Source organism: Lepisosteus platostomus, chromosome 8 (assembly GCF_059453375.1).
Source record: "Lepisosteus platostomus isolate fLepPlt1 chromosome 8, fLepPlt1.hap1, whole genome shotgun sequence".
NCBI classification, from domain to species: domain Eukaryota; kingdom Metazoa; phylum Chordata; class Actinopteri; order Semionotiformes; family Lepisosteidae; genus Lepisosteus; species Lepisosteus platostomus.
Window position 1 is genome coordinate 6,763,800 of NC_142618.1, and position 72,089 is coordinate 6,835,888.

General features: G+C 38.5%; 1 protein-coding gene across 1 annotated transcript; it reads right to left on the reverse strand.

The window, feature by feature from the left end:
- Window positions 1-7,612: 7,612 nt before the first annotated feature.
- LOC148655568 (uncharacterized) lies at window positions 7,613-30,360 on the reverse strand (the record flags this gene model as incomplete). The annotated part of the gene is made up of 2 exons (XM_088644388.1): window positions 7,613-8,014; window positions 29,476-30,360. Coding segments are annotated over 2 exons (1,287 nt in total), but the record flags the coding sequence as incomplete, so codon positions are not given.
- Between the last annotated feature and the right edge of the window lie 41,729 nt (window positions 30,361-72,089).

Below are 72,089 nucleotides of genomic sequence, written 5' to 3' on the forward strand. Positions count from 1 at the left end.
TCATGTCCAACAAAAGCAAGTCCATAAGCCCACTGCATTTCTTAAAAGTGATAAATATCCTTTTAAACCCACAGACAGGTTTCAGGATGTTTTATACATCTGTGCTGTGCTTTTGAGTAAAATACCATCTTCAGAAGATTTTTCTGGTTTCAACTAATCATGACAAGTGCTATGTGTCTTTAGGCTTCAACGCTTGCTTCATCTGTCACAATACGGGCAAATCCCTGACGTTTATTGAGCAAGCACTGGGAAATCTTTGTTTTAATTGTTTACACATTTAACTTGTGGTTTCTAAATTCATTACAAGGTTACAGCAGTGAGACACCAAAAGCCAGCAGGATTTCTACAAATCTTTTAACCATTTCTCTTCGATGGAGGCTTCTGCGAACAGAGCAGTCAGCTTTTAATTATTGCATCATAAAAATGCGACCAAATTGTAATAATTCTGGTTTCTTCTGTTCCTCTACATAAAATGTATTGAAAATAACTACAAAGGTCAGTGTCATCAGTCTTTCAAACTGAAACCATATCTTTGTGGTTAACAATTTATTCTTTGCAAGAGCTTGCTGGCTCTTGTAAAGCATGCCAACAATCACAGAGCAGCACATCATACTGTCTCAAGTCAAACAAAAATGCTTTAAACTATGGAACTACAACATACATCAACTACTTCGTATGACACGTTGATGCAGAAATGCTCTCATGTTGTGTTTGTTGAATTCATCAAAAACACATTTGACATGAGTAAACAGATACTCCTTTGAGTATATGAAAAACAGCTATCATGTGTATGATTATTATGACAAAAACAAAAGAGGAAAAGAGTATTTTGTTTCACCAAATGTAAATATACACAATTCAAGGACATATATTGCATAAAATTATACTTTTATACAATTTAACTTTAATTAATTTGATAATAAACATTTATAAAATTACTTAAGTCTTTTAAGTGCGAATAGTATTAATTGTATTTTAGTATGTACATACTGTACAGTACTGTATGTACTGAAAAAAAATTGCTTTTGTAGAATGAATGAATGAATTACTTTGCAGTCAGGCCAGTGAAACTTTACCTAACATTACAACAACCTGCCCTCTGCTCTCATGGATGACAATGAGAATGTTCTTCTTTCTGTTGTTTTCTCACTTTCTCTCGGAGGTTTTGCTGCATACGAAGAGAAACGAGCTCTTCTGTAGCTAGTTTTTACAAAACATCCCGAGCTTGTTACGATCAGATTAACGTGCACTGCAGGTACTCATTATTCTAGCATGGCTATATGTGTTCCAACACTGTTCCTCTTCTTGATGTTAAAGAACATTTTGTGGTTGCCAAATAAAAAAGGTTAAACAGTTATCCCCACTTGATGTCATACCCCATCCTTTCTAAAACATCATCTACTGGAGCAGAATTTTAAATGATTTAAGGTGCCCAGCTATCTACTGCAGGTGTTCTTGTTTCTTTCTATTTCCCTAGGTTAATTGGTGTCTAAATCGTGTGTGTTCCCAGTTATGGACTGGTGTTCCATCTACAGTAGGGTTTTTTTCTAGGGAGAAGGTTCATCTTCCAATGTGATAAAGACCCCAAATGGTGAATAAAATGCTGGAACACAGAATCCTGAAATGACAATCAACGGGATTTCACTGGGGGGCTAAATGGACACAGAAAAGTCAGACTACAACGGTAGCCTTTGGATAAATTGTTGAAAATGCTGCACCATCATGGGAATAACAGTGGAATAAGACTGGAATTGGAACTGTGGGATTACTAAACTAAGCTTCTCGCATACTAAATACTAAAGCATTGTATTATTTGGGAATTTTGTTTTTTAAAAAAGCTATTATAAATATTCTTAAAACACTATAAAGGGTATGCTGTGAATACCTAAAAAAACACACTAAATGTTTGCCTTTGTGGACAGGTACAGCTTCCTCTATATTTGACATACAATAATGATATTACCACTTGTAACATGCTATTAAGTAGACATCTTCTCTCTGAACTGGAACAACCTAAAATATTAGCAACAGCCTCTTGACCACCTGTTAGACCTCCCAACCAATTTAAGCTAATCCTAGCCTAAGTGGATCACCTTACGTTGTGATTGTGATGAGGGTAACAGTGTTTGATGATGAACTGCATGCTCCAGTATCAAATAAGATTGATATCTGGGACAGTTCTGGCTGGGGAAGCTGATGGAAATACAGTGTGCTGTGCCAGGCACTGAGAAATTCTATAAAACTAGGTTCTTCATAATTTACCAATGACTGTCACTCTGTGAAAATAACTTCTGTTCCAAGGGGCTTTTTGTGAATGCATCAGTTACCATTAAGGTCCATGTTTATAATTGCAGTCATAAATGAAGATATTGATTTTGAGTCTTATTCAATTCTAATGATTTTTAAGGCTTGTACTATTTACTATGACCTCTGCATGTGTGTGTGTGTGTTACAGGGCCCAGCTCCACAGGGAATGTTACAGTAGGTGACATCACCCCCTTGAAACCTAGACAGCGTCGAATTCTTGTGGCCTAGTGGAGTCTGCCACTGCCTAGGGATTGGCTCTGCGTGTGCTCTGAGCACTGCAAGCAGCCGGGATTGAGTCCTGGCAATGACTGAGCAGAGGTCATCACATACAGTATAATAATAGCATTATCATCTGCTGAAAAACCCTTACACGTACTGAAAAGAGAAGAAAGAAAACACAATGTTTCGGCCATGTAGCCTTCTTTAGGAAACATTGTGTTTTCTTTATTCTCTTTTCAGCATGGAATAAACCTGTTACTTTTTCCTTTGCAGACCTAAAACATATTGGAGTTTAAGATGAATTCCATGAGAGGTTGTGGAGTAACTGCAATATCGAAGTAGTTAATTAAATATTTTTTTCTTATCATGCCACCCTTTTTCTTCACCTTTAGTTAGTTTGGAAGTAAATTGTAGATTCTCTAAACTAAGCTTTCCTTTTTTTTTCTTTTTTTGAAATCTGGTTTATTTCCCAGATTGTCTTTGGCCTTAAACCTCGTATCAAACAATTCTGCCAAAATATTTTCCCAGAGCACAGTAATTGCATGTTTGTCTGCAATAAAGTGACTGAATATAGTGAATGAAACTGAAGATATTATAGTGTGTATGCATTTGATTGGGCATGGTGCCAGTCATACTTATGTTTGAAGAGCCGTTTGCTTGCTTGACAGGAAATTGAAGCACATGACATCATTTTATATCCTGTGTCTAACAGATATTCTATACTTGTGTCCATCTCTTGCCAACAAGTCTTACCTCTCAGTGCATTGGGCTGTACACCAATTAGACGTCATTGCAAAGTCAAAATTGAAACTAAGCCAGCTCATTTCCAAGATAATTCCAGGGTTGTTTTTCCCACAAAGACACGCATGAGACTTACAGTAATAATACCTAAAGCCTAACTAATATCCTTTATAAACCTACTATTGTGATATGAAATAATAAGCATTAGGGACAGTACTATGAGATTATAACAAGAGCCATAGTCCACTCACGTGAGCTTGGTGTGAATAACAGTCTTTTAAGAGGACCACTTTACACAAATGTGCTGTATTCCACCATGCACAGCAGTTAACAGTATCCTAAAGAAATCTGACTGGCTGTGGAAGATCATATTTTAACCACTGCAGACCACATGGATTGTGCATTCTGTTCCACCATAGATCTAGTCTTCCTTTAAGCCAGCAGGGCAGTTTCTTGAGTTTTAGTGTGTTGCTAAGGAATATTAAAGTAGCCTATGACTTCATACAGACAGACTCACTGGTCACTTCTAAGAAACGCACATGGTTACAATTAGTGAAGGCCTTTTCTCATGCCTGTTTTCTTTGCTTTCAAGCATGTGGGCAATGCCTTCGAACGTCAACAACAAGAAGAAGAAAAGGGGGCAGGGCAAAGACCCTAGCAGAATCTGGAAAGTAGCTAAACTGAAAGCTCTGCTTATGGCTCTTCTTTATATTACTTCTGAAAAGCATAGAGTAGAATTTCTGATGTTCTGTCTGGGCTAAGAGCCATTACAAACCAGAGGAGGCCATTCAACTATTTTAGCCTGTTTAGTAGTAGATATTGGATCTTTCCAATAGTAGATAGTAGTAGTAGATATCGGATCTTTGGTTTCTTGAATGATACCGGGTGTTCCATACTCCCACAACCCTTTGAGTAAAAAAAAGTCTATTGTTCTAATTAAACTTCCATTTAGTTTTCAATTGTGCTTCATTTTTCAGTCCGTGTGAAGCTTTGAGAGATTTGAATAGCTGTATCAAATCAATTTGTAGTCTTCTCCGTTCAAGACTAAAAACATTCAGCTCCATCAGTCTGTCTGTATAGGACATTGCTTTATGTCTCAAAATGCATCAGGTTGTTATTTTCTGGATGGATTCCAAAGCAGAAAATTTATTTTCTATAAAGTGGTGACCAAAATTGTTCACTATACTCTTTTATTCTTCTTAAATATTAAGGTCTAATATTTTTAAACCTTACTAGTGCATTATACAACTTCAGTTTCTGAAAAGTCCCACTACTGTCAGTGTATTGCAAAGCAATTATAGCACAAAATCAAAAAGCATTAAGAAATACATAAAAATCAAAGCCGTTCTCTTATCTGCTGTTCTGTATTAGCTGAAAGTATTTAAATCTCTGTGAAAACTATGTGATTTAATAGTATTTGTTCTCAAAACAAAACTTGATTATACAATTCTTGGAGCATTAAAATATTCAGGCACTATGTCTTGTGGTGGCTGTGTGGTATTTGTGATGCTTTTCACTTGTGGCAGTTTCACATCATTATAAATTACCTCTCTACAAGTTGTCTTATCATTGCCAATGCTCTCCACAGTCTAAAATACAGTAATAATTTATCATGGGGTGCACCTGAGATTTTATGTCTTGCTTTAACTCTGTTAGTTTCGTTGAGTGAATTCATAACAACTTACTTGTTGAGCAACTTATACACAGAACCAGACTGCAATTCAATAAACCAAACTCTCTGCCACCTATATCTTTGTTTATCTGTTCTTATCTTGCCATTAGTGCAGAAGTTGAGGGTGACTAGGAATGATTAGCCTTTGCAGGTCTTTTGTTTTGCTCTTGAACGTTAGAAGTACACGCAGGTTCAAACCTTTTTCTTAGGTGATCAGTTTCTTCTAAATTCTTTCATGGTAGGAGTTGAGAATAAAATCAGGCCCAGACTATTTCCATAGAGTCAAGAGAAGCATCGGGACCAGACTGTTTCCAGAGAGTCGTAGAAGTCCCTCACTCCGAGGTAGGTCTCTTGATTGCTGTGCTGCTTGATTGCTACTCTTGTTAAGTGATCCCTCAGATCCCTTTGCATTTCCAAGCCTGTGACTCATGAGAGATTACTACCAGCTAGAGCTGCTGAGAATGGAAATGAAAATATAAATACCTGTAGGTCTGTGCTGTAGCTACAATTTTTTTTTTTAATTAACTTAATATTATTGAGTTTGCAGGTTTTCATGCTTACGGTTTACCTTGATTTTTGGTAACTGAATCGATTTTTTAATTTCTTAGTTGAAAAGCATCTGGGAGTAGTTTTCATTTGGGAATGTGGGTTTGGGATTTTTGCTGAACTATCGTAATTGAAGCTTAAAGTACACTTAAAAACTTCTTCAATGGAGAAGAGTGAAAGAAGACAATGACTAAGCACATTAGGCAGTTTGTTTCAATGACATAAACACAAAGAACCAGGAGAATAAGAGAAGTGGCTTTAGGATATTGTTAGATTAGCTGCTGTCCATCTCTGCTGTTGGCTCCATGGAGTCTCCACTTTGATGTCTCAGTCACATCCTGTTGTCACTTGGTCATTTGACATTTCAGGTCTCTACTTTAAGAGCAAATAATGTGAATACATTTAAATATAATAACAATCTATGAAAAAGTGATTGCTGTTTAATAAATGTACTTTTCACATTGAACAACATAATTTATCGAGGGCAATATCCATTATAACATAGTATAACATTATAACAAAGTAACATAGCTTTTTAGACACTCTTCAATACTTACACTAATATTAACTGATATTAACTTCCACAAAACATCTTATTTATTTTTAATAGTGAATTGCTAGCACGTAAAATATAGTAAATACCATCAGCAATTGGGTTCATCTAGTTCATTTGATTATTAGTACCTAATGAATCTAATGATCTCTCCTAGCCATGTCTTGCAAGGGGCCAAGGAACAACAAGCATAAACCCCCAGTAAAATTTTACAGAAGAAATGTAAGTGTATTTTTATAAAGAGACAGACAGAAAGATTGGACATCTAAAGAAAAGCAGTTCTTGAACAGCTCTGAAAATGGTATAAAACAAAACAGATTTATGTAAAAATGTGGTCACATCTACTGAAAAAGTAACAGGCTGCAGATAGCACCTTTATCTTTTTATTATACAAGAAGCCACTGTTCTCAGCCACATTTAGTCTAGCTAGGTCTTAGAAGTACTCAAGATAATAAAATGCCTCTTGAATTTGCCGGCTGTACTGTGTATAGTCATACTGACATGCAAAGTGGAAATCTCTGCAGTAAGGTGATACTATAGAAAAAGACTTGTAAAACCTCCAAGAAAAATCAATCCAAAATAATTTTGTTTTACACATATGAGCTCACATTTTAACACTTTAAGCAGAAAACTTAACCTTCACTTTAAACAATTATAAAAACAATGAATGGCCTCATGCCCTTTCTCAAGGTACTGGAGAAGGCGAGATATGAACAACCAGCGTATTCATGGACACCACAAAATTGTGTAAACACTGAGCTGGTGGTAAGGTATTGTTTGCAAAAACTCAACTTTGTGGAAAAAATCCAAGTAAAAGGAAAACACATGTGCACAACTGATCCTGTAAACACAATTTGAAAGCAAAGTATTGATTTGTACTGTTTGGAAAAGAGTCAAATTAGCTCTGTAAAGAGGTCCTCAAATTATTGAGAAGCAATAAAATAAGCATACACAGAATAACAGTCTTGATTTATCAGAGCAGGCGGCCAAGTCAATGAGTCAAAAACGTTGCCTGTCTAGTTGTTCGTGTAAGTAAAATACAACAGAAATATTTAAATAGCATGTTTTTTACCAGCATCCCCACTGGAATAATGCTAAGTTGAAATATATCGCCAGATTTGTTCTTTGTTTTGACTGGCGATGTTTAATTTAAAGTTGTATGCTTGGTTCATACACTTGCCAGCTGAATTTCTTGTGGACAAGTAAGCCTCCAGTTATTAGCAAACACCATCAGAAAACAGATAATGGCTATGTATTTTATAAAAAAAACATTCTGGTTTAAAATAAAAGACGTTTTGTCAATTAAGATACAAGAATACTGATATACAACTAAGGATTAAATGCATTTTATATACTTGTTTGTATATGTCTCTCTATCTTGTTTTGGTTTTGACTATTATTTTATCACGTGGATATCTTCCTGTATCGGTGGTTTATGACAGAAATATTCAAATCAAGTTTTCCAGATGCGGTGGTTGTCCGTCGTGTCCGGCGATGATGGTTGTACTTGTGCAGCTCTTCTGTTGTGGACTCGAAGGTGACTGTAGAGTTCAAGTCTCGAGCGGCATGACCGTTCACAATGGGGGCAGGGGAATTGTCCTGGCTCTGTTGGTGGAGCTGTTGTCACAGCTTTCCTTCTCTCGCGGGCAGCCATCAGGTCCGCTCGACGCCTCTCCTCGAGGATGTTGTGGTCTTACCGAGGCGCCCCAGCCAGTCTGGTCTTGTGCGCTCCGCTCCAATTGCTTGGGAGAAAGCCCGGCATGTGCAATGTTGGCTTTCACACAGTCTTTGAATCTCTTACAAAGCTTGCCTTGGTTTCTCTTGCCCAGCGACAGCGCGCCATACAGTAGCTGTTTGGGGATTCGGGAGTCCTCCAGACTTATAACATGTCCTGTCCAACGAAGCTGAACTTTCAGGATCCTGGCTTCAATGCTTGTGGTCTCTGCTCTGTCACTGACACCACTGAAAACAGCTTGCTGAAATGATCATAGAATCAAGGCTGGCTCCTGACTAAGACTATGTCTTATCCATGACATGAGCCAGCCTGAAACCTGTGATCATGGCACACAGGCAAATGCTATTACAGGATGAGCCACTCAGGAGACAATTGCTTGATCCAACTACAAGCATCAATTTGAATGGCTACTGCCTCCAACCTGAGAACTAATCTTTTACAAAGAACTTTACCAAAAGTCTAAATAATCTATACCTTATCCTGCATTTGTATCCATTGCTGCTGTTACTTGTTCACAAAACGAGATAAATAATCCAGACCTGCGTTAATAAATCCGTCTTGGCTGTCCATTGGAATCTCATTGCCATACAGACCATGCTGGAATTATGTTCTAATTATAGACCCCATAACCTGCAACATAATATAAAAACACAAGAATATAGGAAAGGTTACAAATGAAAGAAGGTCCGTAGACCCCTTTGATTGTTCCTGGTCCTTTCCTGGTAAACACCTGAGTATAATATTCAGGGTGTATTATATGGAACTAAATACTATACATAAGCCATTTCCCTGTCATCTAAAGATTTGCCATTTTTATCTTCCATTGTAACATATATTAATTTATTAATTTGGGGTCTCTATTTTCCTGCCTTTGATTTGCTTAACGTAGGGGATGGAAGTATTTTGTGTTTCAAGCAGAATATCTTCAAACTAATGCCAGTCATTGTCTATTTTTCTACTGATTCCATATCTATCCCATTCAGCTTATTTTAAACTGTTCCTCTCTAAAGAAAGGTCACTTTTATTTTTATCTGTGGATTGCTCCCTTGGAAAACTTAAGTCATGACTCCATCACCTACCTATTGCAATGCCTCAGAATTAAATTATTGAATAGTAATATTAAAAACTACATTTAGCATAGTAAAAGCAGAATAACATTAGATTTTAACAAACTCTGCTAAAAGTGCACTACAGTGTATGTAATTTTCTTTGACGTAGGTTTTGTTAATCTCTCATTTACTGGGAATAACAATTTTCTGCTTATCAACACTTACAACAAATGTTAATTTTTCCAGTAACTAAAAATCAGTAAGTTCTGTGCATTTCTCTGACTTGTATCTCGGTGTAACTTTCACTGTATATCTTTAAGCTAATTGTACATTTTAGTAAGCATAAAAGACCAATTTTTAAAATCTATTCATGCTTACCTACAGTGGAGTCAGATGTAAAAGTGGAATAAGATGTGTATTAAAGTTTTGCAAATGGACTCTGGAGTCTTTAGGGAAAAACAGGAATGACTTTATTGCTTAGAAAGAAAGAGTAGATTAATGAAAAATCCCCATTGTAAGTATTGTTTGAAGCGTAGAAAAAATATACATCGATGTCAGCTCCTTTTTCACTCAGGGGTGTTTGTAATGGTTCGAGCAGACTCCCAGTCATATGTTCCCTTGCAGTGTAAAACGTGTTAATGAAGTGACCCTTGTCATCAAGAACCAACCAGGGGATCACATTCCAGTTAACAACCCATATGTGGGGGAAAACAGTGGGTGGCAGTGACGTAAAACACATCCAAAGAACATTCTGTTACTCCTAAATAAACATTCCATTCATTCTAACAGATTGTCAGCGGTGTCTGTCATTTTGCCATAGATTGGCAGATAAAACATTCCGCACGTTAAGAGGTGTAATCAATTTGTAATTTGTCTTTATATTGATCTAAGTATTTTAAAATCAGGATTGCATTATGCAAACCACTGTAAGTAACATATCTGGGATTTGCAGTTTTTGGGCTTTGATTTTAAGGTTTTGGCCTGATCTGAGATTTTGTTAGCTTCTGAAGACACAATAAAATAAATTATTGGTTGGCCATAATTGTGAATAACAATAATCCAAAGATGTCATTGTAGAAGTAGCTTCTTTTTGCAAAGAGTTGGCCGATCAGTTGGCTTTGTCAGACATTGCAACACGCAGGATCTAGTCATTTTTAAGGATGAATTTCAAATGTTGTGTTATAGGATCTGGAATCCTGTGCTTCTCCAAAGGTCCTTAACCTTCAAGCTGAGTTTCAGATATCCTAAGTTGTGATAACTGTCTCTATGTACTGAACTGAGGTGCGATTTCTTCCATTTGTATCGTGACCCAGTTCTTGCTTTTTGTAATCTCTTCAATATGTGAGATGTACAATGTTGCGCATTCTGAGGTGTCTCATGATTATGGTGTTACTGACACCAAATTGTGACGATTGCAGCTCTATATTGGCTGGCACTTTTGTTCAAAAACATCTTACATTGGCAACCATGAATTCAGGTGAATATTTTACTGGAACAGCTCAGCTGAAGCACCTTGTTCAAGGGTATAACAGCAATGTCTCACCTGGGGGCACTGTCTAACACTGCTCCACATCACTGCTCTTTTGAACCGGTCCAGGCAAACAGAACCTTGTCCACTTTGGGTGTTTGCTCTCCTCTCCTTTGTTAAAAGTTTTCAATTATAGCTTTTTTCTCTCTGATATTTACTTATATCTGGGACAGGTAAAGCACTAAAACAATATCAGTGAACTTCCAAAGGGCTCAAAAAGTAATGGTGCTGATTCTGAGCACAGGTGAGCTCTATGATCTAGAGCTGCGTCAAGTCACTAGCTAACTGTAACCATTATTCTGCAATCTATAGTGTACAATTGGCTAGGTTTTGCTGGCACGAGTTTGGGATGTGTGGGCTCTTAATGAAACAATGAACCCCATCTCCTGCAGCTCCAGCTCCTGCAGGCCCCCAGGGACATGAGAGACTCTACAAGTCTCTAATCAGCTCAAATTATTCTATTTGTCTCTCATAGGTTTGTAGGAAGAATGGCTTGATGGGTTGGTCAGAGGTCAGTGGAGTCAGTCTGTCCCTTCTTGTTCTCCCTGTGTGGGTACAGGAATCACTGCTGTGTGCCAAGATATACAAAAACAACTGGCAAATTCTTAACTGGGTCAGTATATAACAACAGAAAATATCTGGCAATATGACATTTTAAAAATGAATGATGAGCACAGTATTCTTTGAAAACCTTGTCTGATGTCTGTATATTATTAACCTGCTTTATTAGAATTATTTGAATGGGTATTCTTCTCTTTGTCTTTATATTCAAAATTAAAACATATATTTTTTTCAGATTGTAAGCCACAAACAATAAACAGAAAAATTAAGAACAAACTTAAATAAAAGAAATCAAAAGCCATCTTGAAGACTAACATAATTTATAAACACTAAAATGTACTCACAAATTATTAGCAGTAGAACACAAATTCTCCCCAGCAAAGAGGAATTTCAATAGAATACCTTTTTGTTGTTCATGGAAAAGATAAGCCCCAAGAAAGACACAAAAGATTTATTTTGGAATGCACAAAAATCAACCGCTTTAAAAACATATTGTTAAAATATTTCATTTAGTGCCAAATTAAATATACGCCAAAATTATATTTTCTCTTTATGGATATTTCTGAGCACAGTTGTAATTGTATCAAAATTAATTTAGTTGAAACACTAATGTAAAAAACAAAATTATTTACTCCCATTTGTTAGAATATGGATATATGGAAGAAGAGCAATATGTGAAGTAATATAGACCAAAATGACTATTTTATATTACACTTAAAGAAATGGAAAATGAGCACATTACACATTACGCAATCATACACATTCCACAATGGCATGATTCCCTCCTCTTCAGGAAAGCAACTTTCAAGTCAATGGGTTTCCTGACACCTATGATTTACTGCCATCAACCCAAAGCCCATTCCAGGCACATGACTGACAGCCCCTCCAGTTTGCTTATCCTACATAAGAACATGAGAAAGGCTACAAATGACAAGAGGCCATTCGGCCCACTTAGCTTGTTTGGTACAGAAGCTCACAGTTAATTAAACCAAGGATATCATCCAGCTGTTTCTTGAAAGAAACCAGGAGAAGAGGTTCAGCAACAGGCTTGGCAGCTCAGTTCCTTTGGCCTTTCAGAACAGGACATTTGTTAAGCCCTGGCATATACCTGGTTGCTCTTCTTTGGACTGATTCCAAAGCAGCAATATCTTTTCTATGAAGTGGAGCCCAAAATTGTACACATTATTCTAAATGAGAACTCAGATGTTTTCTCAACTGCTAAATGGACTGTCATAAAGAGTCGTGTGCAAGGAGTGTGTTCAGGACAAGCAGGAGTGCACAATGAAATGCATATTGCATTGTTTTACCCCTTCGCTTTACCAGACTAGTAGTAAAAGTAAGAGGGGGTGTCTGGTATTGCCGGTTGTCCATTGAATTACCAATGAGATGATATTCGAAGCAAAAAAAAAAAGATACAATTCTATTTTCAAGTCAATTCAAGTCTCTGTGACTTGCCAACAGCTACAGATGTCAATCTTTGAGCCGTTTGCATCTGTACACAAGAATGCCGAGATCCTCCCTTGCTGATTTTACACCCTGGCGTAGACGTCTAGTGCTTGTATGCCGGGACATTCTCTGGCAGTGAACCACAAGAGAGCAATCTCATCAGCGTTGTACAGTTGGGATAATATGATGCCTTCATCTTGGATTCATTTGTTTGGTTTCTTACGGACTAGTTTTCTCTCTCAGTGGGAGGCCTCAAAAGTTCAGGTTACTTTTTTCACTGTACCGTGACATTTACAAAATCGCCACTAGCCATCCACCCCTCATTCGACATTCACTTTCCTGTGTCTGGCCAGTGTATTACCTGCAGGTCGCAATTTCACTCCACAGACCTCCCTTTTGTGGACAGTCCCTTTTTGTGGACTTATTCAGAAATATCTCAATTAGGTAATGTGACTGAGCTGGAGACCGAAGATGATCATTTTTTTTTTTTTTTTTTATTTGACCTATTTATTTTAGTTGTCCTTAAGTCTTTGTCCGCTCCGAACAAACTCCACTCTCTTCTCCAACACGCATTCACCTACTGGCTTCCACGCCGGTTCACTGTTTCCGGGGCATATATATTTTGTTTCCTGATGAGACCCACCTGCGTCTCGTTGTCTTACAGACTGAGCCCTTTCCATCTGCGGGTCAGCTGGTTTCTCTCAGCGGCCATCTTGGTCAGGTCTAAGTCAAGTATAGCGAGCAGATCATTCCTAAAATACCTGTCCAGGATGACCCTTCCTCTGGTCCTCTTACACAAGATAGACCCAAAGATCTGAGAGCTTTGAGGCTGCAACTTGAATCCCCAGGATACCCTGATGTCCCTCTTTCACTAACCAGCTCATAAAAGTAAGTGTAATGAACACTGGCATCCTTCAAAAGTGTGTTTTTTCTCCTGTACTCCACTTGGTTCACAATTGACAGTGTTGGACAGGGTCAAGCACAGATGGTGTCAGGAGGCATGAGGCCAGCTCCAGCGTGCATTATGGTGTTAAGAAAATAGGACTTATTATGAGGAAATTAGCTTATTGGCTGATTAGGCAAGCATGCCAAACTCATCCCAGCTGCACTTCATTAAAAGAGATGGCAGCACATTGCAGGGCCAATTGCTGATAATAGCCCTGTTTTGGGATTAATTAATGATTCCAGAAAGCCTGTGCTTTGAACCTGGAAAATTGGAAGAAGTGGTGTTCAGAAAACAATATGGAGCTTAATGTTTAAAAACCAAAAGCAATTAGCAATGACAGCAGAGGGGAGAAACCCCTCCCATGGCATCACTCCTCCTGAAAGGCTGGCCCACACCTTTCATAAAGCAATCATCTCTAGCCATCTTAAGTAGCACATTGACATTAATATTATTGTTAAAAAGGCGCAGCAGTGTTTGTTAATTTGGAGACAGCCGAAACATTTTGTGAGCGCCAGGACATTATGACTCAGTTTTGTTGAGCTATTACTGAGAGTAATAACATTCCATTACCACATGGTTTAGTCATACATCACAGAATGATACATAACACATAGTGGAAATTGTCATATCAACATCTAAGGTCACAAACTGTACTATTCCACCTCTTTTGTGTGGCAAAAAGTCTTCAATCAGACAAGTCTTATAATCCAAATAAATGGACAATAAAAGGTCAGAAACAGATCTTACCTTTCATCTATACTGTATGTGTTCTCTTCTATTAGTGCATATAAAATATATAGTGTATTATACATTCCTGGTACACTTGGGATCACTTGGGTAGTTTGACCTATAGTGGCTTTTTAGACTTGAAAATTATTACAGACAAATAAGATATTGTGCAAATACTGTGACAGTACTGTTTATTTTGTTTTCAAAGTAAAAACAGGTGATACCTAGACAAAATATTTTCTGTGCAATAAGTACCGCAGGTTTGTTTTTAACTTGAAATACCCAACTAAAGACATAATACAGCATCAGTCCAAAGGGACAATTTGTATCTAAAATCACTCCTAAAATGATGTAACTTGTTTTTACCCAGACACAGCGTCTTCCCCCTTTAATTCTTACATGAGTGTTTTCAAATAGGCAACTAGCAGGAAGGTACAAATCTAGCCTGAATTATGTTGTTACACAAAAAATTACATCTTCATTGGGCTGGCCTTTTGTTTTAAAAAGTGGCTCCTCAGAATGTATTCTCAGATTTTCCTCCAGATCCATGTTTTTAACTTGACTGTTTTTGTTCATGGAAAGTCTACTGCTATTGCAGGTCATTCAGTTTCTGTGTCTGTCCTGCCAATGTGCCAAACATTGTACAATACAGGATCAATGGAGCAAGTTGTGCTTGCAGAAGCATTGTATATAGCCATCAAAACAAACAGCATCCTTGTTCAGGAGGCTAAAAAAACTTTTTTTTACATGCAAATAGTATCTTAAGCAATGTCTACTTACACTAGCGTACAGAAATTATTTGACTCGGATTAGCTTAATTGAAGCCTCTTGACGAGGAAAGGGTTTCAGGGGCCTCAAAGAGGTGAGGGAAGAATGGCAGGACCCACATGCACCAATGCAGAAGCCAAGACTGAAATCACAAGTTTGACCCTCCTTCTAATCACCAGTTCCAAATGCATCTCCTGAGGGCAGTTTTCTGTTTCCCACAGTCCTTATTTCCTTATTCACCAATCCAATGGAAAGTCACCATCAAGGACTGGGTTTGGATGGGTGAAAATACTTGATTTATTCCATGCTCAATCACTCTTAATAACTAAGGGCACTTAACTGTTTCTACATCTGGGAAGTCCACTTTCAGTATTTATTTTTATTTGTTAAAGCTTTTGTTAGCAGAGGAATCTCTGAGCATCTGGTGGTGGTTATTTCCATGATGTTTCAATAAAAAGAGTGATTTGTTTCATACGGTGTAAGAAGGCGTGAGTTTTGATATTATGTCGATAAGTCCGAGGAAACTATGCCAGTTCTGATTGTATCTTTACTGTTGTAGAGATATCTACACTAACTTCTCCCTCTCCTTCCCAAGTAATGTGGAGATACTGTATTTTAACCTAAGATGAGCAGCTGACCCCATGATGAAAAACAGTCCAGATTGTTGTTGAGTTTTCGTTGAATTTACAAAATAAAATGCATTCTTCCAGAGTATCCATCACAAATGACATATGGCTGCTTGTAACAACCATGAGACCATTTAGGATGTTAATGGCAGAACAAGCATTGATCAACAGTGACATGTTCTTCTGTGGATCATCTAATAAGAAAAGAAATCACTACCCCAGCAGGAATATAGGACACACACCTGTGTTGCAACAAAAGAGCAGAGAGTCTCAGTGAATGCCTTAATAGTTCTTTTTCTGGACTGGAAAAGCCCCCCAATGTTCTATGGTGGTAAATTTAATTTGCTCCCTACCTTAGACGATCACCAAAGAACACAAACAAGACAATGTGAATTCCTGTATATGTAGAAGCTGACCAGGATTGTGCACTGACACCAAAAAACAAACAATTCCTACTTTACTTCACTTTTTCTTCAGTTTCATCATCGTTCTGGGACAGTCAAATAAAGATGACCAGTATGTTGAAATAAGACAGCCAGATAACATACGGGCAGATGTTTTACACATTTGAACTTCCTAGCAACAGCAACATGTGTACCAAGGAACAGTCTCTGTAAGTTAAAATTACATCTAAGGCCAGAAAAAAAACATTACCCCCTTCTTCTTATAAATGAATGTGGCAGTATGGAATTAATGGTTGAAGATGACTCCCAGGATCCTTTAAGAATGATACAGATAGAATTCTCCAAACTTGAAACGACAAGCAACCAAATGGGCACTATGGTCTAAATGTATTTTCAGCCTTTCATATATTTATATTCTGATGATTTACGCAAGCAAAATGTGAAGTTTACGCAGGTCATTGAGTAAAACATATATCTAAGAAGCACTAGTATGGGTTCTTTAATGACCCAGTAACCAGAGTTACTGGTTAAATCAGTCAGAACCTTAATTTAACATCCCATTCAAATGAAAGCAGGAACCTGAGTTTGCTAACAAACCTCTTCTCCTGGTACTGACCGGGTCCAACCTTGCTTTGATGTTTAATTCAGCTGAAATTGGAGTCAAAGCTGGTAACCTACATTCACTGATTGTAAGAACTGTAGAAATGTATTCATACCCGACTGATCATTATGGAGAGATATTGATTGTCTTTGTTGTGTAAATTAAATATTTTGAATACTTTTTTTAACATGAAAAAAATATATACAAGCCCAAAATATATAAAATCCAAATATATATGAAAGCAATGTCCAGACAGTTTTGTTTTTCTTCATTCAAATATATTAATTTTTGATTTAGGAGGAACATTCAAGCAGTGCCCCATAATTTCACAAATCAACTTAATGTTGTTGTAAATTCTGATTTCCTCCCAAAACTAAATGGAAAATAACGTTCAGAAAGTTGTTTTGATATTTAACAGCTGTCTCCTGCGTAATGGCTTCGACTGGATTTTGTAAACCCAGAAGCTGGTAAAAAGAAAATAATTTATTTGATGACACATTGAACTGAGAAATCTGACAGATTTTAACGCTGATGTATAGTAGCTGTTAGTATGAATAATAGAACTGGAGAAATGAGCAGGGGCCCCAGATGGCTGTTCTGAAACATTTTGGAGAATTGCAGGTTCTCTATTAAAATCAGGAGTCTGACCCTCTGACAGCTGTAGACCTGGAGCCAGATTATGGCATCGCCCTGCCACAGAAAGAAGTTCTCCTGCCATCCACCATCCTCCCACCACCATATTTTAATCATATATTAACAGGAAAATGTGGTAGCTCTCATCCAGCTCATGGCCAAGGCCAGCACAGCTGCGATAGGAGAAGAATTTTAATTCAAGTCATTGCTTGATGAAGTAATAAGAACCTGCACTTGAGTGATGTTTTTTAATGTAACCAGGGGGAGTTAGTCTCTTTGCAAGGAGGTGTACAGCCAGTGCACAGATTTCCATGTTGTTCAGGAGATAACCAAAATGACTGCAGGTGGGCCACAGAGAAACTTGTCTGATCTGTATGATATGATCAGTACTTGTGTAAGAGCTGAGTGGTACTGTAGTACTCTACAGACAAAGCAAAGCAGTTGAAGGAATCAGCTCTATTCACAGCAGTGATAAATACTGTTTATGGGATAGACAGGTCGGATGGTACAGTATAGGAGTTTCCACCGAATCTTGAAGGTAATCACCCCGTTTGGGAAGCATACACACATATAATATATATATGTATGTATGTAGAATGTATAAGTGGAGTAGTAGTATTCTGGACTTATACTGGGTTTTGAGTTCAAATCCTAGTGAAATGCTGTGGTCATACTGCTGAGCAAAGGACTTGTTCCAGTGAAATCCCCAACTCTATAAATACATGGAAATACAAGTCGCTTTAGATAAGAGTCTGTCGAACAAATTAGAAACAAACATATATTATATGTATACTGCTAATGAGATATCATGCTTTCCATTAACACTCTTAAAACCACTAAAAGCTCTCTAATAATTTTTCTTTCTGACTTTGGAATGTATAGAATGTGGGGATTATTGTTCCAAACTATTGGAATAAAATATAATAGGTTATACTGTATATACACACTATTGTACAGTAGATATTTAGTCTATTTACAATAAACAATATATGTACATAGTCATATATATATATATTAGTTACAGTCTAAGTTACATAACTATATATTAGATACAGTTAAAGTATTCTAACTGTTTATGACCCAAACTGGCGAGATACACTGAATATCCAACACTTGCTTGTAACCTTCGTTAGGGTCTTGTGTTATTCTTTAGGATTGTATAAAAAGACAAGATTGAAAAATACTAATCAAAATACTTATATGCGTGATATCAGATGTTATTTGACAGCCAGATTTTAGCAATGCTGAAATGCCTTAGAGAGAAAAAATACCAAATATGAACCTGGCAAGAACCTTTCTTACTGGAAAAACTGTTTTCTGCATTCTCATTCATGCAAGTTGTGGATTAAGCACTGAATTTTATTGTTTAAACAGACGAGAGCCACAGAAATGTATCTAAAGTATGTATAACATAATAGCATATTCTTACATAATAGCTGTGTGTGTGGATAGCTGGAAAAAATAACTTACTGAAAACAATTAGACACTAATCACAAGTCATATTAATATAAAAGCTATGATTTGGTTTAACCAGAGGCTGTCAAGCATATTCAGTGGGAAATTGGCAAAAAGTGCCCATCACATCATTAAATGCGTTTAAGAAAGAGTATTTGGCAAATTCTAATGTAGTGGCACCATCAGTGTGTAAAGCAAAACTATTTTTAAAATAGTTTTATTTAATCTGGATACAAATAAAATTTATTGCTTAGCAGAAAAATACCACACTGCTGAAATGAAAAGCGCTGCAGTATTTCTGAAGACAAGGTCAACTGTAAGTGAAAGATCTAGTTGTACTTTCAACCTGCTTGATTTAAAGAGCATTTGTGTCATTTAGATTTTCTCAAGAATTGAAATGACATCAATTGTATTCTTGTTTTTCTATGAAAAAAATTCTATGATGACTAAACAATTTATTTACCACTGTGAAGGTGTGAATAATTCACTCATTATTTAACTATTATCTGTCATCTGCCATATTTAGAAAAGGGTCTGGTATTAAGCACAATAGGAAAAATCCTTTCTCTGCCAGAAGCTAGCCTTTCTGTATTGTAGTAATTAAAGCTGTACTATCATAGGAAAATAGGTAGACAGCAGGATATACATTGTACAAACCACTGTAGATCTCAATGAGTGGTACAAAGTATATCCTACTAAAATCCTAAAAAAATAACTTTAAAGGCAAAGTTTGAAATATCTAACTCTAAATTGGGCAGGTATCGTCACATAATGATAACTCAGAGGTTATTTGATTCACACACAATTTAACCAAGTTTCAAATTATTTAAAAATAAAATTATTTTTACACCATGAGCTTATATAGTTAAAATTCATGCTTAACAAAATCCAGCTCTAATTTTTTTTTTTGGTTTGCATTCATATGATATCTTTTAACATTTAACATATTTCATACAACATGTTGGTTTGGATTATCTGGCATTTTGAAGCTAAGTTAGAATAATTGCTTCTCCTTAAGCTGTCCTGATCTAACCTTCCCAAGAGGCTTCATGGGTAGGGAGGGGGTCTGGCTGAGAAGCTTCTCAGTTTTACCTTTTTTTTTATTTTACTAACCAGGGGACCACAGTACAGTAAGTCTTTCAATTTGGTTCAGGGGACAAAATGCTGCCACAGAGGGCAATACCAATATACATAGTCCATCAATACATGAACTGAAAACATTAAAAACATTTGAAATATGTAAAAGAGGTTTGCGTGTTACAACTATGTACAATAAACCGGCATGCGGGTATAGAAACTGATTATTAGAGGCTTGAACTAAAACAAGAAGACAATGGAGCTGCAGAGCTTAGCTGGCGTTCCTGACACTTTCAAAACAATCGGTCAGATTTAAAATTTCCCTCCTCCCTGGAAAGTAATTATGGGTTTTGAGCCCCCGCCAGACATATGAATATGACAAAGAACAGAGGCAGTGCGCTTTTCAAGAAATTCAGCTTTCGGCAGTTTGGCCAGCTGGAATGTATGCTGTGACACGGCGAAGATGGACCTAAAGGTCTCCATCATCATTTTGTGTGGAGAAAGATAAAAGTAAGACCGGGGGATCTGCATAGTGGCACCACTAACTCTCCACTCCTGGGTATTGGGTTTGCTTACCATTAGGGTGCATGTCCTTATAGAAATTGCACATTCTCTGATGAATGATCCTTTCAAATTCACCAGAGTTCCCAAAAGGTAGGTAAGAGGTTGCTGCAGAGTGTGCTGACACTTTACCAACATCCATTTAAAACTTAAACTTAAAAAGTAGCAAGGGATTTTATTTTCTTCTACGTATTTCCCTGCTTCTTTGGGTTATCTGTTGTTTCTGTATTAGTTCTGCATTGAGGCTGCACACATTGGTCACTATTTACTGTATGTATCCAATCTATGCACATGCAGTATATGTAGACACCCGAATGGTTCTTACCTTCTGCCAGTTCTCAATTACACACTAATTTCTTTTCAGAGCCTCTCCATTCATTTCAGATTTCATCTTTCCACACAGCTCCTGGAATTTGGGCTTGGTTTTGGACACCCTGTCTTACCGGCCACACCAATTTTCTCAAGCCATTTCTTTTATTCTCCTTACCCACCCCTTCAATTCAAATCCCAACACCTTTTCTCTGTCTCTCTCACAGCTGAAGGAGTGTCAGGGCTGAGACCTGTCAGCACGGAATTACCCTCTACTTTACACATACTGCATGTGTATGTGTCTATATGAGGCCAATCAATATTTTACACATTTTTACTAATATTTCACAGACCAGAAGATGGCTTCACCGCCAGAACGGTATGTCTCTTTTCTTATCAGCATGGAATAAATATTTAATTTACAAAGTGGTATGTTCCAAGGGATTGACCATGAAGTGGTCACATGGGAACCAGAGAGAAACATTGTAGTCTCACTATTGGTTATGAAGTGGAGTGGTAGTAAAGAGGCAGCAGATCAGGCATTATGGCTGTAATCATTGGGGTACGTGCTTCTGATCTGTCAATGAAGGCAACAACAGACAACAACAGACTGTTCTTGTGGTGAATATAAGTCTCAGGACACCAGCATATGGGAAATCCTCACCTTTTTTCACTGCAGGGGTTGTAGAGGCATCTCAGCTGATTTTTCACCCCCAAGTCTCACTTGGGAAGATAACAACTTAGAAATTGCCTCCAAACCTGAAAGCATCACAATGCGTTGTGGCCACCACAACATGTAGCCTACAGAATAACCAGTGTTCTGTGGCTTCAACACATTTCTCACTCGCCTTCATTTCTGCTAAAGCTCTATCCCTTGGAAAGTGGAATAGGCAATGAAGCTCATATTTGGTACTCTACCAACTTCTCGAATTTGACTTCTTACCTTCTCTAGTTAACTTTCTGACCTCCCGGAACACTTGCCTCTGCTATCTGCCTGGGTCTCATAGTCCTCCCTCATTCTTTCTCCAGCCGGTCATTAATTTTCTGCCACACAGTTTAATCCTCTGATCGGCCCACCTCCTGCTCCTACGGGGAGTAGGTCAGTTCACAGGGCCTCAGGGGTTGTCAAGCAGCCGCTGGCAGATAAAAGAAAAGTAAACAGGAAGGGTGATTGAGGTTATAAGACATTAATGAACCAAAGAGATGGACAGTAGATTTTGGGTTTAATGAGTACAACATTGACAAAAATAGATATAAAGGTTGGACTCGGCAAGATCACTCAGTAATCCCAAATGTTGAGTACAACCAAATGAATTTAAATTAATAATTGAACATGTAACAGGTCATTCTGATCTGAATGTGAGTGCACATGAGAGAATCACTTCAGCCAAAATGTTTTTTATTCTTCTTTTCATTGTGAAATACTGACCACAGTTCCCCACTCAAATCGTAACAATTAATTATGAGATACAAATGGCCAGTAATACCATGATTAATGAGGCACATTATTTTATGATTCAACACATATCTGTAAGCAGGTACAGTATGTCTTTTTCCTCATTATTTGTTTTTAGCGGTTTCTTTTGTTTGTTTACAGTTGCTTACAGACATAATCCAAACATTGAAATACAGTATGAGTGGCATCAAGGTTTTGGGGACTGCAAGATCTCAGTTTCATTTGTACAAATATCTGATCAATACTGATGGCTTCCATTATATACACATTGCATGAAATATATCACCTTAATGAGACACAGGGTGGCAAAACCAAAATGTTTTACATAACTCTAATGTGTGTAGTAACAAAGCAATGACTATTTGCTTGCCAAAGTCTACTGTACATGCAGTCATCTTAAATGTTAGGAAAATATCACATCTAGGCCCAGATTAAATTAAAACTTTGCTCCACCCATTAATCGAGTTTTCCAAGACTAGTGCCTGGGGGTAGTATACCTCGGACAGAAGCAGAGAAGATCTGCAAAAATAAAAGACACCATTGAGTTTTGGGCTTGTCACTAACAGAGACTGGCCATTGGAATGAAGTTTTAACTTAATCTAGACCTAATTTTAGTGAATCTACACCAAAAATGCATGTGGTTCTGCTATGCTTATTATTGTAAGTTTTATCTCAGTCTGCATTATATAGCATTTTTAATTCCAGTGATTTAATATTTATTTTTTAATATAATAATACATTGTTTAAATGTGGCAGTGCCTTTACTTTATTCACCAAGTAAAATTTCTAAGACAATTTGTAAGGGACTGTCCTCAAATAATCTGAATCTGATATACTGTAGGAACTGTATGTGTTTTAGTTATTTAAGTTAAGTTTTTCAAGCAGTTATTATGACATGATTCCCAAAAAGGAGAAAGTCATGACTCCAACAAAGGAGAAAAAGTAACAGCAACAATTAAAGTTGAAAATATCATATAGGGTGAAAAGTGCAATAATTTATGATATAAAAGAAAATTATTCTAACAGAATAAGAATATAAAAGAGCTACAAATGTCTAAATTTATTTTGGTAAAATACAAGACACATTATTGCAGCAGAAGTAGAACTGCAGATTACATTTAAACCTTTCTAGGTCCCCTTATGCTTAATTCTCTCTGTCTGGAAGCCAAGAATATTCTTGGCAGATTCTACAGAGTGCTCATAAACCTTTTCCTTTCCAGTTGTACACAAACCTCACTGTTCTCTGATCAGTTCATTTCTCAGAAAAAAGAATACTGTGTTATCTGATTGAAACAGATACAAATACATTTACTGCATAAATCTCAAAAGTAGTCATTCTAAAAGATAACGTGCATAAGCCGAAGGTAAAACAGTACCACTCAAATACTAAGTTATTTATGTACTACTGTATCAATGTTTTAAAAATCCTTGACCTTCAAGCTTCTGTATCTATTTCTGGAGAACTCTGCATTTTTAGCAACCTCACTAATTAAACGTAAAAAGAATAAGATTCTGTCACATTGTTTTCTGTAAGATATTTGTGCAGCATATATGTTATGATTAAATTCCCATTGATTGTATTTTTTAAGATCTAAGGCATTTCTAAGATCGAATGGAAGATGGAAGAACTATACAGAGACATCAAGGAAACAATTGTCGAGACAGAACCAAAAACATCAAAGTCCAGGAAACCCTGAAGAACTGCAAAAACGTTATAGAAAGGAAGAAGCACAATTGAAAAGACATGAATATGTGCTTAGGAATGAAGAATACAAACAACTCAGCAATGCAGTGCGAAAAGCAGTGAGAGCAAATGTAGCTGAAGAATAAGTGTCAAGAGATTGAGAGAAATGCGTCATGGAATGAGAACAAAAAAAAAGTTACAAATGAGAGGAGCACATTGGGCCTATCAGGCCCATTGTGTAGCTAGTACTTAATTGATCCAAAAATCTCATCCAGCCATTTCTTGAAAGAAGATAGTGTATTGGCTTCAACAACATGGCTGTGCAGCTTGTTCCCACGCCTACAACTCTTTGGGTAAAGACGTGCTTCCTGCTCTCAGCTTTAAATGTTCTCCCATACTGTATAGTGTCCACTTGTTGTCACGAGAGCCAAGTCAGACTCCCGTGAAGTGCATTGTTAAAGATCCAATGCGGTCCGGTATAATCGGAAGTGATTGGAGAAGGACATCAGGGAAGACACGGCGAGGAATGGCCGGGATGAAGGACAGGGGGGCGGTGAAGACAGTGATCCGGAGTGTGGGGGGAGCGCAGGCGAACGAGTCCAAAAGGAAGTCCAAGGGGGGAAATCAGAGCGCAGTCCAAGGTTCAGGAGCCGGGAGATCCATCAGAGACTAACACAGGAAACAGGGAACTAGAAATACGAAGGGTTAAAACCATAACGGGACCAGGCACTCCGAGCCCCGGACTAAGTAGGTTAGGATGTCTGGGAAAAGGCCTTGCCCTCGGACTGCTCCTGATCCTGGTTGATAGACTGGCCTTCAGACGTCCGTCTTCCAGAGCTGAGTCCGGAACGGAGACATTGGGCTTAAATAAGGGAAAGGGAATTGGACACAGCTGGGACACAGTAAAACGGTAGGAGGCTCCCTCTAGAGGAGGGATGACGATCGATGACACCTGTGTCCTCTGGTCCATGTTTCACTGTCATTTCAGAGGAAATCCACTGTTCTGAATTCATATATACCTTTGTGGATGTTGAAAACTTGAATCAGTTCCTTTTGCCATCTTCTCTATTCAAGACTAAGAAGGTTCAGTTCTTTCAGCCAGGTAGTGTATGACATTCCCTTATGCCACAGAATGTAATGAATGATAAACAGTGGGCTGCAGCTTCCTTTACAAGGATAAAGACAAAGAAAATTAGAATCATAGAACTGAAAGACACTGTACCACCCTCAAAGAACATAGAAAAGATTGAAAAATTGCTAGAAGAGGTGAAAAAGTTAAGAAGGAAATGTCCAAGCACAGATGGCATCACAGGGGAGGTTTTGCAAGCAGAATGGAAATTAGGAGGGAGTTCCCGAAGAAGAGGCAAAGTCTATACCGATACCGATTCCAAATAAAGATAGTCTACAATACAATATACAGTACAATCAATATATCATTGATGAATCACATGTACGAAGTGCTGATTTCAGCACAGCTGCGTTGGGAATCAATGTCCGATCAGAAAGAGTGTGGGTAGATGATATAGTGGACTAGACTAGACTAGGACTAAAATGGTTTCTCATTTTCAAAGTTATTTCACTTTTGCTGTAATTATGTTTCATTTTATTATTATTCCTATAGAAACTCTTGAATGGCATGCTATTGTTGTAGCTCATGCAATATGCACACATTACTCAGAGAAAAAAAACACGAGTTAAAGAAGGATGTAGAACTAAGAATACCTTTGAGTATAAGGCCAGGCCCAACAAACTTTATCCTTAAATAAACTTGACACATGAAACTATATTCACAGTGGCCTTTTTATTGTTGTCCTCAAAGTTTGATGAATAATTCTAAGCTTCTAACATGATACAGTGCACATTATACCAGGCTAGAAATATTTGCTGCGTTTGGAAAATATTCCTGATGGGATTATCACAATGCATGTTTTACATTTTGTGCTCTTTAAAGTTGTAACAGAAGGGCACGTGGATTAAAGAGACCATTTCAGACCTGGCCAATGAGAAAAGTGAACTATTTTGTTTTTAGATGCTCCTCATTTTTGTTAATTTGTTTCAGCATTTTAAAATGTTGCCTTTTATTCATTTTGTGACAAAATGCAACATTTTCCTAAGAGGCTTTTAGGCTATAAAGAGTTTTATTTCTGGGACAATATACAGTATATGAAAGTGAATATGTCTATTCTTTTTACTATTCTGATCCACATAAAAACAAATTCAGTTCCTGAGTATGAATGTTTAGTTTCTAACATCTTGAACAATGAAGAATTAAAGCCTTCAAACTCAGCGTGTGAACCTAACTCTATTTTTATCACGCTCTACTGTGAACATTTCACAGAACACCACTGGTTTTAAAATAATCAGCACTCATATTGAAAGAAATAACATTTTTTCTAACTGAAATATAAACTACATTTTTAATGAGAAAAATTTGTCTTCACCTTTTTTTTTTACGAGAATCTGAACTGTGTGCAATGGGTGCTTGTTTTCAGTGAACATAACTGTTTAATATTTGGTTCAATACTGGAAGGAGCTACGCAAAGCTCCCATTCCACACTTACAAAAAAAAATATCTTCTGATTAGGCAGCTTAGCTGAGACCTTTTCATGGCCCACAGTTTGGGAAACGCTGGCTTATAGAGTAGTTATCATTGCAAAAGAAAAGAATAATAAATCTCAATACAGGCTAATATATTTCACTGTTAGAGATGTATCAATCTGGGAAACTATTAATCTGGGAGGGATCAATTCTGCGAAACAAAACTACAATTTTTGATGCTTTCATAGATGTTGTGGAGAAAATATAACATCTATGACCACTGATATTCCATTCCCGAAGATGTAGATGTCTATAAATATCGGTGTATAAATGTCGGCAGAATTCAACATCTCTTTCAGAGCTCCAGAAGACTGGAGTTTTTTTTCAAAAACATTTTTCTGGCTTTTTAAATATGTTTAAGTCTACACATATTATATTATCTATGCAACTGTTAAGGAGCAAAGATTTATTTATTTTTATTAATTAATATATGCTATAGTTTGGAGTAAAAATAACTGATTGGCTACAACTATGAGATCATTTATACTGTCAGGAAAATTGTTTTATACAGCAACAATATGAAAGAAGTGTCAGGTGTCTTTTGCACCCAGTCTGAATTCCACAGGTGGGCAGTGTCTTGGGTAGGTTTTTCAATAACAACAAAAACAACAGTTTACTAGTTAAATTAAAATCTTCAGTATTGTCCCCTTTCCTGATTCACTCAGTCTAAATTTGTTCCACACATGATGAATCAATCTTTATGCTAAGTTATGCTAATAAACCTAGAAAGGTTTTATTCCTGCTAAATGTCACTGTAAATCTCTTACATCATTCAGTTGGCTTTCATTGGAAAATCTATGGAAAATCCCATGTAACTTAAATCATTGGGATTGTCTTATTTGGCAAAGCTGAAACTGCGCCTGTGCCAGTTTTTAATTGTGTTACTTTCTATTATTTACTGTAACTGATAGCAGATTCATCTGGCCCCTTGCAAGTGAATGGTTATCAGCTGTACGAAAAAGGGCCATGTCACAAGAGCTGCAGCCCACCTGCACAGCTGCCCCACAGTGTAAAATGCATTAATTGTTAAGTTAGTATAGGGAAAGTGTTTTTTTAAAACTTCCATAAATCACTTAACAAATATTTAAATACACCCTAACTCTAAAATTAGTTGAATAGGGATAATGTTGGCTAAACATTTGAGACAAGAGTGGGCTGCCAAGTCAGCTCTGTTTAGAAGTGTGGAGAAATATACAAACAGCAATACAAACTACCACATGTTCCGAATGAAGTAAGCTTTTGAGCAAAGAAGTTCACATAAGGTGAACAATCCCTTACTTAATAACTAAAATTAAGTTATATATACAGTACACATGTTTTTTTTTGTTTGTTTTATTCTTCATTTCTAGCACTAAAGGACCTCCAACGTGTACTCTGATCTTTTTGCTAATTATTGATACCAACGAGGCTGAGGTGGTTTGTGGCTGGTAGTGGCCATTAAATCTTCTAATGCAGATGGCTTCACCGATCACTGTTTGATTAATCACACAGATTTTTTTTCTTAAGCACTGTCAGCAGTCTGGGGTTGAACGATGATGTGCAATGAAGCACATGGTAGGATGACAGTATACACAGTTAAATATGTATCGATGAATTTTGAAAACTCAATAGTTTATACATGCAATAGGCTGCATGCATTTTATTACTGAGCAGATACTGCATTGTGCTGTGTGGTTTGAGCTGTCTCGGCTGAGCAGAATTGTTCCTTGCAATACAATACAAAGCTCAAGTCATGTGATCTCACTAAATGACCATTTGGTCAGCATATGGAATTTGAGTTAAAATTGCCAAGATGAGTAGAACTGGTGAATTTAATTAGCGCAAGAACAGCGAAAGACACAACCATGCTCTGAATGCCTGATTGTTCTCAGAATGATTGAAAGAAGTCTGTCTGTGCGAGATTCTGCCCAGAAAATCAGATGTTTTGTTTTAACAAAACAGAGTGGTCCAAAGATACCAGGGAACCAGCTCCGAGAGGAGCAGACTACTTCCTGGAAAGTAGCCGGTAGAAGGTCACCACACTGGCTCAGGACCATCACATCTGTCTGATGCATCTGGCTGATCCTTTTCAGGCTGAAGTGGCTACAGCATGAGACAATGTAGGAAGAGCTGATCTGTGCATCAGCTGAATGACTGTAGCTCGCTCTCTTTGTGAAATTGATCTGCATGCACCAGGGCTGTCAAGGGGTAATGCATTGAAAGCTGAGAGATTAAATCACTGGTCTTCTCTGGCCAGAGATCATTTCAGGTAGTGGTGAAGTATTACGAATTTCCATTGGCAGACATTACAGAAGAAAAAGTGGGTAGACTGTGGGTAACACTGTTACGAACCAACCAGGGGGGTCAGTGGTAGAATGATGGCGCATCTCCTTTACACAACATCTCTTTTGGTGTCAACGGAGGGCAACTTTACTGTTCAGCAATACACTGATGATGTCCTGAAAACAACAATTTTTCCTTCAAGTGAAATTTACTGTACACAGTAATGCATTTAAAAAAACAGAACAGAACACTCTTCTTTATGTACTGTAAATTATTATAAAAGTCTCAAACAAGTTATCCAGCCATATTGTAGTAGATGATACACTGACACTGTTAAAGAAACAGATAAATAAGATCATGGGATTGATTTCTAACTACCAAAGTGGTTAGATGGGTCAAGTTACCTCCTCTTGTTAACCTTTCTTATGATCATATTAATATAAGCTAAATCAAGAAGTGAAAAAACACCTACAGAAATAGGTTTTAGCCTTGACTTAAAAGCTGAGACTGAAGGGCATCTCCTACTGTACATGTTTTGGGAAATCAGCTTACAATTTAGTGTCCCGTAGCTGTTATTTTGGAGATTCCTGGACCTACTAAGTAACCTTCGTCTTGCCTCTAGATTGCACTCCTTGGTGCCTATATTATTAACATACATTGTATTATTAGAAGTCTATTTAAATATGCAGGAGTGAGATCTTTTACTGCTTTGTATTTCAACATCTGTTCAAAACAAACTAGCAGCCAGGGTAAAGATGCTAAAATGTCACTTTATATGTAAAATACATACAATGGAGTTACATGCTTGTGTATCTTATTGTTTTTGTTAAGCTATGTGCAACAGTAATTTACACATATCTTGTGCAAATTACTGTTACACATAGCAACTGGGGTGTTGTGGTGGCTCTGTGGCTAAGGCCCTGTGCCTGTGGCTGGAAGGTTGCTGGATCGTATCCCATGGCTGGCAGAGGAATCCTACTCCGTTGGGCCCCTGAACAAGGCCCTTAACCACAACTGCTCCAGGGTTGTCTCTGGCTGACACTGCGCTCTGACCCCAAGCTTCTCTCCCTCCCTCCTGGGAGAGCTCCTGGTTGCCGATAAGAAGAGAGATAGTGGATACCACTTCCTTCTGGTGGTCAGTGGTAGGATCCTGTTGGAGGGGACGGTAGACAGAAGTATCAGTTAATTGTCTGGATGCTTCCTTACTGTACAGGTCTTCTTGCCACACCACAACAGCTCCTCCTTTGTCCACTGATTTGATGACAATATCATCCCTATTGCGGAGAGATTGGAGCACCTGAATTTCTCCTTGGGTGGGGTTTGACCTGTGTTTCCTGGGTGTGGAAAGGGTCTTGGGGACTTGAATGTTGCATTGGTTAATAAAGTAATCAACTGGTGGAAAATGGCCAGAAGGGGGAGTCCAAGAGCTCTGTTTAGGATTGATATTGTTGATGGCATCAGTGACCGGCTTGTTGTCCGATACGGGTGAGGAGTCGTCAGCAAAATGAGCTTTGAGCCGAATCCTGCGGTGAAAACGGTTGAGGTTGACTTGGGTTTGCGGGATGTCCAGCCTCTTGGGGACTGGAACAAAACTGAGGCCTTTGCTAAGAAGAGATCGCTCATCCTGTGAAAGGGAAAGGCCAGAAGGTATAGTAAGCGCAAGGTTAGGATTAGTTGAGGTAGTAAGGGTGTTGACGGTTTTAGTCTGTAGAAGACGATTAAGTTTTCTGTCCGTCTCTGAAGTGAGGAACTGGCAGAGTTTGGCATTGAGGGACTTAATAAGGTTTGTTATAAAGGGAAGATGATGTGGAGTTGTTAACTGAAAATAATCCTTAGCTTCTTTGATGTTGTTGTTGCAAAGGGTAATCTGTTGTTGGAGGGAAGAAATGGTAGAAAGAATTAGTTTCCGTGATCACTGTTGTAGAAGTCTCTGAGTATTACCAGAAGAAAGAAAAAGTGTTAAATTTTAGGTGAAATCCTTTGGGAATTATACTGTTTGACATCTGTGTTTAAAGTATTTGATTTAACCCATTAGAGCTGAGTATTGAGTTTCCTTTGTGCTTCGGTATACTAACCTGTAGTTCTTAATGTCTGAACTCATCATAACTTAAAGATTAGGAATCACAACCGGCAAGGACGAATTTTATTGGATTATTGTTTTATTGTGTTATCATTAAAAATTAACATTGCTATGTCTATTTCCTTCACAATGACAGTAAAATTACAAACTGTGAAGCTTTTTTAAATTTTAGGTATAATTTACCCTGGACTATATAAAACAAATTCTTATTAGTTCCCTTGAAATCAAACCCATTTCATTAGAAATGTTAATACAAATATATCAGTTGTTAGTAAGATGCATTATGAAACAACAGATAACTCTACTATATATTCTAGGCATTATAAACATTTATGTTTAAGTAAAAAAAAAATATTAGTGAAGTTACAAAACCTTTTCTTAACACTAGGAATTGCAGTTCAACAATGGAACTTGTTAATGTGTTAAATGTTCTACTTTTGACCAAATAAGGTATAATTATTTCCACAGTTTTGAAAATAGGTCACCCACAATGCCTTATCCAACAGTGATCTGAGACTTATAGGAAATTCCTTTTTCTTTGAGCAACAAAAGCCATAGTGGATGATATTTGCTAATTACAACTTAAATATGATTCTTTTATTGTGAGGCCTTGGGATTGTACACAGTGGAATAATGTGATGTTTGTGAAGTCCTAGTCTGGGGATCATTTTTCTTTTACCTTCACACCAAAGTTTAAGACAGGCCACTCCGGTCCATCTGGATTGCTAGAAAGAAAGGCATTTGATTCAACATGAACACTAATCCAAATTATTTTGTTATTACCAGACCCTAGAACAGGATGACTTTTTACAGTCTCAGTGTCAGTCATTTCAAAACCAGAAAAAAAATATTCCCTTTCAAATTCTGATGAAATGCTTGTGATGAGATTATTTAACTAATTTTGAAGTCGTATTTCTGTGCATCAGCTTGGTTACTTGTTTAAAATAGTGTTCACTGTTCTTCATGTGCTATGCCTGTATATAAGCGTAGCATAAATTAAATATTTATTTTCTGAGATCATGTAAATATCCCAACAGCCAGGTAGACAAACACTGTACAGTATTATATATCCACTACACCCACATAAAAAACTTTGAAAATTCTTTTTTGCTTCTTAAAATGTTTGAGAAAATAACAGTATTGCTGCCACTTAAAACACTGTAACCACATTTCTGGAATAGTTTGAATACAAAATAAAAAAAAACAGTTTCCAGTATTAAATTTAAATGCAAATGCTGTTGTTTTTGTATTACTATGCTCAACGCTTTTTTGAATTCTGTTTATTTATAGGTACTGTTGTTGGACCTGTGTTGAATTTTAAAAAACATTTTTGAATTCATTTTTGCAGAAATAATTTTTTTTGCAGACATCAGTTAAAGTATTTTAGAATAGTTTTTTTTTTTTTCAGAAATCATTCAGTTTTTCAAAGCAAGTGTGTTATGAAGACAAAAAAAAACAGTTCTGTGAAACTAGACTTTGGTAAGTGAACATACCCAATGCGAAGGAAGTAAGCCTTTTTCACAAACATGACTGAAAACGGTCAGAAAACAAAGTGTGACAGATAGGATTCTAATAGGTGACTTGTGACGACTTCCCCAAATTCCACATGTCTATGGAAAGACATTAGTGAAGGAGACCTAGTATATTTGGGACCTACATCACTCAAGTAAAGGAGAAGCTTGAGGTGCAGTTTAGTCATCTTTAGACAGAAGCGAGTTGTTTCATTTCACCAGTGGGAATCTCCTCTACACAGGGAAGTTCCCTCAAGAACACAAAAGAGTAACATAGGGACACGTTGACAATGATGCGTAGTCCACAGGTAATGTTACTAACTGACCACAAGATGGAGCTGAACAGCTCTCATGCAGAGAGTCCAAAGGTGGGGGCATTGCTAGATGTTGTTCTGTGGGTGGCGCACTGGTGCACATACGATCATGGGCCTGGTTTGATTTAATCTGAAAGTACTCTCATCTGATTTATCGGAAACCAAACTTCCCTGGGTTCTACAGCTTTGTTAGCAAAAAAAGTGGGGTACATTTGACTGCTGTCATGCTTGCACAACTGGACAACTTTATTTGGCAACATTTTATAAAAGAGGATCCTGTTACCTATATACTGTAGGAATGCAGAGATATCAGCGAATATATGAATTATGGTGCAGAATAATTAATACTATTATCAGTTCTCTAGCTAAATCCCCATTTAATGAAAAATTTGAGTGATGTCGTCACACAGAGGCCTACAGAGTACTAAAGTAAAAAGGCCTGGAGAGAGGTGAAAAAAGCAGTTTTGTGAAAGGTAAAGTTGTTAAATATTCAGCATGTGTAATAGTATTGTTTCTACATATCTTTAAGAGCAAACATGACACTAATTTAAAATAAAAACTAAAATGGGTGTACCTGATCAAAAATAATGATGTAGCTGTGAATGCATATTAACAAAATCTTCTCATCTCATGTTCTAACCCCTTACTTCTAGCGAGGGTCACAGTGGTAACAGGGTGAGCAGAGTAGGCCAGACTTCCCCAGCAAGAGTGTCCAGCTCCTTCTGGGGGGATTTCCAGTCATCTGAGTTAAATAATCCAATCCCTCCGGCACATCCTGGATCTGCCCTGGGGGTCTCTTCCCAGCGGCCTGTGCCTGGTACACCCCCAGCAGGGGGAGCCCAAGGGGTATCCTTACCAGATGTCCAATCCCCTTCATCTGGCTCCTCTCAATCCGGAGGAACAGCAACTCTACTCCAAGGTCCTTCTGGATTGCCAAACTCTTCTCTCTATGGAGTTTGGGTAGTGTGGATCCCTATGGAGAAGGGACTGCCCTTACCTGCAATCTCATCCTTTTAGTCACTACTATAAGTTCATGACCATAGATGAGGATGGGAATGTAGATCAACCAGAAAACTGAGAGCTTCATCCAAAACCTCTGCTCCCACTTTACCGTAATGGTTCGGTTCATCGTCTGCATTACTGAAGGCGCTATACCAATGCACTGGTCAATCCCACAATCCTCTCTACCCTCTCTCATCAACAAGACCCACGCATTACTGAAGCCTCTATACCAATCCGCTGGTCAATCCCACAATCCCCTCTACCCTCTCTCATCAACAAGACCCATGCATTACTGAAGCTTCTATACCAATCCGCTGGTCAATCCCACAATCCCCTCTACCCTCTCTCGTCAACAAGACCCTGCATTACTGAAGCCTCTATACCAATCCGCTGGTTAATCCCACAATCCCCTCTACCCTCTCTCGTCAACAAGACCCCGCATTACTGAAGCCTCTATACCAATCTGCAGGTCAATCCCACAATCCTCTCTACCCTCTCTCATCAACAAGACCCTGAGGTATTCAACTCCTCCACTTGAGGCAGCTGTTCCCACCCCTCACCTGGGGAGAGCAAGAACCTCTTTTTCCTGGAGAGAACGTGACCCCCAATGTGGAGCCGCTGACCCTCATCTCAACTGCATCACACTCAACTGTAAATTTCTCCAGTGCGCACCGGGGATCACAGAGCAAAGATGACAACATCAGCAACAGACAGCAGAGCTGCAACCAATAGATCCCCAAACTGGATACACTCCAGACCTCGGCTGTGCCTTGATATCCTGTGCATGAAGATACTCATACAGTATTTTGTGTATAATCACAATTAAAATACCCAGTTTTAATCTTTTGAATTCATTGACTTTAAAAACATTTTTTCTTTTGTTTTGTAACTAGGTATCTGCATGTGTTTATGTTATTCTTCTGACTGTTTTCAGTGATATCACAATCACCACCAATGTAAGTAATTCTATTTAAATGTAACTTTCAGTTATCTGGGATTCATATTTTTTTCACATTTTCTGAAATTAATATTTATTTTGAAAAGATTTCCTTTTAAAATATTGCTGGAAATGTGGTGACCTTCAGCTGTGTATTGCTTTGTTAAAGCAGATATACAAATGGATTAATAAAAGATGTTGCATCACCATAGGTGAGAATTAATTTTATGTTGGGAGTGGAAAATTAGAAATCAGAAGACATTTTCCGGGGGGGGGGATTCTTGCAGACCCCAAAAAATGCCCCAAAAATTGGACTTCCAACATACGTTGGTTTGACAATAGGTGTTAGTTAAATCAGCAATGAAAGTTCTTGCATGTTGAAAAACCTTTCATTTAAAAAATTTAATATGTCTGACCTTCTAATTGTCTTTCTAGCAATATTTGATAATATTATCATAATAAAAAATGATAACTATAAATAGATATTGGAGCTGAAGGTCAAAAGATCACTTTTGATGAGATCACAGACTTTGTTCTCAGAAAACATGCTTTTTTATTATTGTTCCTAAAATATAATTCTTTGTATGATTTCTTTTTGAAGGTTTCACTCAAATTTGTTTTCTTCTCAAACAAGAAAAATAAAAGGTAAACTCATCAATGCAGTCAGCCAATTCTAGGATCATTTAACAGGATAAGTAATTATCTTGAGAAAGTTTCAGATTTTTCTGAGCATACAAAAATAGCCTACACTGTTTTTACAAAATGAGGTATTCATTCAGCAATGGCTTTTTATGCTCAGTAACTATTTCTTGGACCTTAAAGGGGACAAAATGAGCCAGAAAACTTTTTTTTATTTTTATTGAAAATGAAGTTAAGGAAACAAACTGTCAGAGTTAAACAACGATTATCCATGCAGTTACAATATTAAATGGGACTTTCAACACAGGTGTAAAAACCTGTAGAAACGTTACATTAGGTCTTATTTAACATGATAGATTTCTTCAAACAGCTAAACAAGGTCATGGATACCAGCGGGGCCCATAACACAAATTCTCCAACTGAGTGCTGTTGCAACCAAATTCATTATTTACACCCATGGTTTATGAACTGATTCACGACATGGAACAAAATAAAAACCCACTTATCCAATAGCAATAATTTGCTTCGATAACCCATATCTTAGGGGCAACCTCCGAGCCTGCTCTTACTGTATAGTTCTGTTACTCATTAACGGTAAACCTATCTCCCGGCCTGAGGGCTCTTGGACAGCCTCCACCAGAAAGCTTCATTCCCCTTAGCCACCATGAAGGAGCAGAGCTCCTAACTAGGAGGAGAGTGAACCCCTGCTCTTCCTTGTCTGTCTTCCTTCCTCTCTGAGCTTTCCGCTCTTCTAACTGAGACAGGGTGGTATTGGTAGGCTTTAATTCAGGCGATAGAGAAAGGTGGCAAAAAAAAGCATGGAGGCGTGGCGGGTTACTATGGTAATGCCGGACCACCTGTGGGCAATAGAGGTGAGGCAGACATGACACATATTGATTTAAGGGTAACTTCTGCTGTTTGATTAAAGATAGTACAAGGTTTCATTACAGCAGTCTAGCAGGCCACACTGGACCTACCACAAAATGTGACAATACTTGCCCAGGATTGTTTCTGCAAAATTACAAAATTACATTTCCAGAAACCCTTCCAATCTACAGAAGCTTCCTGCTTCCTCTTGGTTGTAGGAATAGTGCCACAACTGTTCTCTTGAAAGTGGAATCTAGACAAATTGTCGGTCAGTTTGTGAATTTACCTCATCTTCATTCCTGCTTGGATTCATCTAAAGAGATGGGTAGATGGGCTAAACAGCAAATCTTTTAGAATCAGATTTTATGGGATAATATACTTTTGCTCTGAGGAATCCAGTGTTAAATCACAGTGAGCACTTCTGTTATATGAGACAGGCTAGCTCGTCTTCATGGATGTTGGATCCTGGCTTTGATTTTGGACTTGTGCAGCTGTGTGTTCTCCTGTGTTCACATGAGTTTTCTTCAGGAAATCTAGTTTCCCCTGCCTTCTCAGGAATCAGCACTGTAGGTTAGATTATCCACATAAGACTGCCCACATGTTCCAAAGTCAGAAGTATTAGGCAGACTTGGCACAAGCTTAAAAGCTGTGATATCAATCACATGTTTTGGGGTTGAAGCTGCAACCATGACTGTGAAAGAAGAATAAAAAAATCCATCAGAGTCGAAGGCAAGCCTCAAAGGCACTGCGATAGTCTAGCAGAGCACTGGAATGTTATTCTCCAAAAGTCAGATTCAAACTCCAATGAGGTCACCAAGATGCTGATGCAGAACTGTCTGTCAAGATGGAATAAGCCAGTGAAGGTAAAATAAGGACCCTATGCGGAAGTGGGTGAGAGTCGAGAAAGCGAGAATCAAGGAGGTCAGGTGTACAAGTGATATCCAGAATCGAGGTCAAAAGCAGGCATAGTCCAAGTAAGCAGAATGGCAATAGAGAGATCAAAGAAGTTGTTCGTAGCCATAGGCGAGAGACTCCAGAGGGAAAACCCAATACTGGGCGCTGAGATAGATGTGACAGGTTCTTAAGTAGTCTATAGCTGTGCGGAGTGGTAGTGATTGAGAAGGCTGATTGGATAATCAGATATGATGTCTACGCTTTCTGTAATTGGTAGAGGCTTGTCTTTGATTACGAAAGCCCGTGACACAGTCACCCCTATTGACACGGTGACTTCTTCACCCAGGTAGGGGGCTAATGTCTAAAAGGCAAAGGCAAATCCTATAAAATGAACTGCGCAACCGAAGTTCTAACTTTCAGTTATCAGCTGTGTACACATTTAACCCAATAGGTAGAAAAGTGTTCAAACTGTTGAGTACAGTATGGTAGTACAAGTTTGTTTCCAGAATATTTCATAGGAATGGCTGTAATTAACTTTTGAATTGGTCTCCCGTGAGCAGTTTAAAAAAGCCATTTCCTACTTTGTTTACTACAATGGAAAATTCTTTGGATCCAATAAGCCATCATTAATGTATCCAGAATAGTTCAACTAAAACACGTTTAAGCAAAAAAAAATGTATCTGTCAATAAAAAACCTGCCACCTAATATAATTTTTGAAGAAAACAATGAAGTGAATAATGAATGGCTGAAAGGAAACACAACAGCTTCTAATAACAGATCTTGAAATTATATATAAAGTCAATACACATATGCAGGCTTCACCCAGACTGCTCAGTATAAATTTTATAATATTGAGCAAAGCACGGACAGTAGAAAATTTATCTCCTGGCTGGCAAAAGTAAAAATATATTTCACATAGTTTATTGCCTTCTCATTGCCCTGCAGAGTCCCTTAGAAAACTGATACCTGCACAATTGCCAGTAGTAAAAGAAAAATAAACGTGACTTTAATGTAAAAAACAGATGTAATGATACACTTTCATGGATTTATTTTCACTTCAGCAAGGTGCGATAACTCAACATTAGAACATTTTTGCTTACAACATTTCGTTTAAATTAAATGTTATCAATAATGCTGGTACTTAATAATAATTATAATAATAATTGCTTACACTTATATAAGCACCACTCAAAGCACTTTACCGGTAATGGGGACTCCCCTCCACCACCACCAATGTGCAGCCCCCCTGCTGGCCCCATTAACACTTCTTCCAGATGCAATGCCAGAACGCTCCCCACGCATCAGCCATCAGTGGGGAGGAGAGCAGAGTAATGTAGCCAATTCAAAGTTGGGGATTATTAGGAGGCCATGATTGGTAAGGGCCAATGGGAAATTTACACCCCTAGTCTTTTCAAGAAGGACCCTGGGATTTTTAATGACCACAGAGAGTCAGGACCTCGGTTTTACATCTCATCCAAAGGACGGCACCTGTTTACAGTATAGTGTCCCTGTCACTATACTGGGGCATTAGGACCCACATGGACTGAGCGCCCCCTGCTGGCCCCATTAACACCTCTTCCAGCAGCAACCTTAGTTTTTTCCCAGGAGGTCTCCCATCCAGGTACTGACCAGGCTCACACCTGTTGAGCTTCAGTGGGTTGCCAGTTGTGAGTTGCAGGGTGATATGGCTGCTGGCTTATAGTTACATGGTGTATTGTACCACAGGAGCTTGTTTATGGCCTTCCTGTTGCCAAACTTAATAAAATCCCAATTAAAAGGTTTACTGCTACCCCCAAAAATTAAATAACCATTACTTACAGTACATGTCAGTTATCATGTTTGTTTCCATACACAATCTTGAATTTGTATTGAATTTGAATATATTTGTATTGAATATATATTATATTATATTCAATACAATATATGGATGCTGCACATTGGTGGTGGTGGAGGGGAGTCCCCATTACCTGTAAAGCGCTTTGAGTGGAGTGTCCAGAAAAGCGCTATATAAGAGCAAGGAATTACTATTATTAGTTGTATACATGTAGAGGCGCTAGTTTGGGTACAGTGCCGTCAGCGCCCTCTCTGCGCGTAGCAGGGACCTCAGCCGTCTGGGCTGGGGGAGGTCTCCTTCAGCTCACTCAGCTGGTTCCCTGTTGCGTTACACCGGAGACCCAGGTTCGCACCCAGGCATTGTGGGACGGAGCGGCGGGGTGGAGCGGTGGGGGCACGGGCCTCACGCGGAACTGTGACGGTCACATATATTCTGAGGGACAGACTTTTACACTATTTATTATTAGTTGTATATTAGATATATTATAAAATATGAGTAAGTATCCTAACTCTCTATAGAAATTATATTAAACATCTAGGAATTAGTTCTCTTTCCTTTATTTTTCCTTTATTTTTTACCCAGTGAATTGACAGGTGACACCTGTTATTTCTTACTGTGCCTTTGTTTTCCTGAAGAAAGACTGTCAGGGATAGAAGAGCACTACGTGCAGAAACTGTTCTCTTTTAATCTAGCTACGCCACCTAGTAATTATAACGGGTGGTAGGACTCCTTTTCCCCTTGCCAAAGGTTCATTTTATTGTTACTCTAAGGGGCACTTTTGATTTCAGAGGGAGAAAAAAAGACACTTGAAAGTCCTTAACACCCTATACAGCACCAGTATTTCTTTATATACAAAATGCAACCATTTGTCTGCAGTAGTTTCGTTGGTAACGCCGTGAGATAAACCACAAAGTATGGCAATATTATGGACACTCTATGAAAACAGAAACACAAATATATAGTGATAATATCTCTACTGAAATATTAGACATTTCATTTTAATTTTAAAGTTAATCCTCATACATGCGTATTATTTTAGTAGACAAAGTAGCCCTTTAGCTTTTTTGGCAATGCACAGAGGAACAGCTATCTTAATAACCAGAAACACCTGGCAATGAATCAGTGACAATACATTTTATGGATACATGTGAACAGTGGCACAGAGCTGCAGTGGTTAGATTTGCCTGGTTCCTGGTAGACACAATTCCTGGTGTGCTCTCTGTGAACACGTTGTAAATTATCCCTGTGTTTGTACAGGTTTATAATGGTTACTCCATTTTCCTCCCATGGTCAAAAGACATACTGGTAGTTTAATTAGTTTCTGTGGTTGGTTAATTGTCTCGGCTTACTGTTCCTTGACAACCTGGTTTTCATATTACCCAAACTAAGCTGTCTTCATTGCTTATTAATTAGAGATATACCTTTATAGTTATAAACATTAATTTGTTTTCCTTTCACCATGTTTTGCCTCCTCAGATTCTCTGGAGGATCTGCACAGTTGTAAAAAAAAAACTGAGATAATAATGAAAACCCTTCCACAATCCGTCAAAAGCCAAAGTAGGATTCACGGAACACTGACTTGCAAGATAGGAATATTTGGCTGAGCGTAATTAGCATAACCACTTTCAAGTTGCTAAAACAACTTGCACTTTTCTGAGATGTGAATCTGGAGGCAATTCAGCATCTAATATAGCCCATAGAAGAGAAAATAAACAAATGGAATATTAAAATATTTACACCAGACAGAATATTATATAATTAAGTATCTTTAAATAGCGGACAAAATTTGTATTTCCATTTTTGAAGCTATGGTTCTTAATCATCTTTATACTGATAGAAGATGCCAGCAGCACATTTGTGACAAGACAAGGCAAATTGATTGTTGAAATGTAGTTTTAAGAACTTGGGAAATCTGGTCATGTTCTGTATCAGAGGTGTGACAGAAGTAGGTTTCCAGCCTTCAGAAAAAAAGACATTTCAGGTACTCCAAAGGCTCATTTATGAATTTCAGGCGCTCATTGATGAGGTAAGTAATAAATAGATGAAGAGATGAGAAGTTACTACAGCTCTCAGCCAGAGTGTAGGAATAGACAGCTGTAACATTCCTACTATGTTTCCAAATCAATAGCTAATGACAGGCAACATTGCTCAGAAAAACATTAATACTCTTATTGCACTTCAGGTTAAAAAATAACAATACATTGAGATACATTTCTGTTTCTTTGTAGATGAATATACACACAGTATACAGTATACAGCTATTTTGGTAAAATACTGGGAAAACTTTTTCCTAGATCATGAATGAGGTACAGTACAATACTCCCTGTGGGATATTAAATTTTGTCAGCAGTAAAATACACTTGTATTTGGATTTCCCTTTTTATGCCCTCTTGTACTGCTCTTAACACCTTTTGCTAATAAGGATTTTTTAGAGAAATATTTCCACAAGCCATACATCTCTGCAGTGCTAAAAAAAGATCATGTAGGTGTTGGATACAACTACCAGATCTCACAGCTCTCTTACCAGAAACACAAAGCTTTTACTTCCTATGGCCTACTGTACAGTACATTACCATACACGTCCTGTGACTACAGCACATTATACATTATTTAACAACACATACAAAAAACCTTTTTTGTATAATCCTGGAACACTGTAGCTACATCCAGTTGTAACTGGTTGCATCAGTAGTCAACCCATTTCATTAGTAGTTTCTTTTTATATTCTGTTAGATAGAAATGCTAATTCCTAGCACCTCAGCTCAACTGATGTCCCTATACAGGATAGATACAATTAGCGTAGGTGTCCTGTCGGATCATGCATGCCTTTTAACATTATAAGCAAGCCAGCACCAGTAGAAGAGCTAAGAGCTAAGGAATGGGGATTCACGCAGCTCTATCTTCTGCAATGCAGTGACGGTCTTTCAGCGCCCCATTGTCACATGGCCCTTCAATAATGCTTAGTAGTTTTCTTTGTGACTTAACATTATTCTCCAAATATTCATTAACTACAAACGAGGAAACAAAGAGCTATTACTATATAAAACATATATTTAAAGAGGAATGTAGTGACTAGATTAATTTGAGTTAAGAACATTGTACATCACCCTGCAACTCACAAGTGGCAGCTCACTGAAGCTCAGCAGGTGTGAGCCCGGTCAGTACCTGGATGGGAGACCTCCTGGGAAACCTCAGGTTGCTGCTGGAAGAGGTGTTAGTCTAACCAGTAGGAGGTGCTCACCCCGCAGTCTCACCCTGGAGTGGGTCCCAATGCCCCAGTGTAGTGACGGGGACATTACACTGTGGAAAAAAAAGATGCCATCTTTCAGTTCAGACGTAAAACTGAGGTCCTGACTCTCTGTGGTCATTAACAATCCCACGGCAATTCCCGAAAAGTGTAGGGTTGTTAACCGCAGTGTCCTGGCCTCCTAATGATCCCCATCTCTGAACTGGCTTCATCCATCCGCTCTCCTCCTGGTTGTGTGGTGTGTGGTGTAGCTGGTGTGTGGGGAGTGTACTGGCGCACTCTGGCTGCCATCACATCATCCAGGTGGGGCCACGCTCTGGCGGTGGTGGAGGGGAGTCTAACCTGTAAAACGCTTTGAGTGGAGTGTCCAGAAAAGTGCTATAAAAGTAATTAGTTATTATGAATTACTGTACCTTTCTTATGTCCTTGTGTTTTTCATCCCATAAGCAGACACTTTGTTTCTTCATCGTTTGTAATTTGATGACCTTGCAAAAGTTTCTTCAGGTTTTTAAACAGAACCTGATGCCTGGAAGCTACGCGGGCTCTGCACAATGGATGATTTACTCATATCGCTAGTTATCTGACTAAAGAAAATGACTTGGCAGGAGGGTATACAATATTGTCATGTGTTGTGTCATAGCCATTATTCACACTTGCAAGTTTCACTCTAGTCTCTTTCTAAGGGCCAGCACAGCAATGTATCATGTTGACAGATCTGAAGCTGCAGAAGATCAAGACTTGTCACGAACTGTTACAGATCTGGCTTCTACAGCACAGGCAGTCAATTTTAATACACCCATCTTAATCCAGTCAGACTGAATTTGTGGTGCTGAAATTTATAAATGTCTTTTTAAGTCATTTTTAAACGAAGGGCTGGAGAACGTTCAATCAAATTGTCGTCAGGCTAAAAAAAACATTTCAGTGACGTCCACCATTTTGCTTTTCACAAGGATGTTTTACTTGGATTGTTTCTGTTACTAAGAAAAGCTCGTCTTGAAAATGTATTCGATTAAACTGTGTAGGCCAAGTTGTTTGTGAAGTCTTATCAGTTAATACTGATTAAAGCCAATATGTGCAAGACAACTCCATCCATTTTCAGTTCTCTTTTCCTTGTGAAAGCCATGGAGTTCATCCGTCTAGCTATTTTCTAACTGATTGTTCCAATTCAGGCTCGTGGGGGACCCAAAGACTATCCCAGCAAGCAATGGATGCACTGCAGGATACATCCTGGACAGGACACCAGTCCGTTGCAGGGCAGACACACAGACACAAATGCACCCACTCAGACCTAGGGCCAATTTTCCCAGAAATCCTATCTGCATGTTTTTGGTCTGTGCGAGAAAACCAGAGCACCCAGTGGAAATCCACATGAAACATAGGGAGAATATGCAAAGTCCATGCAAATACCACCCCAGGTCAGGAATTGAACCCGAGGCAGCAATGCTAATCACTTCACCACCATTCCACTTCCATAGAGTTCAAGACTCATATAAAGAAGACATTGGAGTCCTAAGTTTTGAGTATTACCTACAACACAGTCTGCCTCTGACCTCTAAAGGAATTATGCAAGAAACTTAAAATTGGTTTTAAATTGGTTTAACACTGCAGCCATGTTCTGTTTACCTAGGTATTGCTTAGATAAGGCTTATTTCATTTCACAGATATTCTTACTGTGGGTTATTAGTGTGTATACAGAATCACCGAAAAGACTGCTAGCCACCCAAAGGAGGCCTATAAGATGTTGATTATGGAATTTCTCAAAAGGGTATTATTGTGATACACACAAGGTCAGTAAGTATGTTTCTGGACTATGTGTGCTGCCATTATTCCTTATATTGCTGTTTAGTGAGTAAGAAATATTACAGCAGAAAATACATCAGTTTATTTAGGCACTCTGTGAGATTAAAATGAGTGCACTCAACTGGTGTTCTGAATCATGTATTTGGAGTTTACTTTGGACAGAGCTGCTTGCACATTGAAGACCATGAGAATTAAATCATAAGTACAGTTTGGGTGAGAGACAAATTTCGCTGTAACAATAATAATCAACATTGTGGCAGGGGCAGAGGCTAACCTAGCTGAAATCATTATGTACTGTGTAAGTTGATGATGTCATTCGGCATGTTAATGCTGTTCAGATCATGTTTATTCAAGTGAGCACTGATAAGAAACAGATAAGGAGGTACTGCCTCTCTAGAATTTATACCTAACAGCTGGATGTACTGATAGTGATTATTTTGGTGTCTTGCCAAAGTTGCCCTGTATTTTATTTCATGGTCTGTATTTATAGGACAACAAACTCTTATTATTTCATAAGGTTAATATAAGGTAACAGCTATATTAATTTAAAACAGCTAGCATGAATTTAGAAAAGGTGGGTCCAGCTTAATTAATTTGTGAAATTAAATTGTTGACCAATAACATGAATGGATATACAAAGAGTATTTCATATGTTAAATTTAGATTTTCAGAAACCTTTTAGTAAAGTCTCTCATACAGTAAAAGATGTAAAGAAAAGTAAAAAGTGCAGAATAGGAGAGTATGCGCTGTGGCACTACGCAGGGGCGTGCCCAGTGTGGAGGCGGAGCTCTGGAGGAAGGGCGACGCCTCGCCTTTGTGGTCCCAGCAGTCCCGGCTTCTAGACGATGAGCCACAGCTGGGCGGGTCCTATAAAGGCACACTGGACACGCCTGGAAGGGGGAGTTTTACATCGGGATTGCATCAACGATCTTCCTTGTCCTTGTCCTTGTCCTTGTCTTTGTTCTTGTCCTTGTTCGCCTGACCCACTGTGCAGTACCACTGGGTCAGGCTGCTCTTTTCCACAAGTTTTAAGTTTATTTTTGGCCTTACGCATCCCGCTCTACTACACTGGACCCCGCTAACTGGCCAGTCCAGTCTGGTCGACCGCTATGCTAGTGGTTCTTCTTTTCCAAGGCTGGCCCCCGCTAAATAGGGTGAGCCCTGCCTGGAGGTTACGAGACACAGTGGTACACCTTTCTTGTTGCCTTTTTGTTTAATCCTTCACCTCTTTTTGGATCACTTTTGGTCCCTGCTAACCTCACACAGGTGCTTCCATCTGCTCACCCGGGCATCGAGTTTCTACTGGTGCTCGCGGCGGAGCCACCCCCACCGCTCTGTCACAGCGCAAGTAAGAAAATTAAGCTACTGATTTAAAAGAAAAAGACTGATGCATTTATGTTGAAATATTGTTTTTATACTGTAGAATGTCTAGAAGATATAGACATAAGCTGCACTATAAAAGCAATAAGGCAAACAAAAAGACAAGTATAATGTTAGGATGGAGAGTAAAAAGTGGCCCCATTTAGAATATTGTGTACAATTTTAGTAATTGTGTTCAAAATAAAGGTGCTCCTGAATCAGTCCAGAAAACTGCAACAAGATACAATGAATTTCCAGGCTAGAAGGCATATCCTACACTGACAGGCTGAAGGAACTGGACCTTTCCAGTTGTCTTGATCAGAGAAGAGTACAAGGGACCTGATACAAGTACCCAAAATCCTCCAATGTCATTGACCGGGTCAACTCAACGGAATTCTTCAGAATAAACAGTGAAACATTCGCCAGAGGGCACAAGAGGACACATGCAAACACATGTAACACTGAGAGCAGGAGGCACTTCTTTATGCAAATTGTTGTTTGAATGTGGAATGTTGAACAAGCTGATTTTGCAGCTGATAACCTGGTCTGTTGCTAGAAATGGCTACTTGAGATCCACCAGTCAATTAGCTACAAACTAGAAACGTCAAGCATCCTAAAGACTAAGTTAATAATAAAAATGACAGTTATCCATATTTTGCAGCATATAAAAATAATATGTCAGAAAATATTTTTAGGCTGCAGTTGTAATGGAGAAGATCTGCACTGGAGTCAGAACCGAGGCGTCAGTATTTTCTGACCACAGAATACACAGCTCACCGGGTTGAAGCAGTAGGTGCTTGATATAGCCAGCATTCATTGTAGAATATTTCATTAGGACAGGGGTCTTAACCTTTTGGAGGTCCTATACCCCCTTCTGCAATACATGGTAACCTCGCTCCCCCCTCTAAAAAAAATTGGTATCGATTTTCATTGTGCTTCAAGGTTGTTTAATTGATTAAGAAATGTATAATGTGTAAAATCAAAAACGTATTATAAAACACATTTTGATTTCAACATTTCCTCAATCCAAGACACTGTAACAGTTAATACAGTTAATTCCATAATGATTTGAGGGTTCAGGGCTCTGACTTGAATAAAATTCTACTAAAGGCTACTTGTTCAGCTGTTGACAGGACATCTATCAAAGTTTCTGGAAGCGATTTAAAAGCCAGAGTATGACGGTATAGGAAGCAATGAGTCACAATGGCTTGTGAAGCTTCTTTCTTCACTGAGGAGGAAAATCCTGAGTTGTTTCCCAGCAGAGAAGACACTCCATCAGTGCATCTTGTGCCCAGGTGTTCCTTCCAATCCAACCCCCGATTGGCAAAGAAACGTTTGACTTTTTCAAGAATGTTTCAAGCCTTCTTGGTTGCTTGCAAAAGAGAAACTCTTCCTTTATGGTAAAAGTGTCCGCATACTAGCGGAAAAAAAATGAGCAGCTGACTGCACTGCAACACATCAGGTTTTTAATCCTAGAGGGGAGGTGGTTTTAATCATCATTTCAAGTTTTATTAAAAACGTTATGGTTGAATTCTCATAAATTAATTTATGATTAAATAATAATTAAGCACAGATCATACAAATATAAACAGAACGATTTGTATAATGGGTGGGTTTTCTATATTTAAATTATACGTTACTTCTGCACCCATAGGGAGTGTGGGCACCCCAGGTTAAGAACAATAGAAAGTATCACTTTTGATTAGGGGTGACTAATTCTGTATAACATTTTATACAGTACAGGGGATATTTTTGCGTGTTAAGAACCTTGAAGGAGATAACATCTACTGTTTATTTGCATATTTATTAACAATACTCCAATTATTCCCATACATAAATTGTTTATTAATGTATATTGGAATGTTAATTACTTGTTGATTATACATTTAAAAAATATGTCATTTCAAATGGCTAAAGGGTTACCTTTCAAGGTTCTATGGCCATATCTGAAGTATTAATCTCATTTATGCCAACAGACATTTAAGGAATTCTATACTATAATTTACTTTTTATTCAGCCATTGACTTTATTTGATCAAAATGTCAACATGCAAGTTTATTTTGAGCTTGGGGGGATGGGTGATTTTTCCTGTAGGCAACTTCTTATCTACCGCAGAGTGCGAAGTCTGCTTATAGGAAAAGACAGGTCTACGTCTTTTCTCTGTTTTCGAGTTACTTCTCTCAAATCTGAATACTTACAAGCCTGCTTTGGCAATATTGTCTGCAATACTTTTTAGCGGGTTACAAAGGCTTCTGCCTGCCCTTGAAATAGAAATTGCTCCCTTTGACATATCCACTTATCCATAGGCTGGCCAATCTATGACTGAGTAAAACAATTTGATAATTGCACATGTATCTCTTGTACATGTCTATTGCATTTGGTAAATACCTAATTAAAGTTGAGAATTTCATACATCAACCTCATTTCTGAGATTTCTGATTCCATTATTTATGGAGAGATTTACCAGACACCTGTTTCTTTATTTACCTTGAGATACATAATTCTGACACTTCCAAACCCTTATATTACTGAACAGGACCACACTGCTGATGACAGAATGTAAACTTCTTTTAAAGCTCCCACTAGCATGTTGCAGTGAAGTTGAACAAAGAAAATAATTACAGCCCAGGGTATTACAGAAGTGTTTTTCAACTAGATGAGGAACATAAATAAAATGTAACGCAGCTATATTGTTGATGTTGGCATTGTAGTCCATGATTATTTTCAAATATTTTCTTAGTTATATTATCTGAATTAATGACTGCATTTGATTTATGGCATAAGAGTGCATGGTTACACAAACCTATCATATGGATGTTTATATAGGGAACCTAGAGGCTGTTTCTAGAGTCAAGAAGGAATAGACAATTTTTAAGTCGCTGTTTAACTCTTGGTTTATGTGTTGCTACAGTTGTTATATACCACTGCGGTCAGGCTATAGTTAGTCTCACAAATCCCTAATTTCTAGAGATCAGAAATACTTGAGGGTTATTCATGAATTATGACTGAATTCATATTCAGTCTTCTCCTTACCTTGACTTTTCATGGGATTGGTTAACTTTACGGGGAGCACATGAAGTTCTCACATGTGATTTGTGGTGTGTTGTAAATTACAACAGGACAATGACACAATCTAGCATTACAAATTGTGTCAATGCTAGATATACAGCAGAGGTTCCCCCTCAACTTTCATCTCTGTCCCTGTTGTTTTCTGTTCTCAGCAGAAAAGTTAGAGATGACCAAAGATGGGAAAGTTGTAAGGATGCCTCAGCTGTGCCTGGAATTCATTAAACTTAGACATTGAGGAACTCCCTGTTAGAAAGTCTATAATATGGAATGGAATTATTCCAGCCAAATGTGGGCTCTTAATCTAAATAAAAGTTAAGACAGAATTTGGAAATAAATCAGGTAAACTGTTTTCAATGTCTTGATAATATTTTCTAACATATGAACCAACAGAACCAGTAAATTAAGAATATAAGAAAGACCAAGCAAAGGAGAGGTCATTTTGTCAATTGCAACCTGGCCCACCCCTCTCTTAAAAGGAACCATAAGTCAGAATCTTGGTTCTGCTCTAGTAGGGGGGGGGGAACAAGTAAATCCTTGGAAACATAAATGTTTGACTTCAATTCATGATTTCTAATTTTCTTTTCAAAAAAGTATACTGTAGTGGATATAGTCATTGAATATTCTTTTGAGACATTAGCTGTATTGTAAAAAAAGCAAATTAGCATTGGAGGAAAAGAGCAGCACTATACTATGTTAAACTCAGGAAATGAATTAGGAAAAAACTAGAATGAAATTATCAAACGGGACATACGCCCCCATTAAAGTTGGTAGAGAAAGAGGCAGTTTCTGATTCCTCGTGAATAATTCACTTACTAGGGATTGAACGCTCTTTTTAAAGAACAGGTGGACAATGACTTGCAAGCCCAGGTTAAAAAAAAAGCATATGGGACAAGGTCAAGAGGAAGATGGAACAAGTAATAGGTTTATTCCATGCTGAAAAGAGAAGACAGAAGACACAACGTTTTGGCCGTGGAGCCTTCTTCAGGTGTGAAAAGGTTGTTTCCGTATTACAACAGCAAAAGAACAATAAAGGAAGAGGTGAAATATACAGTACCTCTGGAAATAACTGCAAATGGTCAATGGTCAACAGAAGAGGGGAAGAGGCAGAAGAGTTTCAGCTACTAGATGTGTAATGACCTCTGCTTACGGTGGAACTACAGTATAAGAGTGGTCCAAGGGGGGCAAGACAAACCCTAGAGCAGGTGCAGGCAGGTGGTGAGCAGCAAGTGTGTGTCACGGAAGCCGGGGGCTAGCCGTGGAGAGAGACCGGCGAGACGGGGGGACCCTATGCGTAGCGGCAGGAACGGAGCAAACACGGGGGTTCGGTCGGGGCTCAAGGTATCGGGCGGAGTCGGAACAAGACAGGAGCCCTCAGGTAGCGGACGTGGGGCGACCTGGTGAGGCGAGCATCTCGACAACTGAATCCCAATGCTGAGCCAGGAGGATAGGGAGACCCGGAAATATAAAGCTCCAGACAACAAGACACACGGGAAGAACCAGTAAAGCACAAGGAAACTCGGAACAGGACAGCACAGGAGCAACCTCTTGATGTAAAGAGCGTGACAGTGTGTGTTCCAAAAGGGCAAAATACAGTCCAGAATCGTAGTCAGGAAACGAGTTCAAAGACACAGCGGAGACACAAAGGAAGATCTAAAAGCCAAGGTCTAACGATGCAATCCAGGTAATTAGCTGAGTGTGACATGAGGAAGATCCAAAGCAGGGTTGAAAGTCCGGTAAGAAACATAAACAAAGCTAGGGACAAACCAGTGTCTCAGAGAGAAACTCTATCACCGAGCACAGAGAACTGGCCAGCCTGACCTTAAATAACCAGTAGATGGGGGAGGAGCCAATTACTAAGAGGTAGAGCGAGCTTCCTGTGTAATTGCATCCCCACGGCAACTGGCCTGACTGACAGGTGGAAGAGGCGTGGCCAGAACTCGCCTATTCCACAGCGCTCTGCAGTGAGAGGGCCAGCAATGACAAGAAGCACAAGATTAACAAATCTACAGGTCCTCCTGGTATCTTATCATGTGTACTTAAGGAAATAAAAATGCCATTCTGAAGCCACTCTTCCAATTGTCACTCAATAGGTAATATCCTGGGACTGGAGACTTCCTATTATAGTTTAATTCTATAAAAAGGATGACCAAACTGATACAGGTAATCATAGAACAATACAGTATGTCTGACATCTATTACATGTAAGGTAATGAAAACAATGATTAACACTGAACTAAAGGATTGTGTATTTGGAAATAAGATACTAGGAGATAACATGGATTTAGAAAAGGTTGATCTTCCTTATGTAACGAACAGTTCTTCATGACCCTATGCAGATGACACAATCCAGAATTGTGAGGAAACACTGGGGGAAAAGCAATGCAGGAAACGGGGATCAAAACAGGGGGGCGTGTCCTTGGTGCGCTGGTGTTCAGGGGGGTGCGTCCGGGGCAAACAATCCAGCAGAAATCCAAAGGGGAATCCAAAACGAAAGCAAAAGTCCAAAACCGGGAGGTCCATCCAAAAACAGACAAGATAAAAACTAGAGCCGGGTTGGAACCGGCGGAATGGGGACGGGAACAGAGATTAAAACCTTAACGGGACCAGCCGCTTCCAGGTCCTGGACTCGCACGATACAGAGATCAGATGCAGAGGATTAACGTCAGCGCCTGGCTTTTAAGGTGGACTGGGAACAGGGGACAGGTGCGGTGAATGAGGCAAACAAGGAAGACCCGGAGCGCCCTTAAGGAGGAGGGACTACAATCGTGACACCTTAATTGACCTGTTAGAGTTCCTTGAACAAGCAATAATGGTAATGCATATGATATGGTGTGTTCAGGTTTTTGGAAGTCTTTTAAAATGTTACTCCTATTGTATATTTTGTCTGTGATGTAAAGTGAGGTGTTTCATCTTGTATGTACATCATTTGAAAGCTAATATCATCTCCAAGTCTTGTTAAAAGTTAAAAGAGTAATTTTTCAACATTTCTTTTGTGGGTGGTTATTACAGATCTTGTTGTCTGTATAGCTTCCAGGTATAAGGTTAACCCTAACCACAACTTCACACTTCTGCCTGGTATACTGATTAAATACTTAGAGATACTTTACCCTCCTCAACTATATCCCAGACATCTGTCTCAAATGTGAAGACATTGTGGCCTCAATTATGAAACTTTACAGTGCAAACTGACTTTAACAGTTTCTTTGTAAAATAATTTTAACATGCTATACGTAGTTCACTGTTTTAGTTGAATTCAGGTCAAAAATATATTGTACTAAAATGAACATCCCTTCATATATAACATAATATAACAGGGTCTCCAGAGGACCAGAGTCTACAGGATTTCCTTCCAGCTTCGCTCTTAATAACCTAAATCAACTCCATATTGGATAAATTGGATCAATTCAAGTGCTGGTGCTTTAAAGAGATGTAGAAAAGCTGGAGACATAGCAACCATACTTGGCCAGAGTTTAGAGACACCTGATTTATAATGCATGCAGTTTCTTTGGGCATTTGAAACTAGGTGATCTAGTGTTTATGTCAATGAAAGTCACGTGAACTGGAAATACTTGTGTGATCATACAGTTCCTCAGAGCTGTTGCTGCAGTAAATTAGGGTTTCCTTTCAGATTCCTAGGCAACGTTTTTGTAAAAGCTCCAGAGACTGGTCAGCTTGATAAGGGCCTGGTCACAGCTGGCATCTGTTGTCACAGACATGTGGTCCGAGACACAGAGATCCCTTATAAAAGGGAAGCCTTAACCCTTTTTCAGGAGAAAAGAAAATTCTACAGGAGGAAAATCTGTCAGTGTAATTGCTTGGAGATTCACATCATGGGGTCTTAGTGCCCTCCATCTCCTAACACAATGTGGTCTTCCAGGGGATGCCTGCTCGCTGCTTTTGTCCATGTTGACTGGAAACTAATCTGTTCATGTGCTTCTTACATGCCCTCATTTCACCGGTGTCTTGCCAAATTAGTTCACTTTGTAAATTACTTCTCTTTTCCAACCAGCAATTTCATGCATGCTCACTTAATGTTTCCTGACTACATAGTCTCCAGCTGGTACTTTGATCCTTTTTGATTGCCAAAATAGTTTAATGTTTTCTTAATGAATCTAGCCCTGTGGACTTTTTTAAACAGTAGTTTGGGAGGAGGTCAAGCTATAATCTCCCCCATTTGTGCTGTCATATGTACAGATATCATGCCTCCTGAACACCTCTTTCCACTTCATTTTCACATCCCACACTCCAACCCATCCTCACTCTTGTAGCAGCTCCCTGGCTCATTCCTAGACATGATATGGAGGGTCCTGTCAGCCTCATCCTCATTGGCTGGCTCCCATTCCTTCAGCCAGACAAGTTACGCCAAATAAACGTTCCCTACGTTACCACATTAATTAATGTTTGACCAAATGACTGAAATACATGGATAGTATTTTGGTTAAATTCTAAGAAAGATTAAACAATCCTATGAAAGTCAAGAAAAAACGTCCTTTGGTATTAAATTGCCTGGCTGTGGATATGTCAGTGTTGGGTGAAGATCAGCAGTGTCCCTGATTAATGAGGAATGAGCCAGGAAGCTGCCATAAAGGTAAAGATGGAGTGGAAAGAGGGGGGCTGGAACAGATGGGTGCAGAGATGAGGGCAGCCAACAAGTATTTATGCATAGAAGAGCAGATGTGATAGACTGCAATCCACTTACTCCCCAGTGTCTGTTAAATGACGCCATTTTGTTCTGGGTAGTAAAAGCTTTTTATGCTTTATGCCCCCTTGAAGAAATGTCTATGACAAATACTGTGAAATGCAAAGTATGAAGAGATAAGTTTTACCAATTTAATTTGTAGCCCTGCAAGGTACAGTATATTTCTCTGATTTACAGGATTCTGTTCTATGAGTTAGCCAAAAAGTGTGAATGCAAAAGCTACACTATACAGATTATAAATGCCACCATCTTTTCTCCCTATTTTGCAATTGAGTGAATTGTAAAACTTTTCTTTAAGTTCTCACTTCAAACAACCATTATTATCAAAACTATTGATAATGGATATTTGATCTATTTAATTTCAGTCGTAAAGCTTCTGTGGTTAATTTAGGAAACACACTTATGTCTTGACATCTGCAACATGAAAATGGACTGTTTACCTGGACTGGCTTGCTGCATGCTGAACATATAGCAGCTATTTAAGTTTGATTGTTTCCAGCTGCCCAGCTTGGCAAATGAGTATTACCACAAGCCTATTCTTAGAAATAGGTTCATTAAATTCACAGATTTCACCACTTATAGTAAAGGTCATATTTTAAACAGCAGTTGCCAAGCATTCCTTTTCTCCATAACTATTTGTTCTTACTAGGGATAAGTTCTTTGGAATGTTATGTGCAAATGTATTTGTTGTTGATTTGTTACTGAGTCAGGTTAGGGGAATGTTAGTTGTTTCCAGCCACTTCATAAATGACATGCAGGAAAAAAAAACGCAACCCTGGAAAGCAAAACCTGGAAACTGAACGTCAAGATACTGTAGCTTGTCTTACAGAAGTATCACCTTACCAATCCAATTACAGTACCTACAGTACTGTGTAAACCAGGGGTTTCCAGTCCTGGTCCTGGTGACCCACACAACTAATGTGTTTCATTCCATCCCACTTTCATTAGCAAACTGAAGCCTTAATTGATCTAAGAAGTTGCTTCATTGGAATATTTCGTGTTCAGGACTTTACTCTAAAATTACAACAGTTGAAGCTCCAACATCTTTAAGAGCTGGGAACAAGCAGTTCAAACTAATATTATTATTAAGTTAATGATGGGTTTCATTGTGTAACTGAGGGCTCGGCTGAAATAAAAACCAGCAGGTGTGTGAGTCACCAGAACCAGGATTGGGATTCACTGGTGTAAAAGTAACACGTTCCTTCTCCTGCAGAGCTCCAACAAGCAGGAAGAAAAGCTCCTAGCATATGTGGTTCCAAATGTCTGCTACACCAAAGCTCGAGCACACTCATTCAATCTCGAACAAGCTGAAACACTATGAGTTGTCAGTGTTTTTCATTAACCGCTTCCCTGTGCAACTGCCACGCCATTTTATGCACTGTACTTGATAAAAATGGAATCCTAACCCATTTAACTTATTTAAGTACTGTGTAGTAGTCACTTGAATTTGGCACAGATATTTTTTATTTGTCCTCGCAATTCCAATGACATGGTTATGGACAAAAGCATGTCCCCAAAACTCAATCTTCCTTATTTTAAAAGGCAAGTAAAGTGTAACAAAGTCTTACAACCTTTTATTTGTCGGATACGCTGTCAGGGAAGTGCACAGGTGTTGTAGGTTTACAGTCAAGGAATTATCATACAGTACACACGAATGCCGACAACCAGTAAGTAGTAGTGATGTGTCCCTTGGTTGGCTCCTTACAAGATTGGATGCGCCGGAAGTGAACCTCACTTGGGTGAGCCCCGACTATTCTCTCGTATTCCCCTTGGTGCACCAGCAAGACTACGATTAGGTGGAGCACCACTTGACAGCACCATGGCAGCCCATGTGAACCCCTCAACAGCAGCCTCTCCAGTGAGCAAACATTCAGCACCACGGCAGCCTGCCTGCAAGGATGTGGACAGAACCCCCCTCTCGTCATGAGGAATGAGCCAGAGAGCCGCTGCAAGTGTGAGAATGAGGTGGAAGGAGAGTTGCAAGAGATGAATATTGGGGAGTACAACAGGTAATATATATATACTGTACAGGAGGGGGGACAGCACGAGAATTTTACCATCTCACAAACTTCTATTTTAAAAAACTCTGTTAATTATTAAAAATACTTTAGAACATCTGGAATACTATAATAAAAAACATGCTTGTCCCTTCTGGGATATGTGTTTTAAATACTTTCCAAACTTTAATCACCTTTACCCTGGCCTGCTTTTAGATTAATTCCACTGATTTTATCCCATTATCTCAATTCTGTCCAGTTTTTCACTCACAGAAACTAATCTAATATTCTTCATGCGTTATGCAAGTATGTTTGAGAGTTTAACCACATTAAATCCTGTGCTTAATGTTTTATGTTGTGTGTAATTTATCAATCTTACAGTGACCACATTTCATAAATGTGATTTACAGATGTTCTGAATGCACAGTAATCTTAGAAACATTTTGAACTGAAATCGGTGAAATATGAGAACCAGCAAAGACAAAACCACTTGAATGACTTTTTCAATTTAGATTTACAGTATTTAACTTTAGTGCTTTCCAAGTGCAGTAAGAGTTAAAAAGAGTACATTCGCATTTTCTTATCACTTCAACCTCACTTCTGCTTTTTTAATATGCTTCTCAAATTTATTTGAAAAAAACATCTCATTATTACAAAAATTACAAAAATGGGCAAAATGTGCTGTTCTCAGCGCTAAAAGCAAACAAATGTAGCCCATGCTACATGTTCTAATTGGCTTTTAGTTAAATAACTCCAAGCCAGCACTAAAAGAACACATTAATGATTTGAATCAATGTTTCAAAGACTTTTACAGTACTTTCACATAAGTTATCACAGATGTTTTTTTAATACAGTCCTAATACATTTGGAATATTCCTCCTACACTCCACTTCCACTCTACAATTAACTGTTGCAGAGTTGTATATCATTAAATGAACATGGAGATAATCAAGAAATTACTGAAATATACTCAATTAAAAAAAAAATTAAAATTCTCAAAATGGAACCCAAAATCTCAACTGCCCACTAAACGTTACATGTATATACAATGTATAGATAGATGCATGATGAAAATGCAGGATTTCCCATTTAATTTTGAAAGGCCAATGAATAATACAGGATCTTCAGTACATAACAAATGTCTGTAATAGTTTTTTGTTAATACATTTTTTTCTTAGAATGCACTTTTACTCATTGTAATTCATATGCTTGCATTGCCTACTTGAAATGAGCAAAAATGACCAATTTAGCTGTTTAGCATGGCTTACAAAAATCAACCAAGGTGACTAAAGGGATCAGAACATATAAAAACCCACAATGGACGAGACTGGAGACTTTCTTGAAGGAATACAACAGCAGCAAAGCAGCCTCTCAAAGCTTCTTTCTACCAAACATCAACTAGTGTTAGCTTACTCAGATTCAGATGGGCACAAGCTGACCTGGAGCAAGCATCTACCGAATTAAATGAGTGTCATTTTTAAGTACAATCCCTGAGGCTCAGACACAGGCAAAGGTGTAAAAAGAGAGTCTAAGCTTAAATCAAACCATTAAAGAAATTAGTAATTAAATGCTTACAGGACCTATGGGGGGGGGTTGGCCCGGGCCTCACCTCAGACAAGGGTGCATCAAAATGAGGAGTTTGAAAATGCCCGCCTTAATCTTTCCATCATGCCATTCTTTACGTTAAAATATTTCTTACCCCTCTTCCCAAACAATGATGGGGCCTCACGATGTCAAATGGTCCAGAGCCTCATCTGAGCTCTCAGAGGACCTGAATGCTTATACCTCAATATATGTCCAGCAAAATGGAGATGTAGAAGATACTGCATTAGCTGGTGAGAATGATGTCATTGGAATCACACGAGGGATGGTGCCAAATACATCATTAGTGGGTGCTAAGTGGAAAAGAAAGATGGAAGGAGTCAAAATGGAGATGAACCGCGTGGCAGCTGTATTCCAAAACTGATTCAGTTGGATCACACGAGTAACCAAGCATGATTGAATAGTAATTCAAATGCAAGTGCTTCTATCCTTGGCTTCATTGTTTCCCACTCATTCCTTTTGGTTTGGGGAACATGTCAAAATTCTATGCCAAGAGAACTTCAGATAGAGTTAGCGGAAATGCTCAGTTGACACCCCAGGTAGGGTTAGGATCAGCATTTACACATTACTTACAGAATTTTTAATCTCAGGTTGGATTTTGGGGCCGAAGTCAAGTTTAAGACAAGTGATTTTGTGATCCTAGCTGAATATTTTTTTTCCAAAACTCCGGGGGGTCTGGATGTCGTGGTGCACAGCACGGCAGTTGTATTCCAAAACTGACTCAGTCGGATCACACGAGTAACCAAGCATGATTGAAACTCATTCAAATGCAAGTGCTTCTATCCGTGGTCTTCATTGTTTCCCACTCATTCCTTTTGGTTTGGGGAACATGTCAAAATCCTATGCCCAGAGAACTTCAGATAGAGTTCGCGGAAATGCTCAGTGGACACCTCAGGTAAGGTTAGGATCAGTATTTACACATTACTTACAGAATTTTTAATCTCAGGTTGGATTTTGGGGCCCAAGTCAGATTTAAGACAACTGGTTTCGTGATCCTTGCTGAAATGTTTTTTTCCAAAACTCGTGGGGGCCTGGATGTCGCGGTGCACTATGCACTACATCAAAAAGTGTTCTCAGGCAGCGGAACCCGACCTATATGAATGATGGGCTTCAGAATCTATGTGTCTCAAACAAAATTATTCCTTACATTTATACAGCACTTCCCATCGTTTAGGATCCCAAAGCACACTGAACTGGATTAAGGGGGAACTTTCGGAAGCTCCAGAGTGGAATGCAGCCAAGACACCAGGGTTCACAAACTGGGCCAAGGAATCTTTACTGACCAAGTAGTTCGACCAAATCCTGGACTAAGGGTTTTTCTGAGGGGTAGGTTTGGAATTCCTAGTCCAGAAGAAAGAGCGCCACCTGTTGGCCCAACAACACCACTTGCAGCAGCAGCCTGGAATGCCTCGGAAGTCTCTGAGACAAAGTACAAACTATGCCCAGGCTACCTTTGCTTTGGAGATGTGAAAGTTGAAACTAGTAGGTGGCAAGGTCACTAAATTAGAATCATACAGTGAGTAATAAGTTATAGAACAGCAACCTACAGTCTAGACAGGTAACTAATAACCCAAAATGAGACACCAACAAGGTGACTGAAAAGTACCCAATTAGAGCAACTAGAAATTAAAAACCTTTCACAGTTGTACACTTTGTACATAGCGTTGCTGATATCCACACAGTAGTTTCATGATAAAAACTGCATTGAAAACTGTTTTAATGTTTTGTGGAGCTCATTCTTTTGAGCACTAAAATTCATTTTTCAAGGTGGACAATTGATTTCCTTGGATGTTTTGGGACTGTGGTTAGTGGTACAGTGATCCCATTCTGTTCTGACTGGGCATCGTTCATTCCATATTGCCTTAATGACTTTTGGAATATCCCAAGACTCATTTCTGAGTCTTGTTTATTGTATTATTACCTTGTTAGTTTCTAAATGTATGCTGTCATACATTTGAGCAAGAACTGCCCTTTCGTGCACACATTTAAACTGTCTGCAAAACTTACTTTTTCCATTTTAGCAGTGATGCTTGTGTTTGTTCCTCGTTAGCAAGGCTGCATAGTTAACTTTAATTCAAGCTTTTGTGTCATCAGTATTGTATTACTGTAATGCCCCTACTGCAGGCCATCCAAAAACAACTGTAGCCAAGTTTAATCTGGTTCAGAACTGTGAGATGTGAATCATGAAGCTTTCTAGGATCCAAGAGCACATAATCCTAATTTTGTCAAGCCTTCACTGGATGCCTGTAACTCAAAGAATACAGCATGAAATTATTCTTCTTACATTCAAGACTCCATATGGTCTGGTACCATAGTTACATGAACATTTAAAACCGTTGAATCTTAAATAGAGATCTGCATTCTGCCAACACTGCATTTTTTTTTTACTTTTGTTGACCTATATTGTGTAGTAGTTACTGCCCATTGTTTTAGTTGTCCAGCTTCCACGCTTTCGAATGTTTTCTTCCTAGAAATCTCAGAAATATTCCAACGCTTAAAAATAGAATGGAAAAATCACTCTCAACAAGGTGCATGACTGAACTCAACAAGGTTTGGACTGTGCCTGTTTAGGTTTGGGACTTGACAGTGCCTTTGGCCTTCTGACGCCTGTGACTTGCCTGGTGCTTGAAGGTTTATAGCAACGCTGGCAAGAAATGAGCCATTCCCCCACCGAATGCTGAATTCTCCAAGGGGGAGCTGTGGAGCTTGTGATGTGTCAGATCACAAAAACCTTTGCAGCTCGGCCCATTTTTGAGAGGTACTTGTGCATCTCAAGCTCTCTAGAGCACGAGCAGAAAGTATTGCCAGATTGATGAGTACTCTTAAGACAATTGGCAGCTCCAAATTGGATGTTTATACAGTTAAATAAAAAATAATGTCAAAATAAAAAAAGAAACATTAACTGATGGAGTGGCACAGTGGCCGTGATTAGCATTGCTCTGGGGCCCTATGTTAAGTTCCAGACCAGGGGTGTTATCCAGGTGTTTTAGTTCCCAACCACAGTTCAAAGATATACTGGTGGGTTAATTGGCTTCTGGGAAAATTGTTTGAGACTGTGTCTGTGTGTACCCTGTGATGGACTGATGTGCAGCCCAGGATATCATTGCACCTGTTGCGTTCTGGGATAGACTCTGGCTTCCACACAAATTTGATGAAGTGGTTAGAAAATGGATGGATTGACTGACTGATTGATTGATTGAAATTACAGCTCCATGTCTTTAAAACCCTGAAATTAAGGTAAGCATGCTTGCATGCACTCATGCATACAGTGCACATTATTTATCTCTGGAATGTCCTTTTTTCAGGTAAACGATTGTAGGAGATTCCCAATAAAGAAGCCAACATTCATAAAGTACCTAAACATTATTAACACACTTGAAATACCTCACTGTTGAGCTGCAGGCCTACTGTAAGTGTACAGTGGGTGTGCCATAACCTGGAAGGATAGTCCATTGCCATAGATCAGGGGTGGAGAACCTTTTTTCTGCCAAGGGCCATTTGGATATTTATAACATCACACGCGGGCCATACAAAATTATCAATTTAAAAATTAGCCTGCTCACCCCTAATGTGATGGCTGGAACTGCTTCTCTTTGGTGAGGCGTGTGATGTTAGCTGGTATTGATGATGTTGCTACTCGCAACTGCTTTTCCAGGTTTGCGTCGGTCAGTCTGGAGCGCAGTCGATCAAACAGCCACTTGCTATCATTGAGTTCCCTGACAGGTTTTCCCTTCATCTCCATGAACTGCTTGACTTCATCCCGCAGTTCATAAAACACAGTGTGTTAACACTTTCGCAACGTGTACACTCCCAGCCTGCCTGGCACTGACTGTCCTCTGAGTCACCGCAATACAGGAAGACGGGCCGCGGGCAGCCGGCGAGAAGCATGCGTGTCTGTCCCGTCATGTACTCGTATGTGTCCTGTCTATCCCGTAATGGACGTTCCTTGCTTGTCCCTCAAAATTTACGTTATTATTATGATTCACTTAATATAAATTTATGTTGCTATGAAAAAAGCTCCTAGATTTATTGAATTTCGAGTCCCGCCTGCGTAGAGCTGGGCGATATGGCCAAAAACATTATCACAATAAAAATGTTCATATCAGTCGATATCGATAATTATCACCATAAATGTCAAATCATTATTTCTTTGAAGTTTAAAGGCAGATTTTTCTCCTGAGTGAAAATTGAAGAAACCAGACAGTTAATTGGTAAATTAAACAACTCTTTATTTTAAGAACACAGCACTTCCCAAACAGCAGAAACATTAAATCTGTTAGTGCCCGGTCTGCAACACGCACACGCACTCGCGCAGTATTTTGTGCGCATGGGCGTATCATGCACAAAGCATGAACATTTATCGAACTTTTGTTAAAATTATATCGAGGAAAATTATATCGCTATAATTATCATTATCGAATTATCGCCAAGCTCTAAGCCTCCGGTTGCCTTGGCAGGGCCAGACCAAATGATTTCGGACGTTCCCCACCCCTGCCATAGAGTGTCAAGTCCAAAATGACCAACAACCCAGTTTATTCTTTATTCTCAATTTTTGATCCACTTCACCAATGGTGGTCAACTCCAGTCCTTCAAAGCCTGAGAGTCCTCTACTATACATTCTATGAGATAGATTTCTTAATTGAACTAATTATCTGTTTCACTAATTCACTGTTTTTTTATGTGTTAACCAGTTGCTAATTGAAAAGTACCTCCAAAAGCCACAAGACTCTGGAACTCAGGCTTCTCTTCTCTGCACAACACTGTACATCCTCCTGCAACAACAAGACACGACACATAAAACTTCATTTAGAAAACCCATGAAACAGTTTTATGTAATATTCTTTGTTACCTAAATAGGACATGAAAATGGGATCTAGGTGATTGCTCTCACTTAGAAGAAACGACACTAACTATTAACTTCATATAACAAGATGTTATGTTAGTATTTCCTTAGAAAATGCTGATTTTATTTTAAATTTGCAGTTTCCAAGCCCATTAATCTCATTACTGGCTAATAAAGATTGTCATTTTCTGAACTCTATCTTGTGTTCCATGCCAGATCCTGCATTGGCCAAGTGCTGTGTTTTTAGTTTTGCCAAGAAATCTTGGCTTTTGTTATGACTGGCCTTAGCTGCATCTTTCTGTGTTTGTTCTTGAAGAAAACTGCACTGTGTGCAAGTATGTGAAAAAGCATGCATGAATTCATACATTGAATACACATTTAACCCGGGAACGTCTTCTTTCAGGTAAAGTACAGTAAGTTAACATTTTTAAAAACGTTTTATACATGCACGACATATAAAATGCCCTTTCCTCCTTTCATCAGAGAGCTCTTGCATTTCTTTTTTTTATAGATCTGTGGTACACTCTTTCACAACCTGGGTCCTATAAGCAGATAGATAGGGGCTTCATATTCACCAACAGTGATAGCTAACGGCCACATTATTATCGTCACTGCAGTAGCTGCCCTGAAAACCTTGTTTGTGAACCATGTAAGGCTATATACAGTTATCTGAGAATCTACTGGATTTTACAATAAGGAACAACCAAAAAGACTAATGCATTAAATGTCTGGAACTATTTTATCAGACAAGTAAAAATATACAGTATCTAAAATATATATGATAGTGAAGCACAGGTGTTGTGATATGATTCTGGACATTTCCAATTCAAACATGTAACATCTCTAATTCAAAGCATATGTTTGACTGTTTTAAAGAAATTTGTATTTTAAGTAGTGACATACAAGTACTATAAATATAAATAAGGACAGAGTTCAATATAGAGCTCTGTAAAAAGCATATTTCATTGATCATAGACTGTAATGTTGTAATGTAATGAAATAAAAATTTAGAACCTGCTAAGTTTTGAATAATACACTGTCCGTTTTATGAACCAAAGAGATCACAATTTGGTTACATTCCTTTCCCATTACTACTGAGTATTTTAAATTGATTTTGCACCATTTGCTTAAACTGGTTCTATTCAAGACATACATATTTGCCGGGACATTTGTCATTCTAAAAAAAATGAGAGCACATTGATCGTTCCAAAACCATTATTTTTGATGAGATACAGTGTACAGTGAATGTTAAGGTGCACATCTTCATTTCCCAGTTTGTGCATGAAGATGAATAGCACCTCTGGTGTAATGTTTGAATAAATAATAAAATGGTCATAATGATTATTTTGCAAGTCCATTGTTTTTACAGAAGAGCATTAAATGCAGATCCACATTTCAATTTTAATTTCAGCCTTCTATGATTTGTGTATCTTTACCTTATAGTCAGTGCATGACTGAAACAAGGGACTCTAAATGTATCTACATATTAAAGAAGAACTGCAATGTTCTTTTTAGATTTCTGGGTTAGAACGAATTGGCTTTGATGTATGCATTGATGAGTAACATGTAAAACCTTTATTGCACTAATTTGCATGATGTTATTACATTATTACATCACAAAATAGATTAAATTTCCAGGTATGAGCAGTGCCATATTCTGAGATTCAGAACTAGGCAACAAAACGTCCAGTGATGAGAATACATCTCCTTTAATCCAATAGAAATATTCAACTTCAAGTCTGTTTTCCCCACAAATACAACTTACCTGGCAACTCTTCATAAAGATCACATTGGAACAGTTCTGTGGTGAAATGTCTGCTGCACAACCTGTACTTATTCACTCATACATCTCATTACATTAGTCATTACAGTGACTAGTGAGCAGGATGGGCCCCTTCACGTTGAAATTCATGTGAACTCTTGCCAGCGAGAAGACCAGAGGTCTGTGACGAAAATAGCGACAATCCAGTACTTCCACAAAGTTCACGATTTTATGCTTAATTTGGAATTAGTTAAATTTTGTGATGAATTTTGTTAAATTTATTTTGTTACTGAGGTTGAATAATGAGTCTGAGAATTTGGGGCTGCAGTTCCTCTTTAATACATATTACTAATTTTAAATTTTATGTGACTATTTATTTTGGTTAACACTTTTACCCACAGCAACTTGCCTTTGCACCACTTTATACCGTTGGTTATTTTAAAGGAGCATTTCCAGGTGAAGTACTGGGCTCAAGTGTACAACTGCAGTGTCCCACATGGAATTTGACTCACAACTTTCAGGTTACAAGTCCACAGTGCTGCTTCAATCATTACCACTGCTCATAAACACTGCTGCTTCAATCGCAGAAGCAGGTGAATGTTGTGAACATTCACTTTAAACTTAACTACTATCACAAAATTAATATATAGATCCTCATGGTCATCACATGTTTCTTGTCCCATGCTACTTGCAAAAAGCAAGAGGCTAGCAACTGACAGTGAGTGTCTTTAGTAATCACAGTCACGAAATTTCAGACTAGACTAATTTTTTTAAGAGAAAAAAAATATTTTGCAGATTAACAGTTCCCTCATCAATAAAGAATTGGTTTCAGCTCCTATGAAAAAACCCAAGGGTCTCTGGAATACCCATTTAAAACTCTTCCAGGTAATGCTGCCCCAGCCCATTCAATAGCTTAGACCACTCTGGGGGATTCCATTCAAAGTCAAGTAGGTTTTACTTGCTGCCTTGTCACCAAAGCCAAGGACTTAATTGAAAAACAAGATGTATGTTATAGGTTTTAGACGAAAGAACCTTGGACAAACCCAGGGTTTTTTTTTTGTCATTTGGTATCAAATTTTTACTTCAAAAATAATTATGACAGTAATACAAGAAAGTAAATTTAATCTCTGTCCCCGGAAAGACATTAGGAGTTGTTGGGTGACATCATTCGGATTTATCCTTTAAACTTATCCTTAAAATATTATTTATGAAAGAGAGGATAGTGAAAATGTCAGTTATTTATAGTGTTGGAAAAAGCTTATTTCCTTTTTGAATGCAGCTAATCTTTTAAATAGGTAACAGACGGCAAATATACCTTCCAGTGAACTATTACGAATGACTGTCGCAAAGAAGGTACAGACCTCTATGGAATTCAAATAGAACAAAGCCGCTGCACAGCAGCTCAGAACCTGAGGGAAAAAATTCAACTGATTCAACCAGTGGACATAGGATACCTACTTTGAAGCAGCACCCATAGATATGAAACTGCAGTTACTTAGTTTAGATTTATCTCATTTTCGTGAACTCACTCTTCCCTTGTCCATTTTCATCTCCATGGTGTTGCTCGGGCAAATGCAAATGCAACTTATTCATGCACAGTATATTCACTCCTCCTTGCTGCCTATCCAGGCTTTCTTCTGTCCAAACCAGGCTTGAGCACTAATGGTCTACTTAACAAATACATTTGTTTTATGTCTGTGAGAGAAACTTAGAGGATCTTTCTGAGCAACTTCATTGCAGGGATCTAGAGCTTTTGTTCTATTTCTGTTGTCAATGTCCAAGTTTTGCATCTATAAAGGATGACCTAGACAAAATTAGACTGTTGAAAGCTAAAAACCTTTGCTCTGAACAGTCTGCCTTTGGTGGGGCAGATGATATACTGTACCTGTTCTTTCATACACTATAGTACCTAATTTAGTAGGTTATACGGTTTCTAGGGCACCTTTATGTCACGATCGTTTACCCCTTCTCTTAAGGGCGCTCCAGCCCTTCCTTGTTTGTTTCATCTCCCGCACCTGTTCCCTGTTCCAGACCCTTTTCAGTTCCCCCTTAAAAGCCAGACGCTGACGCTAATCCGGGATCTGCATTGGTTCCCGCATCATGCGAGCCCGGGACCTGGAAGCACCTGGCTCCGTTATGGTTTTAGTTTCTGTTCCTGTTCCCGTTCCCCCTGCCGGTCCCAACATGGTTCTGGTTTTTTAATCGTCTTTCTCGGATGGATTGCCTGGCCCTGGACTTTTGCCCTGTTTTGGATTTCCCTTTTGACTCATCCCTGGATCGTTTGCCTCGGCCACACCTCCTCCGACCACCAGCACTTCATGGACACGCCCCCCTCTTTTCATTACCTGTATCCTGCATGCCTTTTTCCCAGTGTTTCCTCACCCTGCCCTGGATTGTGTCGTCTGCATAGGGTCCGGAAAGAACTCTTCCTGACACTTTAGTCTTGAAGGTCTTTAGAGAGTTTGAAGCCTTATTAACTGAATTCTACCGCTTCCTGTTTTGTGTCCACTCACTGTGACAAGTGTGGCAGTTTGAGAGTTGCTATTGGTCATTATTTTACTTTCTCTGTGCTTGTTCCCATTCCATACATTCTTATCCTGTCCTTGAGCTTAGGTGTCTTGATCATGAGATGAGTGTTCTCTGCAAAGTATACATACCACATGTTGTTAATGACCCTTCTGCCAGAAACTTTTTGCTGAAGGGTTTTCCACATGAGGACACAAACAACACTACCATTCAGAAAAAGTCACTCCCCTGCTTACATACTTAATGTAACAGAACTGCTGCACATCAGGAACAAATCCTACACAAATGTTGTAGTTTATTTGTAACATGTGCCATAATCTGTCCTGCAATACTCAGACAAATGCCTTCTTGAAATCAGCGCAATTTTAGAATACATCTTTCTGGTGTTTGATGCTAATTCTCTAGCAGGCAACAGAAGAAACACAATGTCCAAAATGTTGGATGGCTCTGAGATTTTGGAGGAGAGTGTACTCAGTCTTCGCCCTTTCCTCTACTAGTGCAAGGGGTGCCAATTTGAGTCGCACTGATCAACACCTGCAAAAACAAATGGGGAAATGCAAAAAAGCCCAAAACATGAAGGCATGACAATTAAATGGAGGGAAAAAGGTATAACTTACAAGCATTAATGTACCTATTGATGTACAGTGCCTTGCGAAAGTATTCGGCCCCCTTGAACTTTTCAACCTTTTGCCACATTTCAGGCTTCAAACATAAAGATATAAATTTTTTATTTTATGTGAAGAATCACCAACAAGTGGGACACAATTGTGAAGTGGAACGAAATCTATTGGATTTTTGAAACTTTTTTAACTAATAAAAAAAATGAAAAGTGGGGCGTGCAAAATTATTCGGCCCCCTTGCGTTAATACTTTGTAGAGCCACCTTTTGCTGCGATTACAGCTGCAAGTCGCTTGGGGTATGTCTCTATCAGTTTTGCACATCGAGAGACTGAAATTCTTGCCCATTCTTCCTTGCAAAACAGCTCGAGCTCAGTGAGGTTGGATGGAGAGCGTTTGTGAACAGCAGTTTTCAGCTCTTTCCACAGATTCTCGATTGGATTCAGGTCTGGACTTTGACTTGGCCATTCAAACACCTGGATACGTTTATTTGTGAACCATTCCTTTGTAGATTTTGCTGTATGTTTGGGATCATTGTCTTGTTGGAAGATAAATCTCCGTCCCAGTTTCAGGTCTTTTGCAGACTCCAACAGGTTTTCATCCAGAATGGTCCTGTATTTGGCTGCATCCATCTTCCCCTCAATTTTAACCATCTTCCCTGTCCCTGCTGAAGAAAAGCAGGCCCAAACCATGATGCTGCCACCACCATGTTTGACAGTGGGGATGGTGTGTTGAGGTTGATGAGCTGTGTTGCTTTTACGCCAAACATATCGTTTTGCATTGTGGCCAAAAAGTTCGATTTTGGTTTCATCTGACCAGAGCACCTTCTTCCACATGTTTGGGGTGTCTCCCAGGTGGCTTGTGGCAAACTTTAGATGAGACTTTTTATGGATATCTTTGAGAAATGGCTTTCTTCTTGCCACTCTTCCATAAAGGCCAGATTTGTGCAGTGTAAGACTGATTGTTGTCCTATGGACAGACTCTCCCACCTCAGCTGTAGTTCTCTGCAGTTCATCCAGAGTGATCATGGGCCTCTTGGCTGCATCTCTGATCAGTCTTCTCCTTGTCTGAGCTGAAAGTTTAGAGGGACGGCCAGGTCTTGGTAGATTTGCAGTGGTCTGATACTCCTTCCATTTCAAGATGATCGCTTGCACAGTGCTCCTTGGGATGTTTGAAGCTTGGGAAATCTTTTTGTATCCAAATCAGGCTTTAAACTTCTCCACAACAGTATTACGGACCTGCCTGGTGTGTTCCTTGGTCTTCATGATGCTCTCTGCGCTTTCAACAGAACCTTGAGACTATCACAGAGCAGGTGCATTTATACAGAGACTTGATTACACACAGGTGGATTCTATTTATCACCATCAGTCATTTAGGACAACATTGGATCATTCAGAGATCCTCGCTGAACTTCTGGAGTGAGTTTGCTGCACTGAAAGTAAAGGGGCCGAATAATTTTGCACGCCCCACTTTTCATTTTTTTATTAGTTAAAAAAGTTTCAAAAATCCAATAGATTTCGTTCCACTTCACAATTGTGTCCCACTTGTTGGTGATTCTTCACATAAAATAAAAAATTTATATCTTTATGTTTGAAGCCTGAAATGTGGCAAAAGGTTGAAAAGTTCAAGGGGGCCAAATACTTTCGCAAGGCACTGTACATTTCAAACAATTTAGTGATCCTATCATGCTATGTGTCTGGTTAAGCTCTCCCGAAAATGGATATCTTTGAATAATTAAAAGTTATTAATTAAAAAAGTATTACGTTGTCATAAGCTGAGCCGACATAGATTTCCATTTCACCACTTCAGATCCAAAGCATTGAAGCAAATCATTAGAACTTCCAGAAAGGAAAAGGATTGAATTCCTGGTTTGGCCATTGACGTGACCTGACCATAATTACAGTGTTATGGGAATCTACAAAGAACATTATACACTTTAATAGATGCCAAAGGAAGAAACACTAAGGGTGGTCACCACAATAATGTCTTGCAAGCACTTTTCTGCTGAGTTGCCTTGTAAAAAAATGACCAACATCGGTTGCACTATTGCCAAGAGAGACTGAAAGACTCTGTCTCACATTTAATGCCATATTTCTTATTATTCCTTTAAGTACTTAGGAAAAGTTTTTGTTCATTAATACTGTTTTACCGTAAGTTAACAACAGAAAATGTCTTACTTTTAATTTGTGTTGTAATGCAATACAGTTATTACACACCTGTATAAGCCTCATATAGTTTTTTGTCTTTTTTATTGTTGGCAGTTATTGGTTTTTTAATTTCTGGTTTTTGAATTACTTTTATAATTACTTATTATCGTGATTTTTGAGTGTCTTAATAAAGACATTATAATAAGCTATAACCTTATTATAATAAAGTTACCCAGTAATGTTGAATGAAATAAATAACACTGTTATAATGTCTTCATAAATACTACACAACATGAGATAACATGCATAATTCCTCACAACCATTTGTGCAAATGACATTACTGGCATGTAATTATTTCATAAAGGTACATAATGTCACATAGTTTCAGCAGAAAATCAAGAGCAGACTTTATGTTGAGAGAAGTAAGTGAAAATGATGGAAGACACCATTAAGAATGTTCTGCAGATGCAGCTCAGTAACAGTGGTTCTGGTGAGTTTATGTGACTTTTTTTCTGCTTTATGGTTTTCATGCAAGTTTTGTAGTGTTTAGGAAGGAGCTGTGGGAGTATAATTTCTTCTTTCAACTAAAGTTTTTCGGTTTACAGTACTTTTTGTTATACAAAACAGAATCTTTTTTTACAAAAAGAAACTGTAAGGTTTCAACACATTCCCAGTTCACCCTCTTGAAGCTTTGAATAGCAAACTGCACACTTATGAAAAAGCTGCTCTTTTCTGTCTCATACTCTTTCTTTCTCTTGTCTTCTTAAAAAACATCTGGTACGTTAGTCTCCATTTATAGACAATGACCTCAATACCGTGATTATTAGTATAACAGCACTGAAAAAGCATGATGGGTGTGTTAATGTAGACGTCACTCTCCCGGTCTATCAAAGGAGCTCAGATGCCCAGTGATTGGGGAGGCATTTTCTGCCCTGTTTATACTAATTTCAACTATGTGACTGACAGCGTTCTTGCTGTGATGGGGTCTGGTTGAGCAATGTGCAGTGGAGCTGTCAGGGAACTGATAAGTAGAATGGGAGGATCCTTATGTGTTGCCGTGAAGCCTGCAGAATGCTGAGTAGCACAGGGACAATATCCGAAACACGTAATCCAGGGGCTTGGTCGATAGGAGAAGCAATGAGTCCGGTAACCAGGGAAATCCGAGAAAGACAGTCTGAAAAACAAAATCCAAAGAGCATGGTCGAAGAAGTCAGGAGCAAACATTAGGAGAGCAGTCGAAAAGGTTGAAACACGCACTAGAAAACTCTATGGGAGGCTTCTCAATGGTGAGCATGGGCTGGTGCGTGAGGGAACTCTAAATACCGAAGGGAGAGGGACGTGGTTGGATAATTTGTCCATGAGTGAGAGTCTGTGGAATCTGGTGCCTGTGAGAATGTGATGGGTTGAGTTAGGAATGAGATCGTGAAACAGTGGGTTTGGGAGTGTAACAGCGGTTGAGAGGGAGAGTGAGGGGAGGGACAGGAGCCAGTGCTGCATCAGTTGCTGACCTGCTGGGGAGTTTATACAGTAGGTGAATGGCACAACAGGCCTTGTAGCTAATTCATATTTTTATTCACATCTACTGTGTTTGCTTGAATGTTTAGTCAGGCTGTGAGGCTTAGGCATTCAGCAATGCGCACAAGGGATATGGGTTCACATTAAGTATTCACTCGAATTTGTAACACAACAGCACACAATATTAAACCAGCTGTATATTATAATCATAAAAGAAAGTAATAGCATTTACAAATACTTTTATCCCCAGTCTAGACTCCCTTTAGAATCCCTAGCTGTTAACTTGTAATTCTTGTAACAGCACAGAAGAGGGTGAGGACAAAACTACGAACTAGTCCAGCTTTCTGCCTCTCTTCATACAGTACAGCTAATTGTGCCAATAGCAGATTTCCTTTCCAATCAACGATTGAAGGAGTTCTGATCAGAAAGGCCATAAACATGTGGGCACTATTCAGCCCTTTAAACTCATTTGATTCTATGCTTTCATAGTCCCATAGCCTGAACAAACAAGATTTCATTCTTGGGGTGAATTCTGAGCATCCCATCAAACCTAACCTTCATGTCTTTAGAAACAGAGTAGCCAGAAGAAACCCATTTCAACAAGCATGGACACTCTGCACAGACATGAGCTCTTAGCTGGAATCAAACCCAGGGCCCTGGAGCTGTGAGGTGGTAGTGTTAATCATCAAGCTACCTGCTGCTGTTAACGGTCAGCCAGGGAGATCCAGGTTTCAGCCAGCTGTGTAATGCTGAATGTGAAACGACACAGCCCAGACCGAGCACCCCATCTTAACATGTAACAGTGTGCAATCAACATGAAAGAGATTTAGTTATCTTGTTCTCAATTTAAGGAGCAGCCAAAATACACCAAATGAAATGAAAGTCCAATCTTTGTTTCAGTCTGCAGAGTTTGTAAGAAACCTTCCAAACAAAACCAACATACAGTATAATCGCCTCTTGCTACAACTTTTCTTATAGAAGAGATTTGCATTCTAAATACCTGGCATGACTAGAAAATACATGTAGGGGATTTCAGTGTTTTAAGAATTGGAGAAAACCTAGTCTGTTCTCTAAAAAGCATATAATTTGATGCTAAAATTATAGGGTTTCTAAAAGTTCAGATTTAGGCCAGGATTACTTGCCAGCTGTGACCAAGAGTTTTGCAAATTTGTCTGAACACAGATTTGGGGTTTTTTCTGTCTGCATGCTTTTCAGAGGGCTGGGTAATTATGCAGATCTGAGAGTTTACAATACATGTACATGCCTACGTGGATGTGTGCTGGTCTTCAATTTTCCCAGAGCAGACCAGTAACAGAGTGGCTCATCTTGTTCATCTCATGTTTGACAGTACCGAGTGGCAATATTAAAAATGTAAAAACATAAAATAAAGATAGTTCTCAAAAGAACTGTTAGAACATATAACATTGATATACATATACGGTATACAAAACAATATATATTAAGATTTATTGAAAATCTCTCACCTTAAATGACTGTGACTTAAATCACATTAAACTCAGTGTTGCATTGCTATAAGTTGCAACAATTATTTTGCTAAATATTCATTAACAGCCGCTAACAAACTCAATTTGTATGTGGTGCACTTCCTTCTCTTACTCATGATTATATAAACTGCCCATTAAATATGAAACAGTTGTGACACAGGGATCATTCATACTGTAAGTCAAATTATCGTTTATCATTGTAATGTAAGTGTAATGTAAATAGTTAAAGTAGGTAGCTGAGTCAGCTGTAAATATATTACATTACATTAATATATGTAAATATATTACATTTCACTCAAATATATGTATGTAACTTCTGATAAGTATCGTAATTAAACCATAAAGATATATTTTTTTTCCTTTTTAGAACATAGTGTATGTAAATGTCAAGGGTAACAGAAGTACTGTAAATGCTGAGGGGTACCTGTTTCTACTAATCATGAATGGGCAATTCTTCATGTTAACAGAGAGAATAGCAGGAAAAAACCTTTATTTATAAAGCTGAAGCATGGAAACAGCTAATATTGCAAATACAAACAACACTAATAAGGTAATTGGAAGGACATTGCAATGATTCAGCTTTGAAAGGAGAGATACAAAAAATGATGTAATATTTCTCTGTATGGAAGATCCAGCTTTCCAGCTTTTTTTTCTAGAGTTTCTCTTGGCTACAATGCATCATCTCATACAATGTGTCTTCTCTTCTCACACTATGTGTAAAGCAAATATTACATCTTTTATACTGAACACCATCATCTCCTGCTGTTCATGAAAGAATTTTTTTTTCCAATAAGCCCTTGGTCTATATTATGCAAATGCCCACTCTAGTACTGTACTGTATATTGTACTGTATAT